This window comes from Triticum urartu, chromosome 3A (assembly GCF_056163025.1).
Source record: "Triticum urartu cultivar PI428250 chromosome 3A, HENAU_Tu73, whole genome shotgun sequence".
In the NCBI taxonomy this organism is placed as follows: Eukaryota; Viridiplantae; Streptophyta; class Magnoliopsida; order Poales; family Poaceae; genus Triticum; species Triticum urartu.
In genome coordinates, this window is record NC_141875.1 from 33,050,050 (window position 1) to 33,122,138 (window position 72,089).

General features: G+C 46.0%; 2 pseudogenes; both read left to right on the plus strand.

Moving 5' to 3' along the window:
• The first annotated feature begins 3,245 nt into the window (after positions 1-3,245).
• Positions 3,246-7,548, plus strand: LOC125546551 (cytosolic invertase 1-like; annotated as a pseudogene).
• A 40,889-nt stretch (positions 7,549-48,437) lies between these two features.
• LOC125546542 (cytosolic invertase 1-like) lies at positions 48,438-52,740 on the plus strand (annotated as a pseudogene).
• Positions 52,741-72,089: the final 19,349 nt, after the last annotated feature.

Here is a 72,089-nt window from a genome sequence, read left to right on the forward strand (position 1 = left end):
GAAAATCTCTCAGTATCGCCCTATTGCTCTTTGTCCGATCATTTACAAAATCGCCGCTAAGGCTATCACTAACCGTTTGCGGAGTATGATGGAATTATAGGGGCGGAGCAAAGCTCCTTTGTACCTGGGCGTTTTATTATGGACAACGTCTTGGTAGCTTATGAAAGTATACATGCAATGAAAAAGAGGAGACAAGGCAACACAACTTATTGCGCTGTTAAGTTGGACATGCTCAAGGCCTATGATCGAGTTGAATGGCATTATTTGGAGGCCATAATGTCCAGGCTGGGTTTTCGTGACAGATTTATCCGGCTAATTATGAAGTGTGTGACATCTTTGAGATTCTCAGTCAAGGTGAATGGCACACATCTTCCTTTCTTCCAACCAACTAGAGGACTTCGCCAAGGGGATCCCAACTCCCCCTTCCTTTTCCTCATTTGCGCGGAAGGCTTTACATCCCTGATGAATAATTTTGGTGGTCCTCATATTGATCGTGGTATCCGGGTGTGTACACGCTCCCCATGGGTTAATCACCTATTGTTCGCAGATGATAGTCTGATTTTTCTCGGTGCTCAGCTGCACAGTGCGAACAGATTAAATGAAATCTTGAGGATATATGCTGAATGTTCTGGGCAAGCAGTAAACAAGGAGAAGAGTTCTATATATTTTAGTCCTAATGCTACTCCTCCTGTTCGTGAAGCTATGAAACACGCACTTGGTATTTTCGTGGAAGCTTTCACTGAACGGTATTTGGGCCTACCAACAGCGGTGGGGCGTATAACAAGTGGCTCCTTTGAACATATTGGTGAGAGGAGTCGAGGTAATATGCAAGGATGGGCGGAACGCCTTTTGGCATGTGCAGGGAGGGAGGTGCTACTCAAATCAGTAATTCAAGCAATTCCTACCTTTAGCATGAGTTGTTTCCTACTTACTAAAAAAGTTTGCAAACAACTCACGTCCTCCATGGCAAGATACTGGTGGAGCAGTTCCATTGATAGGAGATCTATGCATTAGATATCATGGGATAAACTGGCAACACCAAAGGTTTAGGGTGGTATGGGTTTTAGGGAGTTTCAGAAGTTCAATCTCGCACTACTTGGTAAGCATGGCTGGCGATTCCTAACCGACCCAAACTCACTGTGTGCGCGCGTCTTGAAGGGGAAGTACTTCCCAGATTCAGATTTTATGCAAGCCCATGCACCGTCTTCGGCGTCGGCCACTTGGAAGGCTATCGTGGCGGGACGATCGGCGCTTGAACTTGGTCTCATTAAACGCATTGCCAATGGTGAATCAGTTTCTATTTGGAATGATAGATGGATACCATCTACTCCCACCCTCAAACCTGTGGGTCGACAAGGGAATGATCCCCTAGATCGTGTGTCAGAATTGCTTGATACTGACACATGCACTTGGGATGTGGAGTTAGTTAAAAGAAACTTCTTGGCTCCAGACGCTGAAGCAATTTTGAATATCCCAATTCGAGCAAGAGGTGGTGAAGATGTTTTGGCTTGGGCCTTTGAGAAGTCGGGTGAATGCACTATAAAAACAGCTTATCGTGCTTTGGTGACTCGTGACGAGCGGCGTGCTCTAGAGGAAGGGACGGTAGCGGAGATTTCATCGTCAGAAAAACAGTTGTGGACAGCCCTATGGAAGCTCAAAGTAATTCCAAAAGTATGTATATTCTGGTGGAGAGTTCTTCGTGGTATTCTCCCTGACTATGACACCATGAAATACCGGCACATAAGAACTACTTCAGTATGTGATCTATGTAAAGCTATGGATGAAGATCTAATGCATGCCCTAGTGCATTGCTCTCATGCTAAGAGTTTTTGGGCAGCAGCAAGGGAGGTCTTGGACCTGAAGCTGCCATCATTGCATCCCACCACATGGTCCCGAGACTTAGTGGTGGATACAAGGTTTTCCAAGATGGAAAGATGTCAGATCATCATCACGATCATGCATGCAATATGGTCATCGAGGAATCGTTGGACCCATGATGAGTACGGATATAACCCAATTTAGGCAGTCAAGAGGGCGAGGGCGGATCTGGCTCTCTTGGACCTTCTGGGAGATAGATCTAGCATTCATGAAGGTCATGCTTGGCGACACTGACGGAGCTTCAGCAAGGCTACATGGGCCATGGCCTGCCCAGCTTTGCACCACATCCTCCTATTATAGCCGGCCCATGGGCCGGGGAAAACCCATTTTCATGCAATTTAGCCTACCCAGTCCGTCCAGGAATTTGCTGCAAGCTCCGCCACTGCTTGGCGACCACCGGAACCTGGCTGGGTTAAAATTAATACCGATGGATCGGTGGATGCTTTGATGCAGGTAGGATGAGGAGGCGGGGTAGCACGGTCTCACCTCTGCGTTTTGGGCGTATCGAGCAAACCCCTACCTGGTATCACTGACCCTTTCATTGCCGAAGTGCTTGCGCTATGTGAGGGAGTTATATTTGCCCAATTGAGGGGCTTCTCGCATGTGGTGATGGAGGTCGACTGTTTAGAGGTGGCTAACCTCTGGCTTTCGCGTCATAATATAAGATCTATTGTGACGCCTATCTTCGAGGAAATCAGGGAGAGAGCTACAAATTTTGCTTCTTTTTCGGTGCAACATGTTAGCAGGGATGCCAACGGCATGGCCGATCTTTGTGCCAAACATGCTACCTCCTTAGCGGTATCCGAGTGTTGGATGGATAACTGTCCATCCTTCATTGTAAACAACCTTAGGGCTGAGTGTAACCGAATTTCTTTCATGCAACAAAACTCCCATGTTTCACGTAAAAAAAAAGCCAAGTCGCCAAACAGCGACACTCAGAAAAGTAGCTTTCCCTGCTAGCAGCACAGCCCAAACAAAACACCCCCTAAGCTGTTTTCAGATTCCGTCGCTCGTTCGTACTACATCCGACTCAAGCGAAGAAGCAATGAAGCAGTAAAACAGTTCAAATCTCTTTTTCTTTTAGGGAACGCGCAGCGTACATGGGCCAAGCCCATGAACGATAGCCGAAAGCTTTTTCGACGTCAAACTGGCGCTAAGAGCGTTCAATAGGGGCTCCCAGGAAGCTCAAATCGGATCCGACGGTACCGAAGAAACCCTAAATCCCATCTAACGGTAGAAAACAGATCGCCCCTATCCATAGGCCTATATATAAAAACAACCCCCATCGTCTCCGTCTTCGTCTCGCTGCGCCGCAACAACCCTCAGCATCTCCGTCTCGTCTCGCCGCCGCCGCAAGGAAAAGATAGATGGTCCACGTGCGCATCTCCTGCCATGCCGACCTCCAAGCCCTGCAGGACCGCTCCGGTGGGCGCATGTTCCTAAAGCTCGTCTCTCTCGAGTCCTTGAGCATAGCGAGCGACTCGTATGCACTCCTCCTCCGCAACCTGATTGAGCGGAGGTACTGGCGATGCCCCCAGGCCCAGATCCATCTCCTCTCGCTCGTGGCAGGCGTGGCGTTGGAGCTCGACAAGATCAAGCGTCATCTGTATCCCCTCGTTGAGGCCAAGTTGGGAGACGACGGCTTCCCGGAAGCCCTCCTGCTCCTCAAGAACACGGCACTTGCGCTCATGCCTCTGGCGGAGGACGCTCAGGAAATAGTCAAAGAATGTGTTGTTGAGGAGTATGAGTTAGGCAAAGTTCAAGTGGTGCGCGCATTATTAGTGAAAGTTGGAGTGGTGGGCTCAGTGTTAGCGTTTGACGTCGATGAGGTGATGAATGGTACTCGGAAATTTGCCTGGTTTCACTCACGTCTCCCGCCCGTGCTCAATGAGATTGACGTTGCATTGTCGGCCCCGCTTTATTTCCCTCCTGATTCTGAGTAGACTATCAGCTGTTTCTTGCCAGCTCCAGCTCGTGACTTGTGATGAGTATTGTTTAGGGGCCAATTCCAGTTCTGCCCCTAACTCGAACCCACTACTCAGTTTTGCCCCTAATTTTCAGGTATGCTCAGTTTTGCCCCTCCGCCGTTAGTGTCACTTATAGAAATGCCCTTTTGCGCCGTTACCGTCCGGTCAAAGTACTTTGACCATCCAGAAAAAAATAGCAAAAAAAATCAAAAAAATATGAAATTTGGTGGGATCGAAGATAGTCATGTCCGCAAGGCGCGTGCACATTTTTGTGTTGGTTGGACACTCCGGGAGCTCGTGGCAAAGGAAAACAAAAATAATTTATGCCTATGAACAGTAAATTCGAAAAAAATAGCAAAAAAGTTCAAAGAAATTTGAATTTATTTGGCGTCAAAGAGGCTTGAGTGCACAAAGTGCTTGCAAGTTTTGGTGATCAAATGACGTATGGGGCGCTCTAGAGAAAAAAAACAAAATAGTGCATTTTTTCAAAGTTTTTTTGAGCTAAAATTTGTTTTTTTTCTCCACGAGCTCCTACAATGTCCAAACACAACAAAAACGTGCACACATCTTGCGCACCTGAATATCTTGAGTCCCACGAAATTTCATATTTTTTGATTTTTTTTCTATTTTATTTGAATTTACTGCTCGCATGCGTACAAAATTTATGTTTTCCTTTGACACGAGCTCCCGGAGTGTCCGAACGGCATGAAAATGTGCACGCGCCTTGCGGACATGACTATCTTCGATCCCACCAAATTTCATATTTTTTTGATTTTTTTTGCTATTTTTTCAGGACGGTCAAAGACCTTTGACCGGACGGTAACGGCAGAGAAGGGCATTTCTATAAGTGAAACTAACGGCGGAGGGGCAAAACTGAGCATACCTAAAAATTAGGGGTAAAACTGAGTAGTGGGTTCGAGTTAAGGACATAGATGTAAATGTCCCATTGTTTAGGGGCGTGGCAAACAGCTTACAACTGCATAAATCAAATGTTGCGATGTCTACTTCTTGGAGTGGCAACACCCTTTATGTTTGGATGATGTTAATGGATTTTAAATGTTTTGTATTATGGTGCTGTTTTCTCATTCTGTGCTAGCGTACAACTGCAATTACTGAAAGTACAGTCACATGGAGGTATCTAATTTATTTTCTCATTTATCATTTGTATCAAAACTAGGCTGTATGACCATCAGTTATGGCCATTCATGTTCTAGATCTCTTGTTTCGGATGCAGATGATAGTTTAAACTCTTAGTTACATCTCAAGGAGTCTAGATAAAAAGTTTTCAGCCATAACATGTATTGGAGCTACTGCCTTTTAGCAAGGTGATGCTTCATAGCACGTATTGGCCTTTTAATTCTGAAATATGCAGCGGCGTTCTTAAGCAGGCTTTTGTATGCTGCAACTTGCTTGACATCTGTCCAACTGCTTGCCACAATCTATTGATATGCTGAAATCGAGATATATGTCCTGGTATCTATCTGCAAGACTACTGGGCATTCTCTGCAGGTTTGGTGTTGATTAATTTCTTATATGTGCACCAGATTTGGATGGTGATATTTATTTAACAGAGATGGCTGTCTGCTAAAGAGGCAAATATGTACTTTATTAGATTTTGGTGAGAGCGCGATTGGCAGGGTAGCACCAGTGGACTCCGGATTTTGGTGGATTATTCTCCTCCGGGCATATACAAAGTATACTGGAGATGTTAGATTTTCGTCGAATGGTATACGCACTTCACCTGTATTAGATTTATGTTCAGAAATATATACTTAAGTAACATGATTTAATTGAGATGGTAACAGGAACAGGACTGATTCTGCATTTTCTTGTACAACCAAAAGGAACATTTATCGTTTCCTAAACAGGAAACTTTGATTATAGGGACATATTCAGATAGAAAGCATACTCTGACTGGGTGGTATTGCAACAAAATTTGAATATTGTATTTTTCCTTATTTGGTGGCAATTTATTTATATTTATGATAGGGCAAGTGAGATCCTTTCCACAAGTAGGAAGTAGGATTAATTTTAGGATAAGTAAGAAATATAGTACTTGAAAAAGGCGTTCTGTATTCTCACTTATAACCCTAAAGTCTTAGTGTTTCTTGTTCCACTTTTGAGTTGCAATAATACTTGAAAAAGTCAAACAGTATTCTGAAATATAATTCTAAAGTCTCCCAGTTCCGTGCTCGACTTTTGAGTAACAACTAATATTGAAAGTGAATAAGCCTATCGTTACACGATTGTAATGCTACAGATGCAATCTATATTTTCAGGCTATATATGGTTATCCTATTGAGATCCAAGCTCTGTTCTACATGGCATTAAGATGTGCTCTCCAACTGCTTAAGCCGCGGATGGTGAAGGGAAGGACTTCATAGAGAAGATAGGACAACGGCTGCATGCATTAACCTTCCACATGAGAAATTACTTCTGGCTGGATTTCCCGCATCTAAACAACATATATAGATATAAAACAAAAGAGTACTCCCATACTGCTGTGAATAAATTCAATGTCATCCCAGATTCAATTCCTGATTGGGTGTTTGATTTCATGCCATGCCGGGGAGGCTACTTTCTTGGCAACGTCAGCCCTGCTATGATGGACTACAGGTGGTTTGCTCTTGGAAATTGTATTGCCATTATATCATCTGTGGCCACTCCGGAGCAGTCATCGGCAATAATGGATCTGATCGAGGAGCGGTGGGATGAGCTAGTGGGCGAAGTCCCTCTTAAGATATGCTATCCTGCAATTGAGAACCATGAGTGGAGAATAATTACTGGCTGCCACCCCAAGAATACACGGTGGAGTTATCATAATGGGGGATCATGGCCAGGTAATTCACTCTGCTAGTGTCTACTCCCTCCGTTCCAAAATATAAAAATATTAGCTGTTTTCAGATTCGTACATATCTAGACGTACTTTAGTCCGTATATTCACTCATTTCACACTGTATGTAGTCTACATTGAAATACCTAAAACAGATTATTTTAGTGAGCATTCTTTACTGTGAAGTATCCTTCATTGGTAAACCTGTTATCATCTGAAGAGAAACTATTTTTTCGGAGTGAAGATTACAACTTTAATAATTGTAGTACAGTAACACACGTTTAGAATAAACTTCATTCTGAACCTAACCATGTCCTGTACAATGCATCTGTTTCCCTGTAATGTTGCAGCTACAAAAGGCAGCTATAGTTTTGTCAACAAAATTTATGATTTTGAGAATTCTACGGAATTCTTGATCTGCGTTTTCTGATTGCTTGAGTGAAGTTCTGCCACTACTTCCTTATCTCTTCAGGATTAGAAACGTGGCTTTGTATGTTCAATCGATGTTCTGCTTTAGTTGCACAGAAAACAATGCACCCAATCTTATTCTCACATGCATGTTCCATCTGCAGTTCTTCTATGGCTGCTGACAGCAGCCTGCATCAAGACTGGGCGGCCACAAATGGCGAAGCGCGCCATCGAGCTCTCCGAGGCTAGGCTTCTGAAGGATGGCTGGCCCGAGTACTATGACGGCAAGCTGCGAAAGTTCGTAGGCAAGCAGGCCAGGAAGTTTCAAACATGGTCCATCACCGGCGGCTACCTGGTAGCCCGGATGATGCTGGAGGACCGTCAACACTCATGATGATCTCCATGGAAGAAGACCGACCTGTAAAGCCGACAATGAAGCGATCAGCGTCATGGAATGCCTGAAAGCCTGGGTGGTTATTTCTTACGAAAAAATTACTTGTCAAGGGTTATAGGAATGGTCCGCGTCCAAACATCAACAGAAAAGGGTCTAGAGTTGGTTGTAACTGTACTCTGTCAATTAGGACAGAAGTGTATGCCTTAGATTATCAGGAGTCACGCAGCATTTTTTGACGAACATTTGATTTTGCTACAAAAGCAGATGTGAAGATTCTGCCATGGTGGTTCCTCAATTTCGGAATAATATTTTTCATTTTTACCAGTGGCGTCTCTGTGGTGAGGTTTCTAAACAAGATTAGCGCCACACACATCTTTCCACAAATTTGAAATGATTTATTTGGTCCATTTCTGGTCAACTGAATATATATACTAGAAATTTAACTGTGAATTGTGAAGACTTGTTTCATCACCACCTGGGGTGATCTTTCTCACCATTCAGTGCTGCTACCCCGGCCCGGTACCCCCAGCAATCTACTTATTATGCAGCTCATTGAAATCAGATTGAAGCTGTACGTACATTCAATCACCTCATCATGAAGCATCATTACTAATCTCGAGACCAGAAGATTATCTTTTGCTCGGGTGAAGTTCTACTTCCTCCTTATCACTTCCGGAGTGGTCAACTGTTGGTCTGCTTGTAGTCGCACATAAACCCTGCAACCCAACCTTCATATACCTGAAAGCCTACAGAATTTAACATTTTCAGTTATTTCAACTGCAGTTCCTGTATGAATAGGGTCAGGAGCCTGCCTTCTCTTTGAAGCGTGCTATTTGTGGACAAGATTCCAGACTTTGCTTAAATAAAGTTAGATGTTTCCCTAAAAAAAAGTTATTTCGGCTTGTTTTGGTAACTATCTGTTGCGATGGTCGGTAAAACAAGCAGGGCAAGTTTGTCTACTTTGTTAAAGTAGATATCTGTATCAAATTGCATAGCTACAATTTTTTTTATTTAAGTGCAATGCAATTAAACTTGGAAAGTTCCGGCCAGGGCCAAGTTGGTTTCAGAGTCCTGGTAGGTACCAGAGCCCCCCTACAACGTCCTTAAACTTTGCCTCACTAGTAGAAAACAGGGCTATGGTCCAGGCCGGCTCAGCCCATTAGTCCCGGTTCAAAGTAGAACCGGGACCAATGTGGGCATTGGTCGGTCCCGGTTCGTGAGCCCAGGGGGCCGGCCGGGCCACGTGCGCCATTGGTCCCAGTTCATCTGGACCTTTTGGTCCCGGTTGGTGGGACGAACCGGGACCAATGGGCCTGGCTCCTGGCCCACCACCATTGGCCCCGGTTCGTGGAATGAACCGGGACCACAGGCTCCCCTTTAGTCCCGGTTTGTGCCACGAACCGGGACTAAAGGGTTCGCCCCCGTTGCACCTAGAGTTTAGTCCCACCTCGCCAAACGAAGGGCGCCCACACCTGCTTATGAGCCCGTCCCTCTCTGCGTTGTTGAGCTCCTCTCAAAGTGAAAATAGATGCACCTATAGAGGAAAATTGGACCTAAATTCATAAATAGAAATGAATTATGAATTTATGTTTAATTTTCTCTATAAGTGCATCTATGTTCACTAACAGAGAAGTTTTTATTTTTTGTGACCTAAAATAAATAGCAAGGAAAAAGATTGACTCAAAAATCAATTTTAACTATTCTACAAAGTGTTTTCACACAAATTTAGTAAACTAGTGATTCATAAACTAGTGACTCACACAAATTTCAAAGAATTCAAATTTTAACTATTCTAATTTGAAAACTAATGGCACTAGTAAAGTTAATCACAAACTTGAGATTCACACAAATTTCAAAGAATTCAAATTTTAACTATTCTAATTTGAAAACTAGTGGCACTAGCAAAGTTAATCACAAACTTGAGATTCACACAAATTTCAAAGAATTCAAATTTTAACTATTCTAATTTGAAAACTAATGGCACTAGTAAAGTTAATCACAAACTTGAGATTCACACAAATTTCAAACAATTCAAATTTTAACTATTCTAATTTGAAAACTAGTGGCACTAGCAAAGTTAATCGCAAACTTGAGATTCACACAAATTTCAAATAGTAAAGTTATTCATAAACTAGTGATTCACACAAATCGTAAAAAATTCAAATTTAAACTATTCAAATTTTAACTATTCATAAACAAATTTTGTGACCTAAAATAAAAAATAAAGCAAAAAAAAAGAAAATGAATAATGCAGAAAACAAAACAAAAAATCTGAAAAAAAAACTTATATTAACAATAAGTATTTTGTTATAAGTAGAAAAAAATTTAAAATAAATAAAGCAACAAAGAATAAATTATCTAAGTATTTTCTGTTTAGAACATTATAAGCAAAAAGAAACTTTAATAGCAAAAAGAATTATCATAAATATTTTGCTGTTAGTAAAAAACCAAAAAACTAGTAAGTATTTTGCTGTTAGTAAAAAACAAAAAACTGGATTTTTTTTTAAAAAATGCCGCCTACTGGGCCACCACAGCCTGCATACGACTAGAAACCCGCTAGTTGGGCCAGGATGCAGGCCCACAGTAGGCCTAGTAGGCCCACAGGCACAGAGAGTGGATTTAGGCCCGTAAGCCTGCAGTAGAGAGGAGCTCGAAGTGGTCGGCTCCGCAGGGCTTATAAACCACTCCGAGCCCCTCTCGGCTAGCGAGGTGGGACTAAACATCCCAACGCACCGCGGCAGTTCCAGTACATGCCCTTTGGTCCCGGTTGGTGGCACCAACCGGGATGAAAGGGGTCCTTTCGTCCCGGTTCATGGCACCAACCGGGACCAATGGTCGCCGCTTCCCGCCCTTTGGGCTGCCGAAAAGTGGCCTTTGGTCCCGGTTGGTGGCACCAACCGGGTCTAAAGGGGGCATTCGTCCCGGTTTCTGTCACGAACCGGGACCAATGCTTCGTCTATATAAGTAGCACTTGCGAAAATTTTGGGTTCAGTTCGTTCTTCCCCGCCCGACGACGCCGCCAGGCTGCGCCTCGCCGTCGCCCCTGCCTCCGCCGCCGTCCCGCGCGGCCGCAGACGCCGTCGCCGCCCCGTGCCCCCTGCCTCCTCGCCGCCGACGCCGTGCCCCTCACCGTCGCCGTCCGCCGCCCCTGCCGTCGCCCCCGACCGTGCCGTCGCCGTCGCCGCCCCGTGCCCCCCTGCCTCCTCGCCCCCGACCGTGCCGTCGCCGTCGCCGCCCCGTGCCCCCCTGCCTCCTCGCCCGCGACCGTGCCGTCGCCGTCGCCGCCCCGTGCCCCCCTGCCTCCTCGCCGCCGACGCCGTGCCCCTCAACGTCGCCGTCCGCCGCCCCTGCCGTCTCCCCCGACCGCGCTGTCGCCGTCGCCGCCCCGTGCCCCCCTGCCTCCTCACCGCCGCTGCCCCGTCACCGTAATTTCCTAATTTAGAATGTATAGTTAATTTAGTTGTATAGTTAGGATGTATAGTTAATTTAGATGTATAGTTAATTTAGTTGTACTTAATTTAGATGTATAGTTTAGATGCAAAAGTTAGAATTTTTTTTCTGTTCATACATTTTTTTGGTGATATTATTGTTGCATATGCAAAAGTTTGTGTGTTCATATATATGCAAATAATATGTCAATTTTTTCATAGAATTTTTATGATTTTTTTGTTGTAATTTTGTTCATAGAATTTTTATTTTGTTCATAGAATTTTTATTATTTTTTTCTGTTGTAATTTTGTTCATATTGTGTAGGAATCTGAACGTTATGTATGATCAAAGTCATTTATGTATATGTTCATATTTTGAAGAAAAAGAAGGAGAGAAAAAAGGAAAATAAGAAGAGGAAGAAGGAGGAGAAGAAGAAGAGGAGAGAAATAACAGGAGAAATAAATAAGAAGATGAAAAAGAAGAAGAAAAAAAGAAGAGAAGAAGAAGGAATAGAGGAGAAGAAGAAGAATTCTTCTTGTTCTCCTATATTATTCCTTCTTCTTCTCCTTTTTTTTCTTTTTTTTTCTTCTCCTTTTCTTTTCTTCTTCTCCTCTTTTTTTCTTCTTCTTCTTCCTCTTCTTATTTTTTGTTATCGGGTATGTCGTTGTCGACATACCCCCCCCCCCATAATTAACTTTTAGTAATTAGTACTACTTAGAAAGTGTTTAATGGAATTAGTTAGAACTAGGTAAACTTGTTTATTTTTAGTAAGTACTACATTATTCTATTTATAGTAAGTGCTTAGTAGTTGAACTAGTTGATTTAATAAAACTGATTTATTTTACTATAGAAGTAGTTTATTTTTAGCAAGAAAATTAATAGAACTAGTTTATTTTGCGGTTTATTTTACTATAGAAGTAGTTTATTTTACTACTTTATTTTGTGATTTGATTTTTCTTATTGAATGCTCAAATTGGAGAGCACTATGCAAGGCATATGCATATGATTAGTTGAATAATAATGATCTAATTTAGTCTTTGAATTATGAACGTATAGGAAATGTCATCATCGGACGACGAAAGTCTCCCGGGGGAGTGCGACTGGTGCCACGACGATCGTGATGAGTGCGACAGGCCTCACCTGGACGATGGTCGGCGCTTCAGCATTAAGCTCGAGGAGACTTTCGAAATTGAAACGGTACGCAACGACGACAAGTGTTTTTTTTCATAATTAAGCATGACTTCAACTATTTCAACGTGTAATTTTCATCTTTTACAATTCGAGTATAGTTTATCCCATGCCATGCAAGACGCTATGTCTTGGAGAGGATGGATTTTGAAGACCATGAAAATTTTGAAACGAAGAAAATTCACCTAAGGACCCATCATGATGTGGATTTTGAAGTAAAGTTGTATAATGCTGAGAGCGTAACTCATTTTGGTTGCAAAAATTGGGAAGCATTTTGCAAATTGTATGGTTTTGATGAGGGTATGCTTGTCACCATGGATCTTGGTGATCCTGAAATAGAGCAAGACAATATGGACATTTGGGTCCTTGTTGATACTCCTCCAGTTCTACCGCTATGTGAGTTTCTCAAACATAGTTAATTATTAACTAATTTATATTGTTCATTTCAAAATAGTTGACAACTTATTTCCATTGACAGCTTATTTTGAAGTATCAAAGAATGTGCAGAAGATGGTAGATAGAACTTACTCCACCGATGGCTCTGAGTTAACTTACAAGGAGAAAACTCATCTGGTTGGATTTTTTAACGAACTTGAGAATTACAACATCTACAATCGAACTTCTCAACATTATGGTCAATACGTGCCACTAGTGCACGTGTTGAACTACGGTAACTACCATGGAGATATCCTGGTAAGTTTTTTTACTATTACGACATCCGTGCATCTTTTTGCATACTTCTAAAACTAGTACATCATTGCTAACTACGAAGTTATTACTATGTTTTTCAACAGCTTATCCCAGAGGATTGTGTGCCTCTTTGATGTATCAGAATGGCGGCAGCCTTCGTGTTTTGAACATATATCCAGGTCATCCTACGAATCTCAACTGTCCATACCGGATTTCTAAAAGAAGTGGAGACATGACAATCAAAGGATGGAAAAAATGTATGGACAGTCGTAAGGAGCTTCTTGGAAGCAAAAGGAAGCGAGGCGCAAGAATTGGAGACAGGATGATCTCCATTCTTCATAATGGAGAGTCAGGGTCTATATTGTTTTATGCTATTTTACCTTAAGTGTGTTTAGGTCCTACCTGATACTGATGATCATGTGCTAAGAACAATTATGTAGGGTTGGGTTCGATGACTATGAGGATGATGATCGTATGACTTATTATTAATAACGAGTAGAAGTTGTATGATGATGCTTGATTAATTAGTAGGACTTGTTATTATATATGATGATGTATGATGCGAGCATGCATGAGTTATTATATATATATATCTACGGGTGAAATGAACATAGCAGTAGCGTAGGTAAACCAAGGATGAAGATATAAGAGAGGACACTTCTCTCTATTAGCTAGCTAATAACAACCTAAAAATAACCCCCTAAACCCCTAAAACAGCCACTTTTTTTAAAAAAAAAGAAAAACCTTAGCTCCAGCCAGATACTGACGCGTGGAAGCCTATTGGTCCCGGTTTATGTCATCAACCGGGACCAAAGGCCCCCCTGCCTGGGCTGCCGGCACTGCCCACGTGGAGGCCCATCAGTCCCGGTTCTGGATTGAACCGGGACTAAAGGGTCGGGGCATTAGTACCGACACTTTAGTCCCGGTTCAGGAACCGGGACTAAAGGCCCTTACGAACCGGGACTATAGGCCCTTTTTCTACCAGTGCCTTATAACCAAAAACTGAAAACCCTTGCGCTCCAAGAAGATAGTCATGGAGAACACCCAAGCCGCTGCTGCCCCATCCTTGCTGGGTGCTGCTCGACCGGCTCGGTCACCGCAACGACCATAGGCACCGTGGCATCATCCCGCACTCCGTCCTCCTCCAGCTAACCGATCCGCCCACGCCCAGCCGCATCGACTATTTCGTCTACAAGGCTGGCTAGTATCGCCGGGCCGCCGTCGCTGTCGCTGCTACCCCAGTCCACGCTCATCAGGTGGCCCAACGGCGACTACATATCCCACTACCCTACACACACCAGCGGCAGCGCATGGTGGACAGGAAGGCTATCGGCTTTCTCCGTCGACGCGCCGATGACACGTTCACGGTGGCCGAGCTCTCCACGACGGGCGGCCACGGCAAGCCTGTGGCGTTCGAGCTCTGCGTGCTCCTCTTGCCCGGGCGGGCCAAATGGAAGCTGAGGCGGGTGCAGATCGCGACGACAAGGGGTTCCAGGTACCGGCTCTGACGTTCTGGGAGACTGACGCCGTTGTCCCCGTCGGCGGCCGCACACTGGGCTGGGTTGACTATTACCACGGCATCCTGCTCGGCCACGTCCACGTGTTCGCATTCGACGAATTCAGCTCCACGGCGTCCACGCTCACGTATGTGCCGCTGCCCGTCGACATGCCCGGAGACCACGACCAGGAGTGTCCCGAGGCGTCCGGGAGCGTGGGCGTCCTCAACGCCGGCGACGGCGACAAGGTGAGGTTTGTGAGCGTCGACCGCGGCCTGCTGTTCGTCTTCACCCTCACCGTCTGGACCCTGAACAATGCGCCGGACGGCGGCTTGGAGTGGGAACCTCTGGGCCTTCTCCGGCTACGAGCACCTCCCGCACGTGCCGCCGGAGTACCCCGTCGTGAGCATGGACGACCCCGACGGCCTCTTCTTCCTGGTGAGCCTGGGACGCCACGCAGATATCCATGCCGTCGCCGACCCCACGGTGTGGCTGGTCAAGGTCGACACGAGGCGTACTTCGGGGTGGACGTAACGAGCAGTCTTTCTGGCCCGCTCGGTCTTGGCCCGCTCGGTCCTGGCCCGCTAGAGAAAAGGGCCGGTCCGGGCTGCCAAATTCGGCCCGAGAAAATCTCGGTCCGGTCCGGTCTTTAACCGGTGCGACCGAGCGGACCGAGAAAACGCGATCGCTGCAGTCACCGTTCCTCGCCATCGCGGCCACCGGCAGCCCCTGGATCAACCACCATGTCCCTGAGCTTCCCCTTTTCTTCCTTCCTCTCGTACCCTTGCGACGTAGCCTTTCGCTGCCACTCGCCATCGCTGCCATGCGTGCACTGCCGCCGATCTCGAGTTCTCGACCATGTCGTCGACCCAAACGTGGCAGCAATTCCTGCCATGGCAACGCTTTTTGCAGTGCATACGAAGTGCCATAGCAGCCGTTTCAGCCCAGTCGGATCGTGGGAGAAACGCTTTCTCGTGATTTTTGAATCGTGGGAGAAATACTCGGTCGTGATTTTCACATCCAATAAACCAGGAAAGTATTGTTTTGGAAGGACCAAGATTTAATACTAGGCCCCTCTTCCTATTATCACGCGCCATCAATCCCGCGCTGCCGTTTCAGTCGAACAGAAAATAGGAAGTAAGGGAGAAAAAGGATCTGATCCGAAAGTCACGGCACCATTTGACGATCAACTCCACGTTCAATTTGATCCTCTAATCACGGCGAGGCCTTCACAGAGAAAATCACGGGCTCATGCAGGCGCTATATTGCTTGCATGCAGTAGAAAAACTGCTAAAGGAAGAAACATCACGATACAGAGAAAATAATGGCTAACAGCCGCGCCACGAGCACTTTCCATAGCAAGTCGCCCTTCGACGCCCGCGCTATCGCATGTCGCCCACCTCGCCACAGTCGTGCGCACGTCGCCCACCATGCCAGCGCACCCGTGCACGTCGTCGCTGGTAGTGGTTGGCCGGTCCGCTCGGTCCGGCCCGGGCTTCGGTGCCGCCGGTCCGGTCCTTAAAACCAGGACCGCGAGGCTGGTCGGTCCGGACCGCCGGCGGCCGGTCCAAACGGTGGCTCGATGAGAGACCGGACCGGCCCGGACCGTGTCCACCCTGAGGCGTACTCTAAAGAAGAGATGAGGCGCATGCCGCGGCCTGCCTTCCGTGACGATGAGTCGACGACGACGACTTGGCCGCCGTAAGCATGTTTCATGGCCATGCCTTCCTTCCCAGCGAGGTCTCCAAGTACCCAAGCAGGAGTGATGATTCCACGGTTGCTCTCCCGTTTGGTCTCCTCCCCCCTAGAGAAAAGTTTGACTTTGTTTGTACTAAAAAAAACCCTCTTTGTACCTCTACGAGTTAAACTCGGAAAAAGGACACTAAAGCAAGCCTAGCCTCCGAAAATTATCGTGTATGAAACCGGGCCTGGCAATACTTGTCACTGGTCCCTCCAGCCGGTCTCAACACCACGAACGATCGATGCCGAAAGGAGCTACGCAATGCCCAACGTTGTCATCGTGCCGAAAGGAGGCTTTTCGTCTTAATTCACTACTTGGGATTTTGTAAACGTTGGTCACATTACTAAGTTCTGAGATCAAGGGGATTCAACGATATCATTATCATAATAGTATTTACTTTATTTCTATCATTTTTATTTACTAAATAACGAGTTACATCCAAATGCAATACCTTTCTAAAAGAAACACCGTTAATATGTAAAATTTGTGAAAAAATATTACTACAATATTTCGAATGTATTCTTGTAGTAGCAAAAATAAAATATGTACCAAGTCCCATCTGGTTACAGAAAAAACGTGTCACCACAGCAAAAGGAAAACAAGAAGAATAGTGAGGCTCAACTGAACTTCATTGCATAGCCGAAGCACAGAATTTATACACTAGATACAGTAGTGGATCAGATCGTGCTAACGATCATGCAGGGGCTCTCGCAGGAGCGTGCATGGCTACACTAGTAGAAAAAGGGCCTCCAGTCCCGGTTCATAAGGTACTAAAGGGCGCGGCCACGTGGAGCTCCACCTTTAGTCCCGGTTGGTGATTTTCAAATTTCTGAATTATTTTAACCTCTAGTCTGTAATCACCACCCCTCATCACTTCTCAATTTATCCTCTAATCACCCCTCATCATTCCAAATCATCTAACTTCCCGAACGGTCACCCATCCTCCCACTCCCCCAGCCTGAGCACGCTTAACTTCCGGGTTCTATTCTCCCTCGCTCCAAGTCTGCACTTGTTGTTTTCCTGACAATACTAAGATGTCAATCCTATTAACCTTCAGGAATTTTGCTTGAGCATGAAGTGACACATTTCATAGTTTTATTTTGAAACTATTGTTTTAAAAAAAAATAATGTAACACTAATATTTCTTGAATAATTAGTTTGATCATTGTTTGACCACAGTTTGACCAAATTTGACTAAAATTGAAATAACTGAAATAATTATTTAGTAACACTAATATTCTAGAATAATTAGTTTGACCATTGTTTGACCACTGTTTGAATATTTTTTCGATTTTTTCACTCTAGATCTTAAAAGCCCCGTAACTTTTTTTCTATTAGGTTTTTGAGGATTTTGAAAATGTTTAATGGGGTTCCCCCGGTTAAATTCGGATGTAACTTTTCGAGTAGATGATTTTTCATATAAAAAACTTTTTCATCCGAGTTAGTATGCAAAAGTTATGCCCATTTTTACAAATTTCAGAGAGATTTTACAAATAAAGTCAAAATTCACAGTTGCAAATTTTCCCAACAACTAGACCACATATCACATGGGAAACTTATTTTCTTTTATATTTTTGACATTTCCATCATTTTCTTTTATTTTTTTTAAAACTGAAAAGGCGATCCACCGGGGGGGGGGGGGTAGAGTTTGAAAATGGGACCTTTAGTACCGGTTCGTGGCACGAACCGGGACTAAAGGTCTCATCCCCATTAGTCCCGGTTCGTGCCTCAAACCGGGACTAAAGGTCTAATCTTTAGTCCCGGTTTGAGGCACGAACCGGGACCAATGGTTGTGGGCCAGGAGCGAGGCCCATTGGTCCCGGTTCATCCCATCAACCGGGACCAGAAGGTCCAGATGAACCGGGACCAATGGCCCACGTGGCCCGGCCGGCCCCCTGGGCTCACGAACCGGGACCAATGCCCCCATTGGTCCCGGTTCTGGACTGAACCGGGACTAATGGCCTTACCCGGCCTGGACCAAAGCCCCCTTTTCTACTAGTGCTATGACTTGGCTATGCAAAAGACTAGGTCTAGCTGTTAATACAGAACCAACGTTACCCCCCGCAGTCTGAACCCTATTCGGTAGAATGTTCAGACTGGACATAAAATCAACAAAAACTGAAGATGGGAGCCCCTTCGTGAACACATCGGCGAACTGTGATGTCGTAGGCACATGCAGAACCTTGGCCTCACCGAGAGGCGAGAGCAACTCGATCGCGAACAATGTGGAGGTCGATTTCGACATGCTTGGTGCGCTGGTGCTGAACCAGGTTGGACGATAAGTACGTCGCGCTGACGTTGTCGCAGTAGACAACTGTAGCTCGGCGAGGAGGGTGGCGAAGCTCGGTAAGTAGCTGTCACAGCCAACAGGATTCAACGACGCAATTAGCGACAGCTCTGTATTCGGCCTCGCCGCTGGAGCGGGAGACTTTCGGTTGCCGTTTGCTGGACCAAGAAACCAAATTGGAGCTGAGGAAGACGCAGAAGCCCGAGGTAGAGCCCCAAGTGTCTGGACAGCCGGCCCAATCGGCGTCAGAATATGCAAACAGATCTGTGGTGAATTGCTTGAATAGTTGGAGACCATAGTGAGATGTGCCCTGAATGTATCGGAGGATGCGCTTGATGAGCGAAAAATGAGTGTCTCGTCGAGCATGCATGAAGAGGCACATCTGTTGGACAACGTAGGATATGTCTGGCCGGGTGAGAGTCAGATACTGAAGGGCGCCGGCAAGGCTGCGATAGAGGGATGGATCAGAGAAGGGAGAACCATCAGCAGCCGAGAGTTTCTGTTTGGTGTCTACAGGTGTGGAGATGGGATTGCACTGGGACATGTGAGCATGCTCGAGGATCTCATTGTCATACTGCTGTTGGCAGAGAAACAAACCGTCCCCCTCCAACCTCCCGCGCCTCCAGGCTCGCGGTTGAGCACGCAGCCGCTCCAGCATCCAAGGGCGGCCGACTTCAGTCTCCTGCAACCTCCGGGTGCGCGCGGGGAGGCCAGCGGGGTGTCGGGAACGGCCGGCGATGGAGGGGAATCGATTTGGAATGTCGTGGGGAAGCCGTGCCGGTGAGCGGCGGCGCGGGATTTCGCTGGATTATGGCCGGAATCGGCCAGCGATAGTGGGGCTAGAAAGGGGATCGGGAGGGGATAAAACTTCCGGATGGCAGTTGGCGTGCGCGCGCAAGGCTGTTGGGATATAGGGCAGTGTGTGTCCTGCCCGAAATATACAACACTTGGGCCAAATATGGGGCACTGCCCTAAATTTTTTTTGGCCAAATGCCCAACATAGGGCAGCCATTGGAGGCTGTTTTTAGCCCTTTTTCTGCCCTATATGTAGGTTTTATCCAACACTGCCCTATATAGGGCAGCTGTTAGAGATGCTCTAACAGTCGACTGATGGTGTGCTCCGCTGCCTTAGATCAGATACAGAGTGTGAGTTGTTAGCGTCGTTTTTTACCCCACCAAGTGAATTGGGTCCGGAAGTGGCCAGTGTCGGACTTACAATGTAGTGTCTGTCAGTCAAAGATTTCCATTGCCTTGGAACTTTCTGATCCAGAAACTATTCGAGTGTAATGGTTTTGCAAGTATTCTGTTAGGCTAATCTTTGGGGGTTCTAAATGGTCTTGTTACCAGCATCAGGTATAGACAATCACAACCTCTGAGCTATATCATGCATGTTAGAGTGTCGTTTCTCATCTACAAGTCTACAAAAGTTTCTGAAAAAGTCAACCATTAGCACAAAATTCGTGTACTATTAGCATATCCAGATTTAAGCCATAGTCGGAGATATAATAGTGACTAGTCCAAATGGGAGTCTCAGACCTTCGTATATAGTCTATTTTTTATTACTATTTCTCAAGCTATGTTTGATCAGTTTGAATTTAATAAAGTAAAACTCATCCATGGGTAACTACTAACTACACAACAAATTCAAAATGGCCCCATCATCTTGAAACATACATTTTTCTACGCTAACGCACATGCTTAAACGCACGCATAATGCGGGCTGAATCAGGTCCAAGAGTAATTTGTGATTCTTTTTGTCTAGGAAAGCAGGCTCAAAGAAAGAAGATCCATCCATATGTAGATAGAGACATTTCTTGTTTTGAAGGATTATCTTCACTTTACTATACTTTGGTATGCCAGCTATATGTAATTATTCCAGTGGGGATTTTGGACAATTGGTTCTGCTACTGCCTTGTTTAGCTTGTCTAAAGCTAATGTGCTTCGGGTTCAGAAACTTACTACCTTGCCAGATGATTATAAATGTAATTTGTTACATCAAGTTGTTGTCAGTGCTGTGTTACCGTGTTCAGTGTTCAAGATATGCAGGGTGCTGACGCTGCTTTAGTCATGAAAACAATACATATTTAGCTTTTTTCTCAGCTGGAACTATGATTTGTTCACTGCTAAAAATAATAAGTTGTGCATTATATTCCGCACTGCTAGATTTTATTCCGAGCACATGATACCGGCTGGACCAGAAGAGGATGACGGCGGATGCTAACTAATTGTGAAGAAAGAGGGGAGCGGGGAAGGTAGAGATTCAGATCCCCACAAGCTACGTCAGGGCATGTGTCAAAAAAAAGGCCCCGTAAAACGAAATTGGGACAAGTTGGGAAGCCACTGTACGGTCTGGAGGTGCCCCAATGGGCACCCCAACCTCTAATAATTATCATAATATTAATACTCGTGGATGAGGGATAGTGTGGGCGGTCTCTCTCTTTGCGCTACGGCTTATTTTTTCCAATTGTAGAATGCCATCCAAATGATTCAACCCTTGAATATTGTGTATGGAGTTGGACTGCCGATAAATCTTTTTGGGCCCGCTCCACATATTTCTCTTTCTTTGAGAGGCTAACCCATTGGCCTCTCTATGTCCCAGTTTGAAAGAGCAAAGCACCCCTCAAGTGCATTTTTTTGCGTGGAAGGTTACGCGGAATCGCTATTTGGACCGGGGATCAAAGGCTGAGGCATGGCCTTGTGAGCACAGATGTGAGCCCCGTGTGTTTGTAGGAGTCTGAAACTTTTGGTGTGTCATTTGGTTTGAGGTGTTCTCTGGGTTGAGACATCCTGATCTTGCCCCTTCCGCGTCGGCTGAGCTGGAGTCTTGGTGGATTGCCTCGTCTAGTATGTGTGTGGTCTAGGAAGCAATGATAATTTCACTCTCTAATGCCTTTTGTCTTTCACTTCATCTGGCTTGAACGCAACAATCGGGTATTCAACAAAACGACAAAGTTGGAGGAGCGTCTTCTTGATGAGATCATGGCTGAGCTAGACAAGTAGAAGACTGTGGGTTTTTCTTGTGAGATTATAGTTTTATTTTCTTTGCCGTGGTTGTCCAACTCTGTGTGTGTTGTACACTCTTTTCCATATCTTTCCTAAATAATAATTGATTATATCTTTCCCATATAATTGATAATAGTTTTATTCTCTCGCTCGTTCCTAAATGATAATGTTAGTACTTGATTTCTACTTTTTTACAAAAAACGAGTTAAATCAAGTTGCAATATCTCTGTGAATATTTCTCGTGAATATGTAAAACTCGTGAAAAAATACTGCCATATTTCGAACACGTTCGTGTAGCAAAAAGAAATATGTACCAAATCACATTTGGTTGCCAACTTGCAACATAACGTAAAAACCTGTCAGCATTTATAAAAAAGAACACACCAAGCATCATAGAAACACTTTTGAAGCATTAAAGAAACCCCTGTTTAACATACACGCAAAATCCCTATTCAAACACCTTTTGCAGCATCAAAAGATACCCAAATAAAAGTGACCTCCACCATCAACGAGCTCGTTCTTTTCCGAGTTCTCCAGTGATGAATACGACTCACAAGACCAGCACAAATCCCACCTATGGGCATTGTCTTCTCCAGTCCCAACAACGTCTATGGAAATATCTCCAACCAACAAACGGGTCAACAACAGGAGAGGCAGCCAGCAAGGAGAAGGCAACGGCCGGCGAAGGAGTAGCAGCAGTCGTGTGCATGGAGGAGCGGCTATAGGTAGTGCGAAGATGTCCTGCTCGACGGGAGGCACGTAGATGAAGCAGTGATGGGAAGGGTGCATGGAGTTGCACCAGTGATACGATACAAATTGCCCAATCACACGTTTTTATCAAGAGGATAAACATGAGGAAGAATGAAGGGATAAACGATGCAAAAACGCGTGGAACCGAAGATAAATCGTGAACCCTATGAGTAAAGATTACTTAACACAGCCGCGTTGAGGAAGCACAGGCTATAGCGGACCGACTGAATTGTCGGTTGGGCTCTTTCCCCACGACCTATCTGGAGATGCCCATTACCGATTCACGCCTCACTGTGGCGGATCTTCGCCCTACGGTGACTCGTATGCAACATCGAGTTGACCCCTGGAAAGGGCGCTGGTTGTCGAAGGCTGCTCGCGTGATCCTCATCAACTCCTCGCTTGCCAGCCTTCTATGGTTCCTCATGAGCTTCTATAGCCTTCATGAGACGTTGCATCAGGAGATCGTCAAGTACCAATCCAGATTCTTCTTGGCTGGTGAGGGCGATAAGCAGAAGTACCATATGGTGAGCTGACCCGATATCTGCAAACCCAAGGACCAGGGCGGTCTTGGGATCTTGTCTTCCCGGCGCATGAACATTGCCCTCCTGACCCGTTGGCTCTGGCGCATTGCTAATGGTGATAGAGGCATCCTTTTTTTATCGTTGCATGGTCAATTCGAGGTGTTAGAAGAGTATATATGAAAATGAAGTATTGGGCACTACTACATATTATGCCGGCGTTCTAAAAAGTCTATGCAACCCGTGGCTTCTTGCAGAGTGAAAAGATCACAATGCTTTGCACCAGCGGCGGAGGCAGGGGGGACTGGCAGAGGCCCCGCCCCCCTAACATGCAAACGGAATTTTTAATACTACTAAAAATTGTTGGCTTTTACCTATTCTCGTTTGTCTATTCTTAATACTCACACCGTCCTAAAATATGTGTCTTGAATTTGTCTAAAAATGGATGTATCTAGACATGAATAAGTCTAGATACATCCACTTTTTAATAAATCTAAAACACTTATTTTTGGATGGAGTGAGTAAAAAAAAGGAAAGTGACGATTTAGAAGCCATCCGAGGCAGCCTAGGCCAAGGCGCACAACACCTCACGAGGCTCCTCTGGTTCGACACGTCGCTTGGGAGGCCCTGCTAGTCGCCTCTCTCCACTCAAAAAAAAGCTAGTCGCCTCTCGCATTGCGCCTGCGCACGGCCGCACGCCTCGTCGTCGCCTTCCTCTCCCGTTCCCCGTTCAGATCCATCCTCCAGGAGTCCAGACTCCAGTCCATGGTCGATCCTCCAAGAGTCCGAGGCAGCGGTTTGTCGGTTTGTCTTATTAATTCTCCAAATAGGCATAGGCATAACTGATGGTGTTCAATCATTGTAGGATAATCATAGCCAAAAATAAAAGGAAGCATGTAGCAATTCATAGTACGAAGGATGCATTCTTATTTTGGGAAGAAAAGAAGGAGTGATGGTTCGGTTTCTAGCACAACAGTTAAATTGCAGATTCAACAAACATGCAGCGGAGCTTCTCATTATGTACACTTCCTTGGATCAACTCATTCAATTCATTTGACATTGATAATGTATGTTCTCTAGCTTTAAAATTCTGTCCCGCCTATTTTGAAGAACAATAAAGGGAGAATCTGATATGTCAGTTGCGGCACCCGCATGATATACTTACAAAATCGAAGCTTCAAAATTCTATACAATGTCCTACTTTTTAGCTTATTTTTTGGCATGTTAGAGTTGTCTTCATTGATCGCCCCCCTCAAACAATTTTCCCGGCTCCGCCCCTGCTTTGCACCAGTTGCCCCTGGAGGTATAGGAACTTTTTCTGAAGTTATTTACGATTGGCCCAAAGCTGTATTAAACAATAATTGGACGGTGACAAGTTTATTTTTTTGAATAAGCCATTTGGCTATATTTCATTAAGCAGAAGAGAACGAAAGAACAATGTTTGATCAAATGATCAGTGGGGCGAAAAGAAAGGGTACATCTGCCTCTCACTAACGAGAGGCCACTGGACTCAGAATGCTATCTCTCAAGGTACATCCCCAAAGGGGTGCTCGATGCATTTGGCCCCGGCGATCCGCCATTGCTCCATGTCCCTGCGGCAAGCATCGATGATGCTGCTGACGCTGGGGAGTTTTCCTCTGAAGGTGCATGAGTTCCGCTCGATCCAGATGTGCCATATGATCATCAGTAGCAACGACCTCGTTCCCTTCCTGGCGCCAGGAGGAGCACCGTCTAAGATCAGTTGAACACGCTCGGTTGTGGATGCCCCCCTGCTCCAGTTACTGTGTCCTAAAGCGCCGCAGCCTGCCCATGTTGCAACCTTGTTCCATACCTGAATGGAGATCGGACATTCCCAGAAGAGGTGGGAGGATGTCTCAAGCTGTCGCACGCAGAGCTGACAAAAGTAGTTGTTTTCCCAGCCACGCCGCTGGAGTCTGTCGCAGCACTAGAGCCGGTCCAATTGCAGCAGCCAGAGGAGCATTTTCATTTTGCCCGGCCCCCATGCTTTCCAGATCGAGTTCTTGAAGTTGAGCAGGGGAGTGTCTTCGAATTGCACATCGTATGCTGATCGCGCAGAGTACAAGCCAGAGCTGCATGCTGTCCATCTGGTCGTGTCTGCCGTGCCCTCAACCAGGGTGATTGCGGCGTCTCGCAACTGCCTGGCCAGTTGAAGCACCTGGTGGATGATGCTGGAGAAGTTGCCGTGGCGAAGGTCGAGAACCCAACGGTCCTGGTGCAGAGCGTCCCGCACGGTCCTGCATTTCCGGATGGATTGAGCGAAGACCTCTGGGTAAGCTGCGCGCATGGGCCTGCCGTCGAGCCAGTTGGACGACCAGAACGATGTCGTGGCTCCGTCGTTGATGGTGACCACCGTGCAGGCCGCAAACAAAGCTTCATCGTCGTCGTTGCAGGGAACGCCCGAGCCGACCCAGGGCCGGTTTGGCTGCGTCCAGGCGAGCCACAGCCAGCGCAGCCACAGTGCGCGGGCGAACGCAGACAGGTCGTGTATGCCCAGGCCACCAGCGCGCTCTCGTCTAGTGACCATCTTCCAGCCTACCTTGCATTTTCCGCCAGAGATCTCGCCGTCGTGCGCCCAAAGGAAGCGCCTCCTGGCCTTGTCGATGTCTTTGAAGAACTTCTTCGGAGCCCGAAGGACGGTGAGGGTGAAGGTGGGCATGGCCGAGAGCACACACCTTACCAGCACGCGCCGGCCCGCGATTGGTAGCAGCCTGCCCTTCCAGCCCGCTAGCCGTGCTCGAATCCTATCTAAGATCAACTGCAGGTGCACTAGTCTAAGCTTGCCGGTGGTGATCGGGATGCCTAAGTATGTGATGGGCAGCGCCGTCATGGTTCCACCGAAACTTTGTAGCACGTCAACGAGGTCGATTCCATCGCAGGCGATCGGGACGACTGAGGATTTTGCTTGGTTCACCTTTAGGTCAGTGGCCTCGCCGAAGCAGTGCAGGATGTGGAGGAGCTCGTCTATTTCTTGTCGCACTGGGTTGACGAAGATTACTGCGTCGTCCGCGTACAAGCTGGTGCGCATGCGAGCGGCCCTCCCGGGGATGGGTTGTAGGATGCCGTCTCTAGTGGCCGCCTCGAGCAGCCGATGCAAGGGATCGATGCAGAGAATGAACAGCAGCGGCGACAGCAGGTCACCCTAACGGAGGCCGCGAAGGTGGAAGAACTTGTTTCCAGGTATGCCATTGAGCAGGCAGGACGACGAGGAAGTTGCAAGTAGTAGCGCGATCGAGTCCCTCCATCTTGGCAGGAAGCCCAACCTCTGAAGCAGTTCTAGGATGTACTCCCAGGAGACACTGTCGAAAGCTTTTGCGATGTCAAGCTTGAGCAGCAAGGCTGGGGTTTTGTTGCGGTGCAGGGTACGGACTCTGTTTTGGACAAAGAGAAAACTGTCGTGAATGCACTTGGTTTTCTGGAATGCAGACTGCGCCGGGGAGATGATTGTGCTGATAACATCCGCCAGCCGCATCGAGAGAACTTTGGTAATGAGCTTGGCGATGGAATGCACGAGGCTGATCGGGCGGAAGTCTCCCATGCAAGTGGCTCCGTCCTTCTTGGGCAGCAGAGCGATCATGGCGGAATTGAGGTCCGCAAAATTGCCACCAGCGAGCCTGTAGAAGTGGTCAAAGACAACCATGACGTCCGTTTTGATTGTGTTCCAGCAGGCTCGAAAAAATGCACCGGAGAAGCCGTCCGGCCCTGGGGCCTTGTCGGCCGGCGATGCCATGATAGCAGCCCAGGCTTCAGCTTCTGTGAAAGGGTTGTCGAGGCCTGCGTTTTGAACAGAGGGTAACTCCAGCACCTCCCAATTGATGGAGCAGCCTCGCGTCTGCTTGGTGCCAAGCAGCTTGACGAAATGTTCATGGGCAACAGCAGCTTTATCGTCGTGTGAGGAGGCCATCCCAGAATCCGAGTGCAGAGAGTGGATGAAAATTTTCCTTCTGCGTGAGTTGATTTTGGCCTGAAAGAAAGCAGTCTTGGCATCCCCCGCTCTAAGCCATGTGATCCGCGACGCCTGCCGCTTGCGCGCCCGCTCGATCGCAGCAAGGCCGATCAACCTGAGCTTGAGCTGCTTCCGGAGGTGGAACTTAGGCGCAGAGAGGCGCCGTTTCTCCTAGGCGATGTCCAGCCACAGGACGATTTCAGCCACGAGATGGAACTGAAGCTTGGCATCGCTGAAGAGCAAACTGGCCCAGATCCTGAGGTCAGATGCAGTCCGTTCCATTTTCTGTTTGATCCTGGCGATCGGACATAGGAGCGGCGATGGCCGAAGCCAGGCCCGCTGCACTGTTTCCTGGAAATGGGGGAACCGGGGCCAAAAGGTTTCAAATTTGAACGGGGGTTTCCGCGCCGGAGCAGTAGTATTCGCCAGCAGAAGAGGACAGTGATCCGAGCAGGCGGTCGAGGCAACCATGAGCATGAAGTTTGGGAAAAGGTTATCCCACTCCAAGTTGTAGAAAAATTTGTCAATGCTGACGAGAACTGGATCCTCCTGCTCATTTGACCAGGTAAAGCGTCTGTACTTGCACTTGATTTCCTTCAGGTTTGCAGCGTCGATGGCCCTTCTGAATTTTCCCATGATTCTCCTATTCAGATTCAGATTGTTCTTGTCTCGGGCTTCATATATGATGTTGAAGTCGCCTGTGATGATCCAAGGCTCTCCCGAGGGCGGGGCAACCTGGGATAGCTCGGCCAGGAATGCATCTTTGCGGGCGTCATCGGCCGGGCCGTAGACTGTCGTCAGCCAGAAGGACGCGTTGCTGTGCAGGACCGTCACCTTGGCTGTGATGGAGAAGCAACCAACGGCGTGGGTGATCAAGTCAACTACACGCTTGTTCCATAGGATGGCTGCCCTACCCCTGGTGCTCGTCGCCGGCAGCACCACGCAGCCTTCCATTACAGTGGCCCCTAGGTCGTGGACGGTGCTAGCAGTCCAGGAGTCCAGCTTTGTTTCTTGCAGGCAAAGGATGGTGGCCCTGAGGGAAGCAGCTAGCTCACGCACTGCAAATCTCCTGGATGGGGAGTTCAATCCCCTAACATTCCAACTCATGATAGAAAATGGCGTGCTAGACATTGGACACAGATGATCTCTCCGGCAACTTCAGATTACTAGTGAATTGCAGCAAAAACAGGTACACATCCAACATAGCAGGGGCGCGCCCGAGACCACCAACAGGCCCCTGGATTCTCTGGCGCGAAGCTAACCAACCAGCCCTATGACATGAACTATGAAGATTCAACATGGATCCTAACTTGAATTGGCTTAAGGCCAATCGCTGCCGAAGACTAATACTAAAGAACATAATCGGACGACCTAACATAGCTAGACTGCATCTTCAGCTGCATTAGGGCCAGCCATGCCGGCCGCAATGCGGAGCGCCTCCGGGTCGAGGCGGATGAGCTTGGCGATGATGGCGATGTCGTCGTCGGAGAGGGGCTCGTCGAAACGCTTGATGAGAGCTTCAGCAGCCTTGGCTGTCATCGTCTCCTTCGGACCCAACAGGCCCAGCTTTTTGACAAGCAGCAGGGACGCGCGCTGCGCCACGGGGACGGAGGAGCTGCCGCTGGCCTGGCGTGCGCTGTGCCTGGAGGGAGTTGAGGTTGCCCTTGACTTGGGGGGGGGGGCGTGGTGCGCCTGACGGGAGCAGCTGGGATGATCAGAGCAGCAGCGTCGCGGAACAAGTTGCTGCTTTGCCCCTCGAGGCTGTCGCTGCCGCTCAGCTGAAGCTGCAGGACCTGCTGTGTGACCACGCCCACATGGACAGCAGTGGAGACAGTCGACGCAGAGGCGCGGCAAGCAGCAGAAGTGTGGCCGGAGGGGAACTTGAGCGGGGTGGTGAGCGTGTCGGCGATGGTCTTGTCGATCCCGAGGATGTCGTTGTCGTTGACAGCGTGGTGCAAGGAGGGGGGGATGCTGTCGGCTGCGGCGAAGAAAGCGGAGACTGGAAAGGCGGGGCTGGGCAGCTCAGGGACGATCGGGGCAGGTGGAGCAGCAGGGGGTGCCGCCTCCGACCTGAGCGGGAGAGGAGGCGTGGCCTTGAGACTGCAGGACCGACGGTGAAAAGTTGTGTGCCGCCAATATGCACATGCGGCAGTGGCACCAGAGGCTTCCACTGGAGGGATCGATCAGCAACGACAATGGGGGCCGCGTCCAGAAAGAGTAATCCGCTGGAGGGATCTAGCGACGGCGGCGGCACACGGGCACACTACAAGCCGTGCAGTCCGCTACGTCCACCTCGTCGGGTGTTGGTCAGAGGAAAGGCGTCTAGCTGCACGTAGAGTACTGCATAGATGCGTCTGCCTAGGAGTGGACGTGGATTGTGCCTTGTTGTGCTGGGCGGTTCTTGGCAGCGATAGGGATCGGGCGAGGCGTGACGGCGGTGTTTGCTAATAACAACATCCGGTTTCCTTTTTCTTTAACTAGCAAAAATGCCCGTGCGTTGCAACGGGTGTATGTTTATTGACTGATTTTTAGGTTAGTGTGAGTTTAGTTTTCATTTTATTCCGGTCCGCCCATATTGAATTGTGGTTGTACTCTTTATTACTCTGTCTATTAATGTAAACTGTTGTGTTTCATTATGCTTTTAGAAAATTATTTTCCATTATTTTGGTTTTCAAGTTCGTGAAAAATAAGTGGCTTAACCATATTTTGTAGATTTAATTAGTTGCATTTTTGCAATGTTGTTTGCGGTTAACAAAATATTGTGTTGAATTCTTTTATGATTTTATAATATCTTCCTTGTCTTTGCTTCAGTGGCCTTATCTTTACAACTCTCAGTTAAGAAATTAGTTTTATATAACTCACAATTTAATTTTGAATATTTATAGGGACAATTTCCTCTGTACATATTTCTTACCAAATAAATAGTTAACGTTTCCAAAGCATTTCACACATATAACTTTTATTTCATCCAACCATTTTTTGTTCTCACTTCTTCATCCAGTGCATCTTCCACACAAAAGTCATTCATATGGAGCACTCTAGTCCACTTTAGAGTTTTTATAACAAAATCGTACGTATAAATTTTCATCAAAAAAAGAAGTTATAGTTGCTTGTCCTGTGAAGTATACACACACAAAGTTTTATGTGCACTGATGTTAGCAAAAGCATATCAAATCAGCTCTTTTATTAAAATTTGCAACGACCGTTTCCCTCTCTTGTCCTTCGCCGGATCACCCGCTATGAACCATCTTCAGGGCAATAAGCTGCAGGGAGTGGAAAACCAAGCAATACGAGCGATATTATGACCCGGTCACCATGATGGTATCTCATGTCTGAGATTTGCTTGTTCGTATGCATCCACCTATGACAAACTGCTATAGAAGTCTTTTTCAAGTTGATGTCCGCTGTCTAAGCTGAACTCCACCAAATGCATTATTGGGATCTGTTCATACGGCTCCATTCTTGTCTGACAGTTGGTGTCCCTTGGGAACAAAGATTAACAGGCTGCAGGTCTTCCGAAGGACATAACATATGCGTACAGCTTTGCAGCTGGGAAGGTATCTGAAGATGTGTTGTTTTTACTTGATCATAGCTACAATAATGACTATGGCTGAAGACTGAACGTAAGCTTAGATTCATCAAAGATTCTTTGATCTGAGGGATCAACATTGAATCGTTCGGCCACAGCTCCATCAGCGACGCCAGGAGCGGGGCCAACCCCGACTATAACAGGACCCAATTTGCGTGCCAACGCGTCCATGACTCCACTCACGATGGCTCGACCTGAAGACCCCCACTGCGTCGCGGGTCGTCGCCAGCTGTTCCCGCTTTGGCACTCGTTACTCTGTGCGCTCTCTGCTCCTGCTTTGCCATTCGGGCCCTCGTTCAGTGGCGACGGCTGCTGCGCGCATTGGGCAGTCAAGGCATATCCCGGACATCCATGTCCGACCGGATCTTCAGTAGCCGCCGCCGGTCGCACCCTCCTCGCCTGCCCCGCAGCTGCGACCGCCCCTTCATCGAAGCACGCAGCGCCGGCTCTGGCTAGGTCATCTCATCGACGTCCACAAGCACATCCTTGGGTTCCTCGCTAGAGTCACTATGTCACTTCCTTGAAATGGAGGCACTTTCTTTGCGGCACTTCTAAAAACTGCCTCTAATTGTTTTTTTAAACGCACTATTTATGTCACTGCCTCAATTGGTGATATCTTGAGGCAATAACCAAAACTGCCTCAAATCCGACATGATCATTTGAGGCAGTATGGAAAACTGCCTCAAATTGTTAATCAACTGAGGCAGTTTTAGGTGCCTCACCTGTATCCATTTGAGGCAGTTTTTAATACTGCCTAGACAGTTTTGACATTTTGAGGCAGTATTGAAAACTGCCTCAAATGTCAATCATTTGAGGCATGTCAATCATTTGAGGCAGTATTAAAAACTACCTCAAATGTGAAAACTGCCTCCAAAAACTGACAATTTGAGGCAGTTTTGTCATTTTGAGGCAGTATTGAAAACTGCCTCAAATGATTAAACATTTGAGGCAGTTTCTATAGTGCCTCAACCCAAAAAAATAATATACATCAACTACAGCATCCCAGAAAAGCAATATAAACAAGTCCAGATACTTAGCATCACAGTCCACATAAGTCTTAGAGGAATTCAACAACTAGGTTCCAGTGGACAGTCTAACATACCAATATAAACAAGACCAGGTACTTAGCATTTAACAACTAGGTTCCACTTGGAGGCGAGATACTTAGCATATTAGTAGATAACTTGCGAGAGACGAGGGAAGAAGAAGGTGATCGTGCGGTCTACATTGGCTGCACGAATCTCAAACATTGGAAGTTTCGACACCTTGCTACCTTCCGGAAGATATATAGGATTTCCAGAGGGTTTTTTTATAGGAATTTCCGGAGGGGGTGGTGGTGGTTTGGAAGGGTTGGGCCGGAACTCAATATTCCAGGGTCCAACCATCCGCCCCGGCCTAGCTGCCTACCCTCCAAACCTCAAACCGGATCCGACGGTAGAGGAAAACCAGATCGCACCCACAGCCACAAGCCCACAACCCCTCTCTTCGCCGCCGCAACAACCAACCACCACCGTCTCCTCCTAGCCGCCGCTGCACCATCTCCTCCTCGCTGCCGCCGCCGCAACAACCACCCCTCCTCGTCTTCGCCGCCTCCACCACCACCAGTGGCGGAGCCAGGAATTGAGATGAGGGGGGTCGAACATATAAGGTCTAAAATATTGAAGGCACAAAAGGAAGTCTATACGGCACAAGAAATGGTCCAGAAGATCCAATTTCCATCATTTATACAATAGAACTACCAAAAACACGAAAAGACATCTAAATGACTTGAAAACTAATAGTATCATACCATTAAGTTGGATTTATGCGAAGAAGACGAAAGTGTCGAGGTAGATGGCCTCGACGATCCTTGTAGGAATGAAAACGCAGCATAATCTTCTTGTCATCAATTTGGTTTTGGTAAAGTTATGACCAATCAAACGACTCGGGCTTCTTGAGAAATATGCCCATCTCATTTTATCTCTGATTTCTGGGGTACCAAATTCATCTATTGGTCTCCGAATTCCAGGATCAAAAACAACATTTGCTAGCTCAAATATTTCAGAAATATTTGTTTGTTGAGTATCATACAACATTGAAATAAAAATCAATCTTTGAGCAATCTCATTCACACTACTGGTCACTACACAATTAGGCATCAGAATTGCAGTCACTCGGCTCAGTTCACAGTGATGGAACCTTACCATGGATCTCTGCCAACTCACTCTGTGTTGCCCATGTCCTTAAGAAGTCATCAGCAATCTGGCGCTCCATAAGGATGTCAAGCATCCAATGCAGGTTGTCAGCCTGCCTAGCAATCCGCCATACAAAATAATAAGAATAATCTATATCTATACCTAATAATAAAAGCATTAAGGTTTCTTCCCCATATGTTTCGTTCGTTCCGTTCGTTCGTAGGTCGCGAGGCGTGGTCTTCGTTTCGTACGTCAAGGGAGATCATGGCCCTGTCGCACAAAGAGACCAATACAAACCCAGTATCCTAATTAGACCCGAGCCCGGCCTCTTCTTTCCTTTCGTGGGCCTTCAAATTCAGGAGCGGTCGCTTGCGCTACATCAAATCGATCCAACCTTATGATCCACGAGCGTTCCAAGGTATATCAGACACGCGAGCTAGCAATTCGACTAGAGATCAACCGAGAACAATGGCCGCGCGACGTACGAGGCGGATACTTCCCTCGTATCAGCGCGATTCAGACGACGGGACGCAGCCCGCAGGCCAGCGCGATCCCGACGGGACACAGTCCGCAAGGCATAGCGCAGGCATGAGGAGATCGAGCTAAGCTTCGAAACGGACGTGGTAGTACGCCAGAGAGGGACCTGGGGACGAGCGGGTATGCATACAAGAGACGATCTACTGCGCTGCTCCGCCGTGTTTACCTTGACGCCCACCTGCCATGTGCCCATGACGACGGCTGCCCGGACAACCTCTTGCACCGCCGCGATGCCAAGATCCAGTCCATCGATATCCGCATGGCCTGCAAGCGCGCCCGTGCCAATCGCCTGCACGAGGAGAGGAAGGCAGAGCAGCCAGCGCGCCACCGTCGAGTAAGACGCCAGTGTCCCGGTGGAAGATTTGAGCAGTTGAGGCCAGCAAGATGACAAACTTAGATTGGAGCTGGAAGATTTTTTTTCCGAGAAGCAAATCCTCAATTGCAGATTGGCCTTTTCTCTCAGTTCTCAACTGCAGATTGGTGGTTGCTCCATTGTTGGATTGCTCCTGTAGCATCGGGCAGTAAATTGGATATGCAATGACAACCCAAAAAGGGACTGCCTTGTAGCACTTTCATAGTTTACTTTCCTCAATGCCCATCAAGGTTAGATATACTTGCTACAATAACCACTCCGTTGTCACCTATGAGCACATTAGTTGATAGGTTATCCAGGTTCATTGTTACGATGATCATAGATTCATAATACTGCTGGATAAATTGGATGGATGTAGGCTTTTGACTTATGATATTGGGTTACATAAACACTATGAATACAAAAAATAAGCCTTGGTACATGGATCGAGTTTTCCTGCTTAAATACTCATTAGAGTTATAATGCAGTTTAAGTAGAGCTTATAGGGTGCATGCTTGAGTTGCACGCATCAATAGGCCTTGGTACATGGATGTGGTGATGAATGCCGGCTATGATTAGCACATATAGGACACTTCGCTGCATTGGCTAGATTAAGGACTCGAGGAAGGTAGTTGTGTCCTATCTACTCTCTTGGTTTTTTATTCACTTCATGTTTTAGGTTTACTCAAAGTCAAATTTTGTCAAGTTTGACCAACAAGATAGGAAAAAAATATCACAAATGTATATATCATGAAAATATAATTCACGACGATTCTAATAGTATATATTTTACATTGTCCTTTTCATAAAATATTTGGTCAAAGTTAAACAAATTTGACTTTGAGTAAATTCATAATGCAAAGTAAATAAAAACGGAGGGACTATGACACTTGGCCCCATCGAGAAAAAATGTTTTGAGTTACTAAATCTCTATGGAATAATTATTCAATAAAATCAACCCGTAACAATGCACGGGCACTTTTTGCTAGTAATAATAAAAAAAGGAGCCGGCCAGCCCAAGGCCCAGCCGGACCAACACCCCAAACCCTAACCTAGACAGACGCACGCACCCAATCCCAGCCACCGTGCTGCCACCTGAACCCAACACCCGCGCACTCCCACAGTCCCACACAACGCACGCACACACACGAGGAGGCAGCCGACCCAGGGCCGGCCCATAAATCGGGCAAAAGGGGCGACCGCCCCGGGCCCCAATAGGGGAGGGCCCCAACTAAAACTTATACTAATAAGCACTATACGCAAAAACGTTAGTTCACACCACATACTAATAAGTTGTACCATGCATGGGCAAACCAATCCGACCGGCGGAGTTGAGTTCAAATACACTAGTCTCTCTTTATCATGGATGTCTTAATGCACAATTTTTAATTCAATAGACGTGTAGGAAATCTCATTTGCATTAAATCAAACCATGTGAGTCTGGACGAACATGTTAGTTAATCGAGTCATATGTAGAAGTATAATCAAGAAAATTTTTAGTTCTTCGATGATTCTATTATCGAACCCAATTTGCATGTCACAATTTCTATGTCCTAGAAGTTTCCAAGAATATGACTGCCCAAAATACACTAGAAACCACTATTAAAATATTTGTTAGCGTGTATATGATTTAGAAATCTCTACCATAATATTCAATAATATTGAATATATATGAACACACTTATAGATATGCAAATATGTATACACTACATTGTTTATGCAATATTAGAAAAATAAATCATTTGTTACATGATACAATTTTCATGTTGTAGAATTAGAATTTTCAGTGTATAGTACATTACATCCAAATACCAATAAATAATATAACTATTATTTGAAACAGTTTTGCTAAAGCACATCTAGATGTGCTATAAGTATTCCACATCTAAGTCCTATGTCATTGATCTTATGATGAGATTCGTGTAGATATTTTCTTTTTCTTTTTTCTCTTTCGCTTTCGGTCTACGAGGGTACATGGACAACACTCTCCCCTTTTGTTGCTATGCACCACCATGATCTTGCGTGTGCGTAGGATTTTTTTTGCAATTGCTACGTTCCCCAACAGTGGCATCCGAGCCTGGTTTTATGCGTAGATGTTATATGCACGAGTAGAACACAAGTGAGTTGTGGGCGATATAAGTCATACTGCTTACCAGCATGTCACACTTTGGTTCGGCGGTATTGTTGGATGAAGCGGCCCGGACCGACATTACGCGTACGCTTACGCGAGACTGGTTTTACCGTCGTGCTTTGCACACAGGTGACTAGCGGGTGTCAGTTTCTCCAACTTTAGTTGAATCGAGTGTGGCTACGCCCGGTCCTTGAGAAGGTTAAAACATCACTAACTTGACAAACTATCGTTGTGGTTTTAATGCGTAGGTAAGAACGGTTCTTGCTCAGCCCGTAGCAGCCACGTAAAACTTGCAACAACAAAGTAGAGGACGTCTAACTTGTTTTTGCAGGGCATGTTGTGATGTGATATGGTCAAGACGTGATGAGATATAAGTTGTTGTATGAGATGATCATGTTTTGTTGAAGTTATCGGCAACTGGCAGAAGCCTTATGGTTGTCTCTTTATTGCATAAGATGCAAGCGCCAAATAATTGCTTTACTTTATCGCTATGCGATAGCAATAGTTGCACCGTTGCGAAAGTTCTTCGTGCTGAGACACCACGTGATGATCAGGTATGATAAGCTTTACGTTCAAATACAACGGGTGCAAAACAGTTGCACACGCGGAATACTCAGGTTAAACTTGACAAGCCTAGCATATGCAGATATAGCCTCGGAACACTGAGACCGAAAGGTCGAGCGTGAATCATATAGTAGATATGATCAACATAGTGATGTTCACCATTGAAACTACTCCATCTCAAGTGATGATCGGACATGGTTTAGTTGATATGGATCACGTGATCACTTAGAGGATTAGAGGGATGCCTATCTAAGTGGGATTTCTTAAGTAATATGATTAATTGAACTTTAATTTATCATGAATTTAGTCCTGGTAGTATTAGCATGTCTATGTTGTAGATCAATAGCTCGCGTTTCGCTCCCCTGTTTTATTTTTGATATGTTCCTAGAGAAAACTAAGTTGAAAGATGTTAGTAGCAATGATGCGGATTCGATACGTGATCTGAGGATTATCCTCTGCTGCACAGAAGAATTATGTCTTTGATGCACCGCTAGGTGACAAATCGATTGCAGGAGCAAGTGCAGACGTTACGAACGTTTGCCAAGCTCGATATGATGAATACTTGATAGTTTAGTGCACCATGCTTTATGGCTTAGAATCAGGTCTTCAGAGACGTTTTTGAAATGCCACGGAACATATAAGATGTTCTAAGAGTTGAAATTGGTATTTCATACTCATGCCCTTGTCAAGAGGTATGAGACCTTTGACGGTACTTTGCCTACAAGATGGAGGAGAAAAGCTCAGCTAGTGAGCATATGCTCAGAATTCTGAGTACTACAATCACTTGAATCAAGTGGGAGTTAATCTTCCAGATAAGATAGTGATTGACAGAGTTCTCTAGTCACCATCACCAAGTTACTAGAACTTCGTGATGAACGATAATATGCAAGGGATAACAGAAACGATTCCCAAGCTCTTCGTGATGCTAAAATCGACGAAGGTAGAAATCAAGAAAAACATCAAGTGTTGATGGTTGACAAGACCACTAGTTTCAAGAAAAGGGCAAAGGGAAGAAGGGGAACTTTAAGAAGAACAGCAAGCAAGTTGCTACTCAAGTGAAGAAGCCCAAGTCTGGACCTAAGCCTGAGACTAAGTGATTCGACTGCAAAGGGACTGGTCACTAGAAGCGGAAGTGCCCCAAGTATTTGGCGGATAAGAAGGATGGCAAAGTGAAGAAAGGTATATTTGATATACATGTTATTGATGTATACTTTACTAGTGTTTATAGCAACCCCGCGGTATTTGATACTAGTTCAGTTGCTAAGAGTAGTAACTCGAAATGGGAGTTGCAGAATGAACATAAACTAGTTAAGGGTGAAGTGACGATGTGTGTTGGAAGCAGTTCCAAGATTGATATGATCATCATCGCACACTCCCTATACTTTCGGGATTAGTGTTGAACCTAAATAAATGTTATTTGGTGTTTGCGTTGAGCATGAATATGATTTGATCATGTTTATTGCAATACGGTTATTCATTTAAGTTAGAGAATAATTGTTGTTCTGTTTACATCAATAAAACCTTATATGCTTACACACCCAATGAAAATGGTTCGTTGGATCTCGATCTTAGTGATACACATATTCATAATATTGAAGCCAAAAGATGCAAAGTTGATAATGATAGTGCAACTTATTTGTGGCACCGCTGTTTGGGTCATATCGGTGTAAAGCACATGAAGAAACTCCATAAAGATGGACTTTTGGAATCACTTGGTTATGAATCATTTGATGCTTGCGAACCGTGCCTTTTGGGCAAGATGACTACAACTCTGTTCTCCGGAACAATGGAACGAGCTACTGACTTGTTGGAAATAATACATACCGATGTATGTGGTCCAATGAGTGTTGATGCTCGTGGCGGCTATCGTTATTTTCTGACCTTCACAGATGATTTGAGCAGATATGAGCATATCTACTTAATGAAGCACAAGTTTGAAACATTTGAAAAGTTCAAAGAATTTTAGAGTGAAGTGGAAAATTGACATGAAAATAAGGTTTCTCTGATCTAATCGCGGAGACAAATATTTGAGTTACGAGTTTGGTCTTCAATTAAAACAATGTGGAATAGTTTCACAAATTCGTGCCACGTGGAACACCACAGCATAATGGTTTATCCGAACGTCATAACCGTACTTTATTGGATATAGTGCAATCTATGATGTTTCTTACCGATTTACCACAATAGTTTTGGGGTTATGCATTAGAGACAGCTACATTCATGTAAAAAGGGCACCATCTAAATTCGTTTGAGACGACACCGTATGAACTGTGGTTTGGCAAGAAACCAAAGTTGTCGTTTCTTAAAGTTTGGGGTTGCGATGCTTATAAGAAAAAGTTTCATCCTGATAAGCTCAAACCCAAATTGGAGAAATGTGTCTTCATAGGATACCCAAAAGAGACAGTTTGGTACACCTTCTATCACTGATTCGAAGGCAAGATATTCGTTGCTAAAAATGGATACTTTCTAGAGAAGGAGTTTATCTCGAAAGAAGTGAGTGGGAGGAAAGTAGAACTTGATGAGGTAACTGTACCTGCTCCCTTATTGGAAAGTAGTTCATCATAGAAATCTGTTCCTGTGACTACTACACCAATTAGCGAGGAAGCTAATGATGATGATCATGTAACTTCAGATCAAGTTACTACCGAACCTCGTAGGTAAACTAGAGTGAGATCCGCACTAGAGTGGTACGGTAATCCTGTTCTGGAGGTCATGTTACTTGACCATGACGAACCTACGAACTATGAGGAAGCAATGATGAGCCCAGATTCCGCGAAATGGCTTGAGGCCATGAAATCTGCGATGAGATCCATGTATGAGAACAAAGTATGGACTTTGATTGACTTGCCCAATGATCGGCGAGCCATTGAGATTAAATGGATCTTCAAGAGGAAGACGGACGCTGATAGTAGTGTTACTATCTACAAGGCTAGAATTGTCGCAAAAGGTTTTCGAAAAGTTCAAGGTGTTGACTACGATGAGAGTTTCTCACTCGTATCTATGCTTAAGTCCGTCCGAATCATGTTAGCAATTGCCGCATTTTATGAAACCTGGCAAATGGATAAAAAAAACTGCATTCCTTAATGGATTTATTAAAGAAGAGTTGTATATGATGCAAGCAGAAGGTTTTGTCAATCCTAAAGGTGCTAACAAAATATGCGAGCTCCAGCGATCCATTTATGGACTGGTGCAAGCATCTTGGAGTTGGAATATACGCTTTGATAAGTTGATCAAAGCATATAGTTTTATACAGACTTGCGGTGAAGCCTGTATTTACAAGAAAGTGAGTGGGAGCACTACGGCATTTCTGATAAGTATATGTGAATGACATATTGTTGATCGGAAATAATGTAGAATTATTCTGCAAAGCATAAAGGAGTGTTTGAAAGGAGTTTTTCAAAGAAAGACCTCGGACAAGCTGCTTACATATTGAGTATCAAGATATATAGAGATAGATCAAGACGCTTGATAAGTTTTTTCAATGAGTACATACCTTGACAAGATTTTGATGTAGTTAATGGAACAGTCAAAGAAAGAGTTCTTGCCTGTGTCACAAGGTGTGAAATTGAGTAAGACTCAAAGCCCGACCACGACAGAAGATAGAAAGAGAATGGAAGTTATTCCCTATGCCTCAGCCATAGGTTCTATAAAGTATGCCATGCTGTGTACAAAATCTATTGTATACCCCACACTGATTTTGGCAAGGGAGTACAATAGTGATTTAGGATTAGATCACTGGACAACGGTCAAAATTATCCTTAGTGGAATAAGGATATGTTTCTCGATTATGGAGGTGACAAAAAGGTTCGTCGTAAAGGGTTACGTAGATGCAAGTTTTGACACTGATCCAGACGACTCTAAGTCTCAATCTGGATACATATTGAAAGTGGGAGCAATTAGCTAGAGTAGCTCCGTGCAGAGCATTGTAGACATAGAAATTTGCAAAATACATACGGATCTGAATGTGGCAGACCCGTTGACTAAATTTCTCTCACAAGCAAAACATGATCACACCTTAGTACACTTTGGGTGTTAATCACATAGCGATGTGAACTAGATTATTGACTCTAGTAAACTCTTTGGGTGTTAATCACATGGTGATGTGAACTATTGGTGTTAACTCACATGGCGATGTGAACTAGATTATTGACTGTAGTGCAAGTGGGAGACTGAAAGGAAATATGCCCTAGAGGCAATAATAAAGTTATTATTTATTTCCTTTATTTCATGATAAATGTTTATTATTCATGCTAGAATTGTATTAACCGGAAACTTAGTACATGTGTGAATATATAGACAAACATATTGTCACTAGTATGCCTCTACTTGACTAGCTCGTTGAATCAAAGATGGTTAAGTTTCCTAGCCATAGACATGAGTTGTCATTTGATTAACGGGATCACATCATTAGGAGAATGATGTGATTGACTTGACCCATTCTGTTAGCTTAGCACTTGACCGTTTAGTATGTTGCTATTGCTTTCTTCATGACTTATACATGTTCCTATGACTATGAGATTATGCAACTCCCGTTTACCGGAGGAACACTTTGTGTGCTACCAAACGTCACAAGGTAACTGGGTGATTACAAAGGTGCTCTACAGGTGTCTCCAAAGGTACATGTTGGGTTGGCATATTTCGAGATTAGGATTTGTCACTTCGATTGTCGGAGAGGTATCTCTGGGCCCACTTGGTAATGCACATCACTATAAGCCTTGCAAGCATTGCAACTAATGAGTTAGTTGCGGGATGATGTATTACAGAACGAGTAAAGAGACTTGTCGGTAACGAGATTGAACTAGGTATTGAGATACCGACGATCGAATCTCGGGAAAGTAACATACCGATGACAAAGGGAACAACGTATGTTGTTATGCGTTCTGACCGATAAAGATCTTCGTAGAATATGTGGGAGCCAATATGAGCATCCAGGTTCCTCTATTGATTATTGACCGGAGATGTGTCTCGGTCATGTCTACATAGTTCTCGAACCCGTAGGGTCCGCACGCTTAAAGTTTGATGACGGTTATATTATGATTTTATGTGTTTTGATGTACCGAAGATAGTTCGGAGTCCCGGATGTGATCATGGACATGACGAGGAGTCTCAAAATGGTCGAGACATAAAGATTGATATATTGGAAGCCTATATTTGGATATCGGAAGTGTTCCGGGTGAAATCGGGATTTTACCGGAGCACCGGGGGTTACTGGAACCCCCCGAGGGCTTAATGGGCCTACATGGGCCTTAGTGGAAATAGAGGGCAGCAAGGGGAGTGTGGGGCGCGCCCCCCAAGGACCAAACCGAATTGGTTTAGGGAAAAGGGGGTCGGCCCCCTCTTTCCTTCTCCTCCTCTCCCTTTCCTTCCCCCTCCTACTCCTACTAGGAATAGGAGGAGTCCTACTCCTAGTGGGAGTAGGACTCCCCCTTGGCGCGCGTCTCCCTGGCCGGCCGCCTCCTCCCCTTGCTCCTTTATATACGGGGGCAGGGGGCACCCCATAGACACAACAATTGATCTCTTAATCTCTTAGCCATGTGTGGTGCCCCCCTCCACCATAATCCACCTCGATAATATCATAGCGGTGCTTAGGCGAAGCCCTGCGTCGGTAGAACATCATCATCGTCACCACACCGTTGTGCTGACGGAACTCTCCCTGAAAACTCGGCTGGATCGGAGTTCGAGGGACGTCATCGAGCTGAACGTGTGCTGAACTCGGAGGTGCCGTGCATACGGTACTTGACCGGTCGGATCGTGAAGACGTACGACTACATCAACCGCTTGTGCTAACGCTTCCAATTTCGGTCTACGAGGGTACGTGGACAACACTCTCCCCTCTCGTTGCTATGCATCACCATGATCTTGCGTGTGCGTAGGAAATTTTTTGAAATTACTACGCTCCCGAACACTCATATGGTCCATGACATTAAAAACGTCTTTGAAGTCCCGATTCTAAGCCGTTAAGCATGGTGCACTAAACTATCAAGTAGTCATCATATCGAGCTTTGCCAAACGTTCATAACGTCTGCATATGCTCCTGCAATAGGTCCGTCACCTAGCGGTGCATCAAGGACATAATTCTTCTGTGCAACAATGAGGATAATCCTAAGATTACGGACCAAGTCCGCACCATTGCTACTAACATCTTTCGACATAGTTTTTCTCTAGGAACATATCAAAATAAACGGGGAGCAACATCGCAAGCTATTGATCTACAACATAGATATGCTAATATTACGAGGAATAAGTTCATGATAAATTAAAGTTCAATTTAATCATATTACTTAAGAACTCCCACTTAGATAGACATCCCTCTAATCATCTAAGTGATCATGCGATCCATATCAACTAAACCATGTCCGATCATCACGTGAGATGGAGTAGTTTTCAATGGTGAACATCACTATGTTCATCATATCTTCTATATGATTCACGCTCGACCTTTCGGTCTCAGTGCTCCGAGGCCATATGTGCATATGCTAGGCTCGTCAAGTTTAACCTGAGTATTCTGCGTGTGCAACTATTTTGCACTCGTTGTATATGAACGTAGAGCCTATCACACCCGATCATCATGTGGTGTCTCAGCACGAAGAACTTTCGCAATGGTGCATACTCAGGGAGAACACTTATACCTTGATTATTTAGTGAGAGATCATCTTATAATGCTACAGTCAATCAAAGCAAGATAAGATGCATAAAAGATAAACATCACATGCAATCAATATAAGTGATATGATATGGCCATCATCATCTCGTGCTTGTGATCTCCATCTCCGAACCACCGTCATGATCACCATCGTCACCTGCGCGACACCTTGATCTCCATCGTAGCATCGTTGCCGTCTCGCCAACTTATGCTTCTACGACTATCGCTACCGCTTAGTGATAAAGTAAAGCATTATAGGACGATTGCATTGCATACAATAAAGCGACAACCATATGGCTCCTGCCAGTTGCCGGTAACTCAATTACAAAACATGATCATCTCATACAATAAAATATAGCATCATGCCTTGACCATATCACATCACAACATGCCCTGCAAAAACAAGTTAGACGTCCTCTACTTTGTTGTTGCAAATTTTACGTGGCTGCTACGGGCTGAGCAAGAACCGTTCTTACCTACGCATCAAAACCACAACGATAGTTCGTCAAGTTAGTGTTGTTTTAACCTTCTCAAGGACCGGGCGTAGCCACACTTGATTCAACTAAAGTTGGAGAAACTGACGCCTGCTAGTCACCTGTATGCAAAGCACGGCGGTAAAACCAGTCTCGCGTAAGCGTACGTGTAATGTCGGTCCGGGCCGCTTCATCCAACAATACCGTCGAACCAAAGTGTGATGTGCTGGTAAGCAGTATAACTTATATCGCCCACAACTCACTTGTGTTCTACTCGTGCATATAACATCTACGCATAAAACCTGGCTCGGATGCCACCGTTGGGGAACATAGTAATTTCAAAAAAATTCCTACGCACACACAGGATCATGGTGATGCATAGCAACGAGAGGGGAGAGTGTTGTCCACGTACCCTCGTAGACCGAAAGCGGAAGCATTAGCACAACACGCTTGATGTAGTCGTACGTCTTCACGATCCGACCGATTAAGTACCGAACGCACGGCACCTCCGAGTTCAGCACACGTTCAGCTCGATGACATCCCTCGAACTTTGATCCAGCCAAGCTTTGAGGGAGAGTTCCGTCAGCACGACGGCGTGGTGACGATGATGATGTTCTACTGACGTAGGGCTTCGCCTAAGCACCGCTACGATATTATCGAGATGGATTATGGTGGAGGGGGGCACCGCACACGGCTAAGAGATCAATAGATCAATTGTTGTCTCTATGGGGTTCCCCCTACCCCCGTACATAAAGGAGAAAGGGAGAGGCCGGCCCTAGAGGGGGCGCGCCAAGTGTCGGGAGTCCTACTAGGACTCCCAAGTCCTAGTAGGATTCCCCTTTCCTTTCCGGAGTAGGATAGAAGGAAAGAGGGGGAGAGTGATAAGGAAAAGGGGGCTGCACCCCTTGTCCAATTCGGACTAGAGGGGGGGCGCGCGCCTCCTTCCTTTTGGCCTCTCTCCTCTATTCCGGTATGGCCCAATAAGGCCCAATACTTCTCCCGGTGAATTCCCGTAACTCCCCGGTACTCCGAAAATACCCGAATCACCCGGAACCTTTCCGATGTCCGAATATAGTCGTCCAACATATCGATCTTTACGTCTCGACCATTTTGAGACTCCTCGTCATGTCCCCGATCTCATCCGGGACTCCGAACTACCTTCGGTACATCAAATCACATAAACTCATAATACCGATCGTCATCTAACTTTAAGCATGCGGACCCTACGGGTTCGAGAACTATGTAGACATGACCGAGACATGTCTCTGGTCAATAACCAATAGAGGAACCTGGATACTCATATTGGCTCCCACATATTTTACGAAGATCTTTATCGGTCAAACCGCATAACAACATATGTTGTTCCCTTTGTCATCGGTATGTTATTTGCCCGAGATTCGATCGTCGGTATCTCAATACCTAGTTCAATCTCGTTACCGGCAAGTCTCTTTACTCGTTCCGTAATACATTATCCCGCAACTAACTCATTAGTTACAATGCTTGCAAGGCTTATAGTGATGTGCATTACCGGGTGGGCCTAGAGATACCTCTCCGACAATCGGAGTGACAAATCCTAATCTCGAAATACGCCAACCCAACAATTACCTTTGTTGACACCTGTAGAACACCTTTATAATCACCCAGTTACGTTGTGACGTTTGGTAGCACACAAAGTGTTCCTCCGGTAAACGGGAGTTGCGTAATCTCATAGTCATAGGAACATGTATAAGTCATGAAGAAAGCAATAGCAGAATACTAAATGATCAAGTGCTAAGCTAACGGAATGGGTCAAGTCAATCACATCATTCTCCTAATGATGTGATCCCGTTAATCAAATGACAACTCATGTATATGGCTAGGAAACATAACCATCTTTGATCAACGAGCTAGTCAAGTAGAGGCATACTAGTGACACTCTGTTTGTCTATGTATTCACACAAGCATTATGTTTCCGGTTAATACAATTCTAGCTTGAATAATAAACATTTATCATGAAATAAGAAAATAAATAATAACTCTATTATTGCCTCTAGGGCATATTTCCTTCATTTTTTCCAACGGCATTGGTCCATCCTCGGTGATGACGTAACGACGGCCGTCCTGGATTTTTTGAATGGTGGTGAACTACCGCCGGGTCTGAACGATACTGCCATTACACTTATACCCAAGGTACGCAACCCGCAGAAAATCTCTCAGTATCGCCCTATTGCTCTTTGTCCGATCATTTACAAAATCGCCGCTAAGGCTATCACTAACCGTTTGCGGAGTATGATGGAATTATAGGGGCGGAGCAAAGCTCCTTTGTACCTGGGCGTTTTATTATGGACAACGTCTTGGTAGCTTATGAAAGTATACATGCAATGAAAAAGAGGAGACAAGGCAACACAACTTATTGCGCTGTTAAGTTGGACATGCTCAAGGCCTATGATCGAGTTGAATGGCATTATTTGGAGGCCATAATGTCCAGGCTGGGTTTTCGTGACAGATTTATCCGGCTAATTATGAAGTGTGTGACATCTTTGAGATTCTCAGTCAAGGTGAATGGCACACATCTTCCTTTCTTCCAACCAACTAGAGGACTTCGCCAAGGGGATCCCAACTCCCCCTTCCTTTTCCTCATTTGCGCGGAAGGCTTTACATCCCTGATGAATAATTTTGGTGGTCCTCATATTGATCGTGGTATCCGGGTGTGTACACGCTCCCCATGGGTTAATCACCTATTGTTCGCAGATGATAGTCTGATTTTTCTCGGTGCTCAGCTGCACAGTGCGAACAGATTAAATGAAATCTTGAGGATATATGCTGAATGTTCTGGGCAAGCAGTAAACAAGGAGAAGAGTTCTATATATTTTAGTCCTAATGCTACTCCTCCTGTTCGTGAAGCTATGAAACACGCACTTGGTATTTTCGTGGAAGCTTTCACTGAACGGTATTTGGGCCTACCAACAGCGGTGGGGCGTATAACAAGTGGCTCCTTTGAACATATTGGTGAGAGGAGTCGAGGTAATATGCAAGGATGGGCGGAACGCCTTTTGGCATGTGCAGGGAGGGAGGTGCTACTCAAATCAGTAATTCAAGCAATTCCTACCTTTAGCATGAGTTGTTTCCTACTTACTAAAAAAGTTTGCAAACAACTCACGTCCTCCATGGCAAGATACTGGTGGAGCAGTTCCATTGATAGGAGATCTATGCATTAGATATCATGGGATAAACTGGCAACACCAAAGGTTTAGGGTGGTATGGGTTTTAGGGAGTTTCAGAAGTTCAATCTCGCACTACTTGGTAAGCATGGCTGGCGATTCCTAACCGACCCAAACTCACTGTGTGCGCGCGTCTTGAAGGGGAAGTACTTCCCAGATTCAGATTTTATGCAAGCCCATGCACCGTCTTCGGCGTCGGCCACTTGGAAGGCTATCGTGGCGGGACGATCGGCGCTTGAACTTGGTCTCATTAAACGCATTGCCAATGGTGAATCAGTTTCTATTTGGAATGATAGATGGATACCATCTACTCCCACCCTCAAACCTGTGGGTCGACAAGGGAATGATCCCCTAGATCGTGTGTCAGAATTGCTTGATACTGACACATGCACTTGGGATGTGGAGTTAGTTAAAAGAAACTTCTTGGCTCCAGACGCTGAAGCAATTTTGAATATCCCAATTCGAGCAAGAGGTGGTGAAGATGTTTTGGCTTGGGCCTTTGAGAAGTCGGGTGAATGCACTGTAAAAACAGCTTATCGTGCTTTGGTGACTCGTGACGAGCGGCGTGCTCTAGAGGAAGGGACGGTAGCGGAGATTTCATCGTCAGAAAAACAGTTGTGGACAGCCCTATGGAAGCTCAAAGTAATTCCAAAAGTATGTATATTCTGGTGGAGAGTTCTTCGTGGTATTCTCCCTGACTATGACACCATGAAATACCGGCACATAAGAACTACTTCAGTATGTGATCTATGTAAAGCTATGGATGAAGATCTAATGCATGCCCTAGTGCATTGCTCTCATGCTAAGAGTTTTTGGGCAGCAGCAAGGGAGGTCTTGGACCTGAAGCTGCCATCATTGCATCCCACCACATGGTCCCGAGACTTAGTGGTGGATACAAGGTTTTCCAAGATGGAAAGATGTCAGATCATCATCACGATCATGCATGCAATATGGTCATCGAGGAATCGTTGGACCCATGATGAGTACGGATATAACCCAATTTAGGCAGTCAAGAGGGCGAGGGCGGATCTGGCTCTCTTGGACCTTCTGGGAGATAGATCTAGCATTCATGAAGGTCATGCTTGGCGACACTGACGGAGCTTCAGCAAGGCTACATGGGCCATGGCCTGCCCAGCTTTGCACCACATCCTCCTATTATAGCCGGCCCATGGGCCGGGGAAAACCCATTTTCATGCAATTTAGCCTACCCAGTCCGTCCAGGAATTTGCTGCAAGCTCCGCCACTGCTTGGCGACCACCGGAACCTGGCTGGGTTAAAATTAATACCGATGGATCGGTGGATGCTTTGATGCAGGTAGGATGAGGAGGCGGGGTAGCACGGTCTCACCTCTGCGTTTTGGGCGTATCGAGCAAACCCCTACCTGGTATCACTGACCCTTTCATTGCCGAAGTGCTTGCGCTATGTGAGGGAGTTATATTTGCCCAATTGAGGGGCTTCTCGCATGTGGTGATGGAGGTCGACTGTTTAGAGGTGGCTAACCTCTGGCTTTCGCGTCATAATATAAGATCTATTGTGACGCCTATCTTCGAGGAAATCAGGGAGAGAGCTACAAATTTTGCTTCTTTTTCGGTGCAACATGTTAGCAGGGATGCCAACGGCATGGCCGATCTTTGTGCCAAACATGCTACCTCCTTAGCGGTATCCGAGTGTTGGATGGATAACTGTCCATCCTTCATTGTAAACAACCTTAGGGCTGAGTGTAACCGAATTTCTTTCATGCAACAAAACTCCCATGTTTCACGTAAAAAAAAAGCCAAGTCGCCAAACAGCGACACTCAGAAAAGTAGCTTTCCCTGCTAGCAGCACAGCCCAAACAAAACACCCCCTAAGCTGTTTTCAGATTCCGTCGCTCGTTCGTACTACATCCGACTCAAGCGAAGAAGCAATGAAGCAGTAAAACAGTTCAAATCTCTTTTTCTTTTAGGGAACGCGCAGCGTACATGGGCCAAGCCCATGAACGATAGCCGAAAGCTTTTTCGACGTCAAACTGGCGCTAAGAGCGTTCAATAGGGGCTCCCAGGAAGCTCAAATCGGATCCGACGGTACCGAAGAAACCCTAAATCCCATCTAACGGTAGAAAACAGATCGCCCCTATCCATAGGCCTATATATAAAAACAACCCCCATCGTCTCCGTCTTCGTCTCGCTGCGCCGCAACAACCCTCAGCATCTCCGTCTCGTCTCGCCGCCGCCGCAAGGAAAAGATAGATGGTCCACGTGCGCATCTCCTGCCATGCCGACCTCCAAGCCCTGCAGGACCGCTCCGGTGGGCGCATGTTCCTAAAGCTCGTCTCTCTCGAGTCCTTGAGCATAGCGAGCGACTCGTATGCACTCCTCCTCCGCAACCTGATTGAGCGGAGGTACTGGCGATGCCCCCAGGCCCAGATCCATCTCCTCTCGCTCGTGGCAGGCGTGGCGTTGGAGCTCGACAAGATCAAGCGTCATCTGTATCCCCTCGTTGAGGCCAAGTTGGGAGACGACGGCTTCCCGGAAGCCCTCCTGCTCCTCAAGAACACGGCACTTGCGCTCATGCCTCTGGCGGAGGACGCTCAGGAAATAGTCAAAGAATGTGTTGTTGAGGAGTATGAGTTAGGCAAAGTTCAAGTGGTGCGCGCATTATTAGTGAAAGTTGGAGTGGTGGGCTCAGTGTTAGCGTTTGACGTCGATGAGGTGATGAATGGTACTCGGAAATTTGCCTGGTTTCACTCACGTCTCCCGCCCGTGCTCAATGAGATTGACGTTGCATTGTCGGCCCCGCTTTATTTCCCTCCTGATTCTGAGTAGACTATCAGCTGTTTCTTGCCAGCTCCAGCTCGTGACTTGTGATGAGTATTGTTTAGGGGCCAATTCCAGTTCTGCCCCTAACTCGAACCCACTACTCAGTTTTGCCCCTAATTTTCAGGTATGCTCAGTTTTGCCCCTCCGCCGTTAGTGTCACTTATAGAAATGCCCTTTTGCGCCGTTACCGTCCGGTCAAAGTACTTTGACCATCCAGAAAAAAATAGCAAAAAAAATCAAAAAAATATGAAATTTGGTGGGATCGAAGATAGTCATGTCCGCAAGGCGCGTGCACATTTTTGTGTTGGTTGGACACTCCGGGAGCTCGTGGCAAAGGAAAACAAAAATAATTTATGCCTATGAACAGTAAATTCGAAAAAAATAGCAAAAAAGTTCAAAGAAATTTGAATTTATTTGGCGTCAAAGAGGCTTGAGTGCACAAAGTGCTTGCAAGTTTTGGTGATCAAATGACGTATGGGGCGCTCTAGAGAAAAAAAACAAAATAGTGCATTTTTTCAAAGTTTTTTTGAGCTAAAATTTGTTTTTTTTCTCCACGAGCTCCTACAATGTCCAAACACAACAAAAACGTGCACACATCTTGCGCACCTGAATATCTTGAGTCCCACGAAATTTCATATTTTTTGATTTTTTTTCTATTTTATTTGAATTTACTGCTCGCATGCGTACAAAATTTATGTTTTCCTTTGACACGAGCTCCCGGAGTGTCCGAACGGCATGAAAATGTGCACGCGCCTTGCGGACATGACTATCTTCGATCCCACCAAATTTCATATTTTTTTGATTTTTTTTGCTATTTTTTCAGGACGGTCAAAGACCTTTGACCGGACGGTAACGGCAGAGAAGGGCATTTCTATAAGTGAAACTAACGGCGGAGGGGCAAAACTGAGCATACCTAAAAATTAGGGGTAAAACTGAGTAGTGGGTTCGAGTTAAGGACATAGATGTAAATGTCCCATTGTTTAGGGGCGTGGCAAACAGCTTACAACTGCATAAATCAAATGTTGCGATGTCTACTTCTTGGAGTGGCAACACCCTTTATGTTTGGATGATGTTAATGGATTTTAAATGTTTTGTATTATGGTGCTGTTTTCTCATTCTGTGCTAGCGTACAACTGCAATTACTGAAAGTACAGTCACATGGAGGTATCTAATTTATTTTCTCATTTATCATTTGTATCAAAACTAGGCTGTATGACCATCAGTTATGGCCATTCATGTTCTAGATCTCTTGTTTCGGATGCAGATGATAGTTTAAACTCTTAGTTACATCTCAAGGAGTCTAGATAAAAAGTTTTCAGCCATAACATGTATTGGAGCTACTGCCTTTTAGCAAGGTGATGCTTCATAGCACGTATTGGCCTTTTAATTCTGAAATATGCAGCGGCGTTCTTAAGCAGGCTTTTGTATGCTGCAACTTGCTTGACATCTGTCCAACTGCTTGCCACAATCTATTGATATGCTGAAATCGAGATATATGTCCTGGTATCTATCTGCAAGACTACTGGGCATTCTCTGCAGGTTTGGTGTTGATTAATTTCTTATATGTGCACCAGATTTGGATGGTGATATTTATTTAACAGAGATGGCTGTCTGCTAAAGAGGCAAATATGTACTTTATTAGATTTTGGTGAGAGCGCGATTGGCAGGGTAGCACCAGTGGACTCCGGATTTTGGTGGATTATTCTCCTCCGGGCATATACAAAGTATACTGGAGATGTTAGATTTTCGTCGAATGGTATACGCACTTCACCTGTATTAGATTTATGTTCAGAAATATATACTTAAGTAACATGATTTAATTGAGATGGTAACAGGAACAGGACTGATTCTGCATTTTCTTGTACAACCAAAAGGAACATTTATCGTTTCCTAAACAGGAAACTTTGATTATAGGGACATATTCAGATAGAAAGCATACTCTGACTGGGTGGTATTGCAACAAAATTTGAATATTGTATTTTTCCTTATTTGGTGGCAATTTATTTATATTTATGATAGGGCAAGTGAGATCCTTTCCACAAGTAGGAAGTAGGATTAATTTTAGGATAAGTAAGAAATATAGTACTTGAAAAAGGCGTTCTGTATTCTCACTTATAACCCTAAAGTCTTAGTGTTTCTTGTTCCACTTTTGAGTTGCAATAATACTTGAAAAAGTCAAACAGTATTCTGAAATATAATTCTAAAGTCTCCCAGTTCCGTGCTCGACTTTTGAGTAACAACTAATATTGAAAGTGAATAAGCCTATCGTTACACGATTGTAATGCTACAGATGCAATCTATATTTTCAGGCTATATATGGTTATCCTATTGAGATCCAAGCTCTGTTCTACATGGCATTAAGATGTGCTCTCCAACTGCTTAAGCCGCGGATGGTGAAGGGAAGGACTTCATAGAGAAGATAGGACAACGGCTGCATGCATTAACCTTCCACATGAGAAATTACTTCTGGCTGGATTTCCCGCATCTAAACAACATATATAGATATAAAACAAAAGAGTACTCCCATACTGCTGTGAATAAATTCAATGTCATCCCAGATTCAATTCCTGATTGGGTGTTTGATTTCATGCCATGCCGGGGAGGCTACTTTCTTGGCAACGTCAGCCCTGCTATGATGGACTACAGGTGGTTTGCTCTTGGAAATTGTATTGCCATTATATCATCTGTGGCCACTCCGGAGCAGTCATCGGCAATAATGGATCTGATCGAGGAGCGGTGGGATGAGCTAGTGGGCGAAGTCCCTCTTAAGATATGCTATCCTGCAATTGAGAACCATGAGTGGAGAATAATTACTGGCTGCCACCCCAAGAATACACGGTGGAGTTATCATAATGGGGGATCATGGCCAGGTAATTCACTCTGCTAGTGTCTACTCCCTCCGTTCCAAAATATAAAAATATTAGCTGTTTTCAGATTCGTACATATCTAGACGTACTTTAGTCCGTATATTCACTCATTTCACACTGTATGTAGTCTACATTGAAATACCTAAAACAGATTATTTTAGTGAGCATTCTTTACTGTGAAGTATCCTTCATTGGTAAACCTGTTATCATCTGAAGAGAAACTATTTTTTCGGAGTGAAGATTACAACTTTAATAATTGTAGTACAGTAACACACGTTTAGAATAAACTTCATTCTGAACCTAACCATGTCCTGTACAATGCATCTGTTTCCCTGTAATGTTGCAGCTACAAAAGGCAGCTATAGTTTTGTCAACAAAATTTATGATTTTGAGAATTCTACGGAATTCTTGATCTGCGTTTTCTGATTGCTTGAGTGAAGTTCTGCCACTACTTCCTTATCTCTTCAGGATTAGAAACGTGGCTTTGTATGTTCAATCGATGTTCTGCTTTAGTTGCACAGAAAACAATGCACCCAATCTTATTCTCACATGCATGTTCCATCTGCAGTTCTTCTATGGCTGCTGACAGCAGCCTGCATCAAGACTGGGCGGCCACAAATGGCGAAGCGCGCCATCGAGCTCTCCGAGGCTAGGCTTCTGAAGGATGGCTGGCCCGAGTACTATGACGGCAAGCTGCGAAAGTTCGTAGGCAAGCAGGCCAGGAAGTTTCAAACATGGTCCATCACCGGCGGCTACCTGGTAGCCCGGATGATGCTGGAGGACCGTCAACACTCATGATGATCTCCATGGAAGAAGACCGACCTGTAAAGCCGACAATGAAGCGATCAGCGTCATGGAATGCCTGAAAGCCTGGGTGGTTATTTCTTACGAAAAAATTACTTGTCAAGGGTTATAGGAATGGTCCGCGTCCAAACATCAACAGAAAAGGGTCTAGAGTTGGTTGTAACTGTACTCTGTCAATTAGGACAGAAGTGTATGCCTTAGATTATCAGGAGTCACGCAGCATTTTTTGACGAACATTTGATTTTGCTACAAAAGCAGATGTGAAGATTCTGCCATGGTGGTTCCTCAATTTCGGAATAATATTTTTCATTTTTACCAGTGGCGTCTCTGTGGTGAGGTTTCTAAACAAGATTAGCGCCACACACATCTTTCCACAAATTTGAAATGATTTATTTGGTCCATTTCTGGTCAACTGAATATATATACTAGAAATTTAACTGTGAATTGTGAAGACTTGTTTCATCACCACCTGGGGTGATCTTTCTCACCATTCAGTGCTGCTACCCCGGCCCGGTACCCCCAGCAATCTACTTATTATGCAGCTCATTGAAATCAGATTGAAGCTGTACGTACATTCAATCACCTCATCATGAAGCATCATTACTAATCTCGAGACCAGAAGATTATCTTTTGCTCGGGTGAAGTTCTACTTCCTCCTTATCACTTCCGGAGTGGTCAACTGTTGGTCTGCTTGTAGTCGCACATAAACCCTGCAACCCAACCTTCATATACCTGAAAGCCTACAGAATTTAACATTTTCAGTTATTTCAACTGCAGTTCCTGTATGAATAGGGTCAGGAGCCTGCCTTCTCTTTGAAGCGTGCTATTTGTGGACAAGATTCCAGACTTTGCTTAAATAAAGTTAGATGTTTCCCTAAAAAAAAGTTATTTCGGCTTGTTTTGGTAACTATCTGTTGCGATGGTCGGTAAAACAAGCAGGGCAAGTTTGTCTACTTTGTTAAAGTAGATATCTGTATCAAATTGCATAGCTACAATTTTTTTTATTTAAGTGCAATGCAATTAAACTTGGAAAGTTCCGGCCAGGGCCAAGTTGGTTTCAGAGTCCTGGTAGGTACCAGAGCCCCCCTACAACGTCCTTAAACTTTGCCTCACTAGTAGAAAACAGGGCTATGGTCCAGGCCGGCTCAGCCCATTAGTCCCGGTTCAAAGTAGAACCGGGACCAATGTGGGCATTGGTCGGTCCCGGTTCGTGAGCCCAGGGGGCCGGCCGGGCCACGTGCGCCATTGGTCCCGGTTCATCTGGACCTTTTGGTCCCGGTTGGTGGGACGAACCGGGACCAATGGGCCTGGCTCCTGGCCCACCACCATTGGCCCCGGTTCGTGGAATGAACCGGGACCACAGGCTCCCCTTTAGTCCCGGTTTGTGCCACGAACCGGGACTAAAGGGTTCGCCCCCGTTGCACCTAGAGTTTAGTCCCACCTCGCCAAACGAAGGGCGCCCACACCTGCTTATGAGCCCGTCCCTCTCTGCGTTGTTGAGCTCCTCTCAAAGTGAAAATAGATGCACCTATAGAGGAAAATTGGACCTAAATTCATAAATAGAAATGAATTATGAATTTATGTTTAATTTTCTCTATAAGTGCATCTATGTTCACTAACAGAGAAGTTTTTATTTTTTGTGACCTAAAATAAATAGCAAGGAAAAAGATTGACTCAAAAATCAATTTTAACTATTCTACAAAGTGTTTTCACACAAATTTAGTAAACTAGTGATTCATAAACTAGTGACTCACACAAATTTCAAAGAATTCAAATTTTAACTATTCTAATTTGAAAACTAATGGCACTAGTAAAGTTAATCACAAACTTGAGATTCACACAAATTTCAAAGAATTCAAATTTTAACTATTCTAATTTGAAAACTAGTGGCACTAGCAAAGTTAATCACAAACTTGAGATTCACACAAATTTCAAAGAATTCAAATTTTAACTATTCTAATTTGAAAACTAATGGCACTAGTAAAGTTAATCACAAACTTGAGATTCACACAAATTTCAAACAATTCAAATTTTAACTATTCTAATTTGAAAACTAGTGGCACTAGCAAAGTTAATCGCAAACTTGAGATTCACACAAATTTCAAATAGTAAAGTTATTCATAAACTAGTGATTCACACAAATCGTAAAAAATTCAAATTTAAACTATTCAAATTTTAACTATTCATAAACAAATTTTGTGACCTAAAATAAAAAATAAAGCAAAAAAAAAGAAAATGAATAATGCAGAAAACAAAACAAAAAATCTGAAAAAAAAACTTATATTAACAATAAGTATTTTGTTATAAGTAGAAAAAAATTTAAAATAAATAAAGCAACAAAGAATAAATTATCTAAGTATTTTCTGTTTAGAACATTATAAGCAAAAAGAAACTTTAATAGCAAAAAGAATTATCATAAATATTTTGCTGTTAGTAAAAAACCAAAAAACTAGTAAGTATTTTGCTGTTAGTAAAAAACAAAAAACTGGATTTTTTTTTAAAAAATGCCGCCTACTGGGCCACCACAGCCTGCATACGACTAGAAACCCGCTAGTTGGGCCAGGATGCAGGCCCACAGTAGGCCTAGTAGGCCCACAGGCACAGAGAGTGGATTTAGGCCCGTAAGCCTGCAGTAGAGAGGAGCTCGAAGTGGTCGGCTCCGCAGGGCTTATAAACCACTCCGAGCCCCTCTCGGCTAGCGAGGTGGGACTAAACATCCCAACGCACCGCGGCAGTTCCAGTACATGCCCTTTGGTCCCGGTTGGTGGCACCAACCGGGATGAAAGGGGTCCTTTCGTCCCGGTTCATGGCACCAACCGGGACCAATGGTCGCCGCTTCCCGCCCTTTGGGCTGCCGAAAAGTGGCCTTTGGTCCCGGTTGGTGGCACCAACCGGGTCTAAAGGGGGCATTCGTCCCGGTTTCTGTCACGAACCGGGACCAATGCTTCGTCTATATAAGTAGCACTTGCGAAAATTTTGGGTTCAGTTCGTTCTTCCCCGCCCGACGACGCCGCCAGGCTGCGCCTCGCCGTCGCCCCTGCCTCCGCCGCCGTCCCGCGCGGCCGCAGACGCCGTCGCCGCCCCGTGCCCCCTGCCTCCTCGCCGCCGACGCCGTGCCCCTCACCGTCGCCGTCCGCCGCCCCTGCCGTCGCCCCCGACCGTGCCGTCGCCGTCGCCGCCCCGTGCCCCCCTGCCTCCTCGCCCCCGACCGTGCCGTCGCCGTCGCCGCCCCGTGCCCCCCTGCCTCCTCGCCCGCGACCGTGCCGTCGCCGTCGCCGCCCCGTGCCCCCCTGCCTCCTCGCCGCCGACGCCGTGCCCCTCAACGTCGCCGTCCGCCGCCCCTGCCGTCTCCCCCGACCGCGCTGTCGCCGTCGCCGCCCCGTGCCCCCCTGCCTCCTCACCGCCGCTGCCCCGTCACCGTAATTTCCTAATTTAGAATGTATAGTTAATTTAGTTGTATAGTTAGGATGTATAGTTAATTTAGATGTATAGTTAATTTAGTTGTACTTAATTTAGATGTATAGTTTAGATGCAAAAGTTAGAATTTTTTTTCTGTTCATACATTTTTTTGGTGATATTATTGTTGCATATGCAAAAGTTTGTGTGTTCATATATATGCAAATAATATGTCAATTTTTTCATAGAATTTTTATGATTTTTTTGTTGTAATTTTGTTCATAGAATTTTTATTTTGTTCATAGAATTTTTATTATTTTTTTCTGTTGTAATTTTGTTCATATTGTGTAGGAATCTGAACGTTATGTATGATCAAAGTCATTTATGTATATGTTCATATTTTGAAGAAAAAGAAGGAGAGAAAAAAGGAAAATAAGAAGAGGAAGAAGGAGGAGAAGAAGAAGAGGAGAGAAATAACAGGAGAAATAAATAAGAAGATGAAAAAGAAGAAGAAAAAAAGAAGAGAAGAAGAAGGAATAGAGGAGAAGAAGAAGAATTCTTCTTGTTCTCCTATATTATTCCTTCTTCTTCTCCTTTTTTTTCTTTTTTTTTCTTCTCCTTTTCTTTTCTTCTTCTCCTCTTTTTTTCTTCTTCTTCTTCCTCTTCTTATTTTTTGTTATCGGGTATGTCGTTGTCGACATACCCCCCCCCCCCATAATTAACTTTTAGTAATTAGTACTACTTAGAAAGTGTTTAATGGAATTAGTTAGAACTAGGTAAACTTGTTTATTTTTAGTAAGTACTACATTATTCTATTTATAGTAAGTGCTTAGTAGTTGAACTAGTTGATTTAATAAAACTGATTTATTTTACTATAGAAGTAGTTTATTTTTAGCAAGAAAATTAATAGAACTAGTTTATTTTGCGGTTTATTTTACTATAGAAGTAGTTTATTTTACTACTTTATTTTGTGATTTGATTTTTCTTATTGAATGCTCAAATTGGAGAGCACTATGCAAGGCATATGCATATGATTAGTTGAATAATAATGATCTAATTTAGTCTTTGAATTATGAACGTATAGGAAATGTCATCATCGGACGACGAAAGTCTCCCGGGGGAGTGCGACTGGTGCCACGACGATCGTGATGAGTGCGACAGGCCTCACCTGGACGATGGTCGGCGCTTCAGCATTAAGCTCGAGGAGACTTTCGAAATTGAAACGGTACGCAACGACGACAAGTGTTTTTTTTCATAATTAAGCATGACTTCAACTATTTCAACGTGTAATTTTCATCTTTTACAATTCGAGTATAGTTTATCCCATGCCATGCAAGACGCTATGTCTTGGAGAGGATGGATTTTGAAGACCATGAAAATTTTGAAACGAAGAAAATTCACCTAAGGACCCATCATGATGTGGATTTTGAAGTAAAGTTGTATAATGCTGAGAGCGTAACTCATTTTGGTTGCAAAAATTGGGAAGCATTTTGCAAATTGTATGGTTTTGATGAGGGTATGCTTGTCACCATGGATCTTGGTGATCCTGAAATAGAGCAAGACAATATGGACATTTGGGTCCTTGTTGATACTCCTCCAGTTCTACCGCTATGTGAGTTTCTCAAACATAGTTAATTATTAACTAATTTATATTGTTCATTTCAAAATAGTTGACAACTTATTTCCATTGACAGCTTATTTTGAAGTATCAAAGAATGTGCAGAAGATGGTAGATAGAACTTACTCCACCGATGGCTCTGAGTTAACTTACAAGGAGAAAACTCATCTGGTTGGATTTTTTAACGAACTTGAGAATTACAACATCTACAATCGAACTTCTCAACATTATGGTCAATACGTGCCACTAGTGCACGTGTTGAACTACGGTAACTACCATGGAGATATCCTGGTAAGTTTTTTTACTATTACGACATCCGTGCATCTTTTTGCATACTTCTAAAACTAGTACATCATTGCTAACTACGAAGTTATTACTATGTTTTTCAACAGCTTATCCCAGAGGATTGTGTGCCTCTTTGATGTATCAGAATGGCGGCAGCCTTCGTGTTTTGAACATATATCCAGGTCATCCTACGAATCTCAACTGTCCATACCGGATTTCTAAAAGAAGTGGAGACATGACAATCAAAGGATGGAAAAAATGTATGGACAGTCGTAAGGAGCTTCTTGGAAGCAAAAGGAAGCGAGGCGCAAGAATTGGAGACAGGATGATCTCCATTCTTCATAATGGAGAGTCAGGGTCTATATTGTTTTATGCTATTTTACCTTAAGTGTGTTTAGGTCCTACCTGATACTGATGATCATGTGCTAAGAACAATTATGTAGGGTTGGGTTCGATGACTATGAGGATGATGATCGTATGACTTATTATTAATAACGAGTAGAAGTTGTATGATGATGCTTGATTAATTAGTAGGACTTGTTATTATATATGATGATGTATGATGCGAGCATGCATGAGTTATTATATATATATATCTACGGGTGAAATGAACATAGCAGTAGCGTAGGTAAACCAAGGATGAAGATATAAGAGAGGACACTTCTCTCTATTAGCTAGCTAATAACAACCTAAAAATAACCCCCTAAACCCCTAAAACAGCCACTTTTTTTAAAAAAAAAGAAAAACCTTAGCTCCAGCCAGATACTAACGCGTGGAAGCCTATTGGTCCCGGTTTATGTCATCAACCGGGACCAAAGGCCCCCCTGCCTGGGCTGCCGGCACTGCCCACGTGGAGGCCCATCAGTCCCGGTTCTGGATTGAACCGGGACTAAAGGGTCGGGGCATTAGTACCGACACTTTAGTCCCGGTTCAGGAACCGGGACTAAAGGCCCTTACGAACCGGGACTATAGGCCCTTTTTCTACCAGTGCCTTATAACCAAAAACTGAAAACCCTTGCGCTCCAAGAAGATAGTCATGGAGAACACCCAAGCCGCTGCTGCCCCATCCTTGCTGGGTGCTGCTCGACCGGCTCGGTCACCGCAACGACCATAGGCACCGTGGCATCATCCCGCACTCCGTCCTCCTCCAGCTAACCGATCCGCCCACGCCCAGCCGCATCGACTATTTCGTCTACAAGGCTGGCTAGTATCGCCGGGCCGCCGTCGCTGTCGCTGCTACCCCAGTCCACGCTCATCAGGTGGCCCAACGGCGACTACATATCCCACTACCCTACACACACCAGCGGCAGCGCATGGTGGACAGGAAGGCTATCGGCTTTCTCCGTCGACGCGCCGATGACACGTTCACGGTGGCCGAGCTCTCCACGACGGGCGGCCACGGCAAGCCTGTGGCGTTCGAGCTCTGCGTGCTCCTCTTGCCCGGGCGGGCCAAATGGAAGCTGAGGCGGGTGCAGATCGCGACGACAAGGGGTTCCAGGTACCGGCTCTGACGTTCTGGGAGACTGACGCCGTTGTCCCCGTCGGCGGCCGCACACTGGGCTGGGTTGACTATTACCACGGCATCCTGCTCGGCCACGTCCACGTGTTCGCATTCGACGAATTCAGCTCCACGGCGTCCACGCTCACGTATGTGCCGCTGCCCGTCGACATGCCCGGAGACCACGACCAGGAGTGTCCCGAGGCGTCCGGGAGCGTGGGCGTCCTCAACGCCGGCGACGGCGACAAGGTGAGGTTTGTGAGCGTCGACCGCGGCCTGCTGTTCGTCTTCACCCTCACCGTCTGGACCCTGAACAATGCGCCGGACGGCGGCTTGGAGTGGGAACCTCTGGGCCTTCTCCGGCTACGAGCACCTCCCGCACGTGCCGCCGGAGTACCCCGTCGTGAGCATGGACGACCCCGACGGCCTCTTCTTCCTGGTGAGCCTGGGACGCCACGCAGATATCCATGCCGTCGCCGACCCCACGGTGTGGCTGGTCAAGGTCGACACGAGGCGTACTTCGGGGTGGACGTAACGAGCAGTCTTTCTGGCCCGCTCGGTCTTGGCCCGCTCGGTCCTGGCCCGCTAGAGAAAAGGGCCGGTCCGGGCTGCCAAATTCGGCCCGAGAAAATCTCGGTCCGGTCCGGTCTTTAACCGGTGCGACCGAGCGGACCGAGAAAACGCGATCGCTGCAGTCACCGTTCCTCGCCATCGCGGCCACCGGCAGCCCCTGGATCAACCACCATGTCCCTGAGCTTCCCCTTTTCTTCCTTCCTCTCGTACCCTTGCGACGTAGCCTTTCGCTGCCACTCGCCATCGCTGCCATGCGTGCACTGCCGCCGATCTCGAGTTCTCGACCATGTCGTCGACCCAAACGTGGCAGCAATTCCTGCCATGGCAACGCTTTTTGCAGTGCATACGAAGTGCCATAGCAGCCGTTTCAGCCCAGTCGGATCGTGGGAGAAACGCTTTCTCGTGATTTTTGAATCGTGGGAGAAATACTCGGTCGTGATTTTCACATCCAATAAACCAGGAAAGTATTGTTTTGGAAGGACCAAGATTTAATACTAGGCCCCTCTTCCTATTATCACGCGCCATCAATCCCGCGCTGCCGTTTCAGTCGAACAGAAAATAGGAAGTAAGGGAGAAAAAGGATCTGATCCGAAAGTCACGGCACCATTTGACGATCAACTCCACGTTCAATTTGATCCTCTAATCACGGCGAGGCCTTCACAGAGAAAATCACGGGCTCATGCAGGCGCTATATTGCTTGCATGCAGTAGAAAAACTGCTAAAGGAAGAAACATCACGATACAGAGAAAATAATGGCTAACAGCCGCGCCACGAGCACTTTCCATAGCAAGTCGCCCTTCGACGCCCGCGCTATCGCATGTCGCCCACCTCGCCACAGTCGTGCGCACGTCGCCCACCATGCCAGCGCACCCGTGCACGTCGTCGCTGGTAGTGGTTGGCCGGTCCGCTCGGTCCGGCCCGGGCTTCGGTGCCGCCGGTCCGGTCCTTAAAACCAGGACCGCGAGGCTGGTCGGTCCGGACCGCCGGCGGCCGGTCCAAACGGTGGCTCGATGAGAGACCGGACCGGCCCGGACCGTGTCCACCCTGAGGCGTACTCTAAAGAAGAGATGAGGCGCATGCCGCGGCCTGCCTTCCGTGACGATGAGTCGACGACGACGACTTGGCCGCCGTAAGCATGTTTCATGGCCATGCCTTCCTTCCCAGCGAGGTCTCCAAGTACCCAAGCAGGAGTGATGATTCCACGGTTGCTCTCCCGTTTGGTCTCCTCCCCCCTAGAGAAAAGTTTGACTTTGTTTGTACTAAAAAAAACCCTCTTTGTACCTCTACGAGTTAAACTCGGAAAAAGGACACTAAAGCAAGCCTAGCCTCCGAAAATTATCGTGTATGAAACCGGGCCTGGCAATACTTGTCACTGGTCCCTCCAGCCGGTCTCAACACCACGAACGATCGATGCCGAAAGGAGCTACGCAATGCCCAACGTTGTCATCGTGCCGAAAGGAGGCTTTTCGTCTTAATTCACTACTTGGGATTTTGTAAACGTTGGTCACATTACTAAGTTCTGAGATCAAGGGGATTCAACGATATCATTATCATAATAGTATTTACTTTATTTCTATCATTTTTATTTACTAAATAACGAGTTACATCCAAATGCAATACCTTTCTAAAAGAAACACCGTTAATATGTAAAATTTGTGAAAAAATATTACTACAATATTTCGAATGTATTCTTGTAGTAGCAAAAATAAAATATGTACCAAGTCCCATCTGGTTACAGAAAAAACGTGTCACCACAGCAAAAGGAAAACAAGAAGAATAGTGAGGCTCAACTGAACTTCATTGCATAGCCGAAGCACAGAATTTATACACTAGATACAGTAGTGGATCAGATCGTGCTAACGATCATGCAGGGGCTCTCGCAGGAGCGTGCATGGCTACACTAGTAGAAAAAGGGCCTCCAGTCCCGGTTCATAAGGTACTAAAGGGCGCGGCCACGTGGAGCTCCACCTTTAGTCCCGGTTGGTGATTTTCAAATTTCTGAATTATTTTAACCTCTAGTCTGTAATCACCACCCCTCATCACTTCTCAATTTATCCTCTAATCACCCCTCATCATTCCAAATCATCTAACTTCCCGAACGGTCACCCATCCTCCCACTCCCCCAGCCTGAGCACGCTTAACTTCCGGGTTCTATTCTCCCTCGCTCCAAGTCTGCACTTGTTGTTTTCCTGACAATACTAAGATGTCAATCCTATTAACCTTCAGGAATTTTGCTTGAGCATGAAGTGACACATTTCATAGTTTTATTTTGAAACTATTGTTTTAAAAAAAAATAATGTAACACTAATATTTCTTGAATAATTAGTTTGATCATTGTTTGACCACAGTTTGACCAAATTTGACTAAAATTGAAATAACTGAAATAATTATTTAGTAACACTAATATTCTAGAATAATTAGTTTGACCATTGTTTGACCACTGTTTGAATATTTTTTCGATTTTTTCACTCTAGATCTTAAAAGCCCCGTAACTTTTTTTCTATTAGGTTTTTGAGGATTTTGAAAATGTTTAATGGGGTTCCCCCGGTTAAATTCGGATGTAACTTTTCGAGTAGATGATTTTTCATATAAAAAACTTTTTCATCCGAGTTAGTATGCAAAAGTTATGCCCATTTTTACAAATTTCAGAGAGATTTTACAAATAAAGTCAAAATTCACAGTTGCAAATTTTCCCAACAACTAGACCACATATCACATGGGAAACTTATTTTCTTTTATATTTTTGACATTTCCATCATTTTCTTTTATTTTTTTTAAAACTGAAAAGGCGATCCACCGGGGGGGGGGGGGGGTAGAGTTTGAAAATGGGACCTTTAGTACCGGTTCGTGGCACGAACCGGGACTAAAGGTCTCATCCCCATTAGTCCCGGTTCGTGCCTCAAACCGGGACTAAAGGTCTAATCTTTAGTCCCGGTTTGAGGCACGAACCGGGACCAATGGTTGTGGGCCAGGAGCGAGGCCCATTGGTCCCGGTTCATCCCATCAACCGGGACCAGAAGGTCCAGATGAACCGGGACCAATGGCCCACGTGGCCCGGCCGGCCCCCTGGGCTCACGAACCGGGACCAATGCCCCCATTGGTCCCGGTTCTGGACTGAACCGGGACTAATGGCCTTACCCGGCCTGGACCAAAGCCCCCTTTTCTACTAGTGCTATGACTTGGCTATGCAAAAGACTAGGTCTAGCTGTTAATACAGAACCAACGTTACCCCCCGCAGTCTGAACCCTATTCGGTAGAATGTTCAGACTGGACATAAAATCAACAAAAACTGAAGATGGGAGCCCCTTCGTGAACACATCGGCGAACTGTGATGTCGTAGGCACATGCAGAACCTTGGCCTCACCGAGAGGCGAGAGCAACTCGATCGCGAACAATGTGGAGGTCGATTTCGACATGCTTGGTGCGCTGGTGCTGAACCAGGTTGGACGATAAGTACGTCGCGCTGACGTTGTCGCAGTAGACAACTGTAGCTCGGCGAGGAGGGTGGCGAAGCTCGGTAAGTAGCTGTCACAGCCAACAGGATTCAACGACGCAATTAGCGACAGCTCTGTATTCGGCCTCGCCGCTGGAGCGGGAGACTTTCGGTTGCCGTTTGCTGGACCAAGAAACCAAATTGGAGCTGAGGAAGACGCAGAAGCCCGAGGTAGAGCCCCAAGTGTCTGGACAGCCGGCCCAATCGGCGTCAGAATATGCAAACAGATCTGTGGTGAATTGCTTGAATAGTTGGAGACCATAGTGAGATGTGCCCTGAATGTATCGGAGGATGCGCTTGATGAGCGAAAAATGAGTGTCTCGTCGAGCATGCATGAAGAGGCACATCTGTTGGACAACGTAGGATATGTCTGGCCGGGTGAGAGTCAGATACTGAAGGGCGCCGGCAAGGCTGCGATAGAGGGATGGATCAGAGAAGGGAGAACCATCAGCAGCCGAGAGTTTCTGTTTGGTGTCTACAGGTGTGGAGATGGGATTGCACTGGGACATGTGAGCATGCTCGAGGATCTCATTGTCATACTGCTGTTGGCAGAGAAACAAACCGTCCCCCTCCAACCTCCCGCGCCTCCAGGCTCGCGGTTGAGCACGCAGCCGCTCCAGCATCCAAGGGCAGCCGACTTCAGTCTCCTGCAACCTCCGGGTGCGCGCGGGGAGGCCAGCGGGGTGTCGGGAACGGCCGGCGATGGAGGGGAATCGATTTGGAATGTCGTGGGGAAGCCGTGCCGGTGAGCGGCGGCGCGGGATTTCGCTGGATTATGGCCGGAATCGGCCAGCGATAGTGGGGCTAGAAAGGGGATCGGGAGGGGATAAAACTTCCGGATGGCAGTTGGCGTGCGCGCGCAAGGCTGTTGGGATATAGGGCAGTGTGTGTCCTGCCCGAAATATACAACACTTGGGCCAAATATGGGGCACTGCCCTAAATTTTTTTTGGCCAAATGCCCAACATAGGGCAGCCATTGGAGGCTGTTTTTAGCCCTTTTTCTGCCCTATATGTAGGTTTTATCCAACACTGCCCTATATAGGGCAGCTGTTAGAGATGCTCTAACAGTCGACTGATGGTGTGCTCCGCTGCCTTAGATCAGATACAGAGTGTGAGTTGTTAGCGTCGTTTTTTACCCCACCAAGTGAATTGGGTCCGGAAGTGGCCAGTGTCGGACTTACAATGTAGTGTCTGTCAGTCAAAGATTTCCATTGCCTTGGAACTTTCTGATCCAGAAACTATTCGAGTGTAATGGTTTTGCAAGTATTCTGTTAGGCTAATCTTTGGGGGTTCTAAATGGTCTTGTTACCAGCATCAGGTATAGACAATCACAACCTCTGAGCTATATCATGCATGTTAGAGTGTCGTTTCTCATCTACAAGTCTACAAAAGTTTCTGAAAAAGTCAACCATTAGCACAAAATTCGTGTACTATTAGCATATCCAGATTTAAGCCATAGTCGGAGATATAATAGTGACTAGTCCAAATGGGAGTCTCAGACCTTCGTATATAGTCTATTTTTTATTACTATTTCTCAAGCTATGTTTGATCAGTTTGAATTTAATAAAGTAAAACTCATCCATGGGTAACTACTAACTACACAACAAATTCAAAATGGCCCCATCATCTTGAAACATACATTTTTCTACGCTAACGCACATGCTTAAACGCACGCATAATGCGGGCTGAATCAGGTCCAAGAGTAATTTGTGATTCTTTTTGTCTAGGAAAGCAGGCTCAAAGAAAGAAGATCCATCCATATGTAGATAGAGACATTTCTTGTTTTGAAGGATTATCTTCACTTTACTATACTTTGGTATGCCAGCTATATGTAATTATTCCAGTGGGGATTTTGGACAATTGGTTCTGCTACTGCCTTGTTTAGCTTGTCTAAAGCTAATGTGCTTCGGGTTCAGAAACTTACTACCTTGCCAGATGATTATAAATGTAATTTGTTACATCAAGTTGTTGTCAGTGCTGTGTTACCGTGTTCAGTGTTCAAGATATGCAGGGTGCTGACGCTGCTTTAGTCATGAAAACAATACATATTTAGCTTTTTTCTCAGCTGGAACTATGATTTGTTCACTGCTAAAAATAATAAGTTGTGCATTATATTCCGCACTGCTAGATTTTATTCCGAGCACATGATACCGGCTGGACCAGAAGAGGATGACGGCGGATGCTAACTAATTGTGAAGAAAGAGGGGAGCGGGGAAGGTAGAGATTCAGATCCCCACAAGCTACGTCAGGGCATGTGTCAAAAAAAAGGCCCCGTAAAACGAAATTGGGACAAGTTGGGAAGCCACTGTACGGTCTGGAGGTGCCCCAATGGGCACCCCAACCTCTAATAATTATCATAATATTAATACTCGTGGATGAGGGATAGTGTGGGCGGTCTCTCTCTTTGCGCTACGGCTTATTTTTTCCAATTGTAGAATGCCATCCAAATGATTCAACCCTTGAATATTGTGTATGGAGTTGGACTGCCGATAAATCTTTTTGGGCCCGCTCCACATATTTCTCTTTCTTTGAGAGGCTAACCCATTGGCCTCTCTATGTCCCAGTTTGAAAGAGCAAAGCACCCCTCAAGTGCATTTTTTTGCGTGGAAGGTTACGCGGAATCGCTATTTGGACCGGGGATCAAAGGCTGAGGCATGGCCTTGTGAGCACAGATGTGAGCCCCGTGTGTTTGTAGGAGTCTGAAACTTTTGGTGTGTCATTTGGTTTGAGGTGTTCTCTGGGTTGAGACATCCTGATCTTGCCCCTTCCGCGTCGGCTGAGCTGGAGTCTTGGTGGATTGCCTCGTCTAGTATGTGTGTGGTCTAGGAAGCAATGATAATTTCACTCTCTAATGCCTTTTGTCTTTCACTTCATCTGGCTTGAACGCAACAATCGGGTATTCAACAAAACGACAAAGTTGGAGGAGCGTCTTCTTGATGAGATCATGGCTGAGCTAGACAAGTAGAAGACTGTGGGTTTTTCTTGTGAGATTATAGTTTTATTTTCTTTGCCGTGGTTGTCCAACTCTGTGTGTGTTGTACACTCTTTTCCATATCTTTCCTAAATAATAATTGATTATATCTTTCCCATATAATTGATAATAGTTTTATTCTCTCGCTCGTTCCTAAATGATAATGTTAGTACTTGATTTCTACTTTTTTACAAAAAACGAGTTAAATCAAGTTGCAATATCTCTGTGAATATTTCTCGTGAATATGTAAAACTCGTGAAAAAATACTGCCATATTTCGAACACGTTCGTGTAGCAAAAAGAAATATGTACCAAATCACATTTGGTTGCCAACTTGCAACATAACGTAAAAACCTGTCAGCATTTATAAAAAAGAACACACCAAGCATCATAGAAACACTTTTGAAGCATTAAAGAAACCCCTGTTTAACATACACGCAAAATCCCTATTCAAACACCTTTTGCAGCATCAAAAGATACCCAAATAAAAGTGACCTCCACCATCAACGAGCTCGTTCTTTTCCGAGTTCTCCAGTGATGAATACGACTCACAAGACCAGCACAAATCCCACCTATGGGCATTGTCTTCTCCAGTCCCAACAACGTCTATGGAAATATCTCCAACCAACAAACGGGTCAACAACAGGAGAGGCAGCCAGCAAGGAGAAGGCAACGGCCGGCGAAGGAGTAGCAGCAGTCGTGTGCATGGAGGAGCGGCTATAGGTAGTGCGAAGATGTCCTGCTCGACGGGAGGCACGTAGATGAAGCAGTGATGGGAAGGGTGCATGGAGTTGCACCAGTGATACGATACAAATTGCCCAATCACACGTTTTTATCAAGAGGATAAACATGAGGAAGAATGAAGGGATAAACGATGCAAAAACGCGTGGAACCGAAGATAAATCGTGAACCCTATGAGTAAAGATTACTTAACACAGCCGCGTTGAGGAAGCACAGGCTATAGCGGACCGACTGAATTGTCGGTTGGGCTCTTTCCCCACGACCTATCTGGAGATGCCCATTACCGATTCACGCCTCACTGTGGCGGATCTTCGCCCTACGGTGACTCGTATGCAACATCGAGTTGACCCCTGGAAAGGGCGCTGGTTGTCGAAGGCTGCTCGCGTGATCCTCATCAACTCCTCGCTTGCCAGCCTTCTATGGTTCCTCATGAGCTTCTATAGCCTTCATGAGACGTTGCATCAGGAGATCGTCAAGTACCAATCCAGATTCTTCTTGGCTGGTGAGGGCGATAAGCAGAAGTACCATATGGTGAGCTGACCCGATATCTGCAAACCCAAGGACCAGGGCGGTCTTGGGATCTTGTCTTCCCGGCGCATGAACATTGCCCTCCTGACCCGTTGGCTCTGGCGCATTGCTAATGGTGATAGAGGCATCCTTTTTTTATCGTTGCATGGTCAATTCGAGGTGTTAGAAGAGTATATATGAAAATGAAGTATTGGGCACTACTACATATTATGCCGGCGTTCTAAAAAGTCTATGCAACCCGTGGCTTCTTGCAGAGTGAAAAGATCACAATGCTTTGCACCAGCGGCGGAGGCAGGGGGGACTGGCAGAGGCCCCGCCCCCCTAACATGCAAACGGAATTTTTAATACTACTAAAAATTGTTGGCTTTTACCTATTCTCGTTTGTCTATTCTTAATACTCACACCGTCCTAAAATATGTGTCTTGAATTTGTCTAAAAATGGATGTATCTAGACATGAATAAGTCTAGATACATCCACTTTTTAATAAATCTAAAACACTTATTTTTGGATGGAGTGAGTAAAAAAAAGGAAAGTGACGATTTAGAAGCCATCCGAGGCAGCCTAGGCCAAGGCGCACAACACCTCACGAGGCTCCTCTGGTTCGACACGTCGCTTGGGAGGCCCTGCTAGTCGCCTCTCTCCACTCAAAAAAAAGCTAGTCGCCTCTCGCATTGCGCCTGCGCACGGCCGCACGCCTCGTCGTCGCCTTCCTCTCCCGTTCCCCGTTCAGATCCATCCTCCAGGAGTCCAGACTCCAGTCCATGGTCGATCCTCCAAGAGTCCGAGGCAGCGGTTTGTCGGTTTGTCTTATTAATTCTCCAAATAGGCATAGGCATAACTGATGGTGTTCAATCATTGTAGGATAATCATAGCCAAAAATAAAAGGAAGCATGTAGCAATTCATAGTACGAAGGATGCATTCTTATTTTGGGAAGAAAAGAAGGAGTGATGGTTCGGTTTCTAGCACAACAGTTAAATTGCAGATTCAACAAACATGCAGCGGAGCTTCTCATTATGTACACTTCCTTGGATCAACTCATTCAATTCATTTGACATTGATAATGTATGTTCTCTAGCTTTAAAATTCTGTCCCGCCTATTTTGAAGAACAATAAAGGGAGAATCTGATATGTCAGTTGCGGCACCCGCATGATATACTTACAAAATCGAAGCTTCAAAATTCTATACAATGTCCTACTTTTTAGCTTATTTTTTGGCATGTTAGAGTTGTCTTCATTGATCGCCCCCCTCAAACAATTTTCCCGGCTCCGCCCCTGCTTTGCACCAGTTGCCCCTGGAGGTATAGGAACTTTTTCTGAAGTTATTTACGATTGGCCCAAAGCTGTATTAAACAATAATTGGACGGTGACAAGTTTATTTTTTTGAATAAGCCATTTGGCTATATTTCATTAAGCAGAAGAGAACGAAAGAACAATGTTTGATCAAATGATCAGTGGGGCGAAAAGAAAGGGTACATCTGCCTCTCACTAACGAGAGGCCACTGGACTCAGAATGCTATCTCTCAAGGTACATCCCCAAAGGGGTGCTCGATGCATTTGGCCCCGGCGATCCGCCATTGCTCCATGTCCCTGCGGCAAGCATCGATGATGCTGCTGACGCTGGGGAGTTTTCCTCTGAAGGTGCATGAGTTCCGCTCGATCCAGATGTGCCATATGATCATCAGTAGCAACGACCTCGTTCCCTTCCTGGCGCCAGGAGGAGCACCGTCTAAGATCAGTTGAACACGCTCGGTTGTGGATGCCCCCCTGCTCCAGTTACTGTGTCCTAAAGCGCCGCAGCCTGCCCATGTTGCAACCTTGTTCCATACCTGAATGGAGATCGGACATTCCCAGAAGAGGTGGGAGGATGTCTCAAGCTGTCGCACGCAGAGCTGACAAAAGTAGTTGTTTTCCCAGCCACGCCGCTGGAGTCTGTCGCAGCACTAGAGCCGGTCCAATTGCAGCAGCCAGAGGAGCATTTTCATTTTGCCCGGCCCCCATGCTTTCCAGATCGAGTTCTTGAAGTTGAGCAGGGGAGTGTCTTCGAATTGCACATCGTATGCTGATCGCGCAGAGTACAAGCCAGAGCTGCATGCTGTCCATCTGGTCGTGTCTGCCGTGCCCTCAACCAGGGTGATTGCGGCGTCTCGCAACTGCCTGGCCAGTTGAAGCACCTGGTGGATGATGCTGGAGAAGTTGCCGTGGCGAAGGTCGAGAACCCAATGGTCCTGGTGCAGAGCGTCCCGCACGGTCCTGCATTTCCGGATGGATTGAGCGAAGACCTCTGGGTAAGCTGCGCGCATGGGCCTGCCGTCGAGCCAGTTGGACGACCAGAACGATGTCGTGGCTCCGTCGTTGATGGTGACCACCGTGCAGGCCGCAAACAAAGCTTCATCGTCGTCGTTGCAGGGAACGCCCGAGCCGACCCAGGGCCGGTTTGGCTGCGTCCAGGCGAGCCACAGCCAGCGCAGCCACAGTGCGCGGGCGAACGCAGACAGGTCGTGTATGCCCAGGCCACCAGCGCGCTCTCGTCTAGTGACCATCTTCCAGCCTACCTTGCATTTTCCGCCAGAGATCTCGCCGTCGTGCGCCCAAAGGAAGCGCCTCCTGGCCTTGTCGATGTCTTTGAAGAACTTCTTCGGAGCCCGAAGGACGGTGAGGGTGAAGGTGGGCATGGCCGAGAGCACACACCTTACCAGCACGCGCCGGCCCGCGATTGGTAGCAGCCTGCCCTTCCAGCCCGCTAGCCGTGCTCGAATCCTATCTAAGATCAACTGCAGGTGCACTAGTCTAAGCTTGCCGGTGGTGATCGGGATGCCTAAGTATGTGATGGGCAGCGCCGTCATGGTTCCACCGAAACTTTGTAGCACGTCAACGAGGTCGATTCCATCGCAGGCGATCGGGACGACTGAGGATTTTGCTTGGTTCACCTTTAGGTCAGTGGCCTCGCCGAAGCAGTGCAGGATGTGGAGGAGCTCGTCTATTTCTTGTCGCACTGGGTTGACGAAGATTACTGCGTCGTCCGCGTACAAGCTGGTGCGCATGCGAGCGGCCCTCCCGGGGATGGGTTGTAGGATGCCGTCTCTAGTGGCCGCCTCGAGCAGCCGATGCAAGGGATCGATGCAGAGAATGAACAGCAGCGGCGACAGCAGGTCACCCTAACGGAGGCCGCGAAGGTGGAAGAACTTGTTTCCAGGTATGCCATTGAGCAGGCAGGACGACGAGGAAGTTGCAAGTAGTAGCGCGATCGAGTCCCTCCATCTTGGCAGGAAGCCCAACCTCTGAAGCAGTTCTAGGATGTACTCCCAGGAGACACTGTCGAAAGCTTTTGCGATGTCAAGCTTGAGCAGCAAGGCTGGGGTTTTGTTGCGGTGCAGGGTACGGACTCTGTTTTGGACAAAGAGAAAACTGTCGTGAATGCACTTGGTTTTCTGGAATGCAGACTGCGCCGGGGAGATGATTGTGCTGATAACATCCGCCAGCCGCATCGAGAGAACTTTGGTAATGAGCTTGGCGATGGAATGCACGAGGCTGATCGGGCGGAAGTCTCCCATGCAAGTGGCTCCGTCCTTCTTGGGCAGCAGAGCGATCATGGCGGAATTGAGGTCCGCAAAATTGCCACCAGCGAGCCTGTAGAAGTGGTCAAAGACAACCATGACGTCCGTTTTGATTGTGTTCCAGCAGGCTCGAAAAAATGCACCGGAGAAGCCGTCCGGCCCTGGGGCCTTGTCGGCCGGCGATGCCATGATAGCAGCCCAGGCTTCAGCTTCTGTGAAAGGGTTGTCGAGGCCTGCGTTTTGAACAGAGGGTAACTCCAGCACCTCCCAATTGATGGAGCAGCCTCGCGTCTGCTTGGTGCCAAGCAGCTTGACGAAATGTTCATGGGCAACAGCAGCTTTATCGTCGTGTGAGGAGGCCATCCCAGAATCCGAGTGCAGAGAGTGGATGAAAATTTTCCTTCTGCGTGAGTTGATTTTGGCCTGAAAGAAAGCAGTCTTGGCATCCCCCGCTCTAAGCCATGTGATCCGCGACGCCTGCCGCTTGCGCGCCCGCTCGATCGCAGCAAGGCCGATCAACCTGAGCTTGAGCTGCTTCCGGAGGTGGAACTTAGGCGCAGAGAGGCGCCGTTTCTCCTAGGCGATGTCCAGCCACAGGACGATTTCAGCCACGAGATGGAACTGAAGCTTGGCATCGCTGAAGAGCAAACTGGCCCAGATCCTGAGGTCAGATGCAGTCCGTTCCATTTTCTGTTTGATCCTGGCGATCGGACATAGGAGCGGCGATGGCCGAAGCCAGGCCCGCTGCACTGT